The sequence below is a fragment of the Cryptomeria japonica genome, chromosome 11 (assembly GCF_030272615.1).
Source record: "Cryptomeria japonica chromosome 11, Sugi_1.0, whole genome shotgun sequence".
Taxonomy (NCBI): domain Eukaryota; kingdom Viridiplantae; phylum Streptophyta; class Pinopsida; order Cupressales; family Cupressaceae; genus Cryptomeria; species Cryptomeria japonica.
Window position 1 is genome coordinate 317423306 of NC_081415.1, and position 72089 is coordinate 317495394.

Below are 72089 nucleotides of genomic sequence, written 5' to 3' on the forward strand. Positions count from 1 at the left end.
TGATAGGGTGGCATCCCCAATAAAGTGTGATGCCCATTGTTATAGGAAAACTCCACTGAGGGAAGGTACTCTTCCCATTTGGTCTGATGATCCATGATGTACATGTGGAGCATATCCTCTAACACCTAGTTAACCCTCTTTGTTTGACCATCTATTTCTAGATGATAGGTTGTATTGAAGTTGAGCTTGGTGCCCATATCTACCTATAATGCCTTCCAAAAGGAAGAAGTGAAGAGGGAATCCCTGTCATAAATAATCTTGCGTGGAATGCGATGAAGTCTGGCAATTTCTCGTAAGAACACCTGTGCTACTGCTAGTGTTGTGAAGGTAGTCCAAACAGGTGAAAAGTGGGCCACTTTGGTCAACTTGTCAACTGTCACCAAGATGGCATCATGTCAATGAGATGACATAGGGAGACCAATGATAAAATCCATAGATATAGTATCCCACTTCCACTCTGGTATAGCATGACACTGGAGCAACCGACCTAAATGGCGGTGCTCCACCTTGACTCTCTGACACTCGAGGCATCAAGCTACTAACTCAGCAATGAGCTGTAGCATTCCTGGCCAATGATATAACTATCTCAAGTCAGCATGCATCTTCTTAACTCTAGGATGTGTTGCATAAGGAGCTCTATGAGCCTCCATGACAATGAACTCTTGCAATCCCGAGGAAGAAGGTACATAGATGTGCCCTCTATAGCATAATAGTCCATCGGACTCTAAGGAATAATCCACATATTTCCCTTCTAGAGTATCCTGAGATCGAACCATCTGACAAACTTCTAAGTACCATCCATCCTTTAGCAACTGTTGCAATATACGATCTCTCAAATCCGTGCCCATAGATATGGTGTATACCTCGTGACATCTCCTACTCAAAGCATCTGCAACTACGTTTTCGTTCCCTTTGATGTAGTGAACGTCAAAATCATACTCACACAAGAACTCCATCCATCTCCTCTGACGTGCATTAAGGTTTAGCTGAGTGAATATGTACGGAAGGCTCTGATGGTCTGAATGAAGCTCAAAATGATGACCCAAAAGGAAGTGTCTCCACCTCACAAGTGTGTGCACTACTGCTGCAAGCTCAAGGTCATGAGTAGGGTAGTTAAGCTCATGAGTCTTAAGTTTCCTAGATTCAAAAGCTATAGCCCTACCATCCTGCTTAAGGACTGCTCCTAAACCCTCTAGGGAAGCATCTGTACAAACCATGAAGTCAGCTGAGGGATCTGGTACTACAAGGATAGGTGCGCTAGTAAGCACCTTTTAGAGTTCCTGAAAGGCCCTCTTGCACTTCTTTGTCCATTAAAATTTCTTCCCTTTACACTGAAGAGAAGTAATAGGATGTGCGACTCTAGAGAATCCCTCGAAAAAGCATTGATAATAACCTGCTAAACCCATGAAGCTCCTGACCTCTGTCACACTGGTTGGCGCTGGCCAATCCATAATAGCTCTGATCTTTGATGGGTCTACTAAGATCCCATCACCGAAAATAATGTGCCCAAGGTACTTGACCTCAAAACAAAAGAAGGCACACTTCGACAAACTGCCAAACAACTGGTTGTCCCTCAAACACTGCAAAACCTGTCTCAAGTGCTCCTCATGCTCTTTCTCATTCTGAGAATATATCAATATGTCATCGAGGAACACAATCACAAAATGGTCAAAAAATGTGTGGAATACCCCATTCATGAGGCTCATGAAAACAACTGGAGCATTTGTAAGACCAAATGGAACCATGGTGAACTCATAGTGACCATATCTAGTGCGAAATGCGGTCTTGTGGATATCGCTTTCCACTATTCTCAACTAATGGTATCCTAACTTTAGATCAATTTTAGAAAATACTTTGGCACCCTGAAGTTGGTCGAATAAATCATCGATCTTGGGCAAGGGATATCGGTTCTTGATGGTTACTTTGTTCAACTGATGATAATCCATGCATAACCGAAGAGATCCATCCTTCTTCTTCATGAAGATGACTAGTGCACCCCAAGGGGATACGCTAGGACGAATGTGACCCTTCTCTAGGAGTTCCTCAAGCTACATCTTGAGCTCATTAAGCTCATTTGTGGTCATCCTATAAGGTGCTCTTGAAACTGGCTTAGCTCCTGGTATAAGGTCTATATGAAAGTCAATCTCTCTACGGGGTGGCATTCTAGGTAGCTCTAAAGGAAAAATGTTTGAATATCCCTTAAGGATAGGATGGTCATCAATTGATGTTTCCTTTTCATGCTCTTCCTCTCTATCAATGATGGTGATGGCAAATAACTGACATCCCTTTCTCAAGCTCTGCTTAAGCTGCATTACGGAAATCATATGAAGAGACACGGGTCTCTGAATCTCGATGATTACTATGGGCGAACCATGATCATCCTCACACTCGATCTCTTTCAGGTGGCAATCCATCTTGGATTTGTGGGCATAAAGCCAATCCATGCCAAGTACAATATCTGAAGCTGACATGCCCTAACCTCTGATTCCACTGACACTTTATCCCCTGAAGCTAACTCCACTTCCCAACTGACACCTTGTCTAATTGCCACTAGCCCGCAATGCTCCACAACCAATGGAGATATAAAGGAGTCCTTAGCTCCTGAATCAAATAATATAGATACACTGCTACCTCTGATCATACCTGTAGCCTCAATGACTATGGCCTAGTACTCTACCTGGTAGTTGTCAATCGCTATGAAGACTCTATGGGACTTGCCCATATCTCCAACTATAGGCTCTAATGATGCCATCCTCTGATTCCCTGCCATCTGACCCTGAGGACACTCTCTCACCATGTGCCCCATGGCTCCACGCGTGAAACAAGCACCGCGTGCCTGAAACTGGATGCCCTGAGGCCTAGAGAAAGGCTATCTCCCTGTCCTATTAGAACCATTGTACCCACCCCTGGAGGATTGCTGAGTCCTCGCCGAAGGTGTGTAAGGAACCTGGGATCACTGATTGTGCCTTTGACCCTGAGACTACCACTGCTTGAGCTTTGTGCCCTGTTGACTCTATGGAGGCCTCTGCCTTTGGTTCTGCTATGATTGTTGTGGAGGAGGGGGTTTGGAGAACCCCAATGTGTGTCTGTTATTACCCTTCCAATGGGGTTTCTGAAACCTGTATGTCTAGGGTATAGGGTTTTGGTTCTGGAACCAATCCCTTGTATCCTATGGCCTGACCTGAATCTCCTCTGCTATCAAGGCCTTCTCCACAGCAACCCGAAGGCTCCCTAGAGCAGACATCCTCACTGGTCCTGCTATGCTAGCATTCAACCCTCTGATAAAACGATTGATGAGAAGCTTCTCATCTTTCAGGTAGGCCACATATGTCAAGAGCTCGAAGAACTTGCTCTTGTACTGGGTCACTAAGAGACCCTTCTATTGGAGGTCATGGAACTCATCTATCCTACACTATCTGTAATGCTCTAACAAGTACCTCTCCCTGAACCTCTCTATAAAAATATCCCATGTGAGGGTATTTGCAACTAAACCACACTTGTTTTCCTCCTATCTCCACCATGTGGAGGTTGTTCCTCTCAATAGGTGGACTACTACATGTGCCTTTAAATTTTTCTTGTAGGAGCACAATGTAAAGCACCTATCTAGGCTCAACAGCCAAGCCTCAACTTCTACCCTGTCGGTAGATCCCCCAAAAGATGGTGGCTGGAGGCGCATAACCTCTCTGATTAGATCCCCTGGATCCTGATGTGATCTCTCATGATACACTGGCACTACTACTAGAGGTGGTCCTAGTAGGTGAACGGACTCAGGCTCATGCCCAGCTTGACTCTCTACGGAATTAGGAGGTGGACTCCTACTCCATTCCCTATCTGTCGATCTATGGCTCCCTCAGTTTTGGTTTTCAACATGATGATCTATTGTTGGAAGCCTATTCTGGACTATACAAATTAGGTTCTGAAATGCTAACACGATGTCTTGGTTCGGGTCAACCGATCGTTCGGGAGGAGCCTCTGGGTTCCTTTTCGGAACTGATTCCTCCCTATTGACCTCTTCGTGTGCCATGCATACACGCCTAGGACCTCTACCACGTTTGAGAGCTTGTCGTGTAATCGAAGGCATCCTTATGAGAAAATAAAATAAAATGAAATAAATAAATAATTTTTTTGGAGAAATATTTAATTAATTAATATCATAAAAATTAATATAATATAATTAATTAAATAATTAAAGCGAAACAAAAAGGAGAAAGGTTTCTAGTGTTGGAAACCTTGCTCTGATACCAAAATGTCATGCCCAAACTTTTGGGCACAAACGGAATAATTTTTTTTTTAAAACATGTCCTAATAAAACGCTAAGTTTGCTAAAAAAATGCAGTATCAAGTCTTGTCTTAACTACGTTTGAATTCTTCTTCAAGTAAATTTAATTTAAACAACTATATCAAGTAAGCAGGATAATCTAAATTGCATGCGGAAAATTAACTCTCCAAAGAATTTATTATTATCTCATCAATTAATAAATAATAAATTCATTTAAGAAAAAATCTCTAAATTAATTGACAAGAGATGTTATTAATCTCAATTAATCTTTTTAATCGTTGTAGGAATTAATTAAATTAACTCTAGCAATTGGATTTTTAAATCCCATGATTTATTCTAACAATAATTAGAATGATGCTAAAATTTGATTAAAGGGCTAAATAAATCCATAATAAAAATTTCCCTATAAAGTTTAATCTCGACAAGCCTAAAATTTAGGTGGACTACAATAATCCCCCTATAGCCAAATATCTTACAAGGCAAATCGTTAAAATTTCCTAAAATATAAAGCTTCCAAAATAATTAAAATTTAAACATCATATTCGAATATACCCATATGTTAATATAAAACATATATAAAATATAAATACATAATAAAATAATTAATCAAAAAATTAGACTTATACATTCATATATATAATCATATGTAAATGTAAAACTTCATATATAAGACATAATGAGTCACGACAAATAATATATATATTATTTGTCTAGCTTAAATATCTATTGAGATTCCCTATGCAAAATTCGAATAGGGTTTTCCCCCTTTTTTTTAATTTTCAAAACCAAAATAATTAAATAACAATGATAACCTAATTTTTTTATTATAAACTTAACCCCTTCTTTTTTTTTTATCTATCTTTTAAAATTCCAAAACTACCCTAACCCGAACAGGGTTAGGGTTTTATTATTTTGCGCAGGGAGGAGGCCGAATGCAAAGGCAGAGGAGGGCCATGGTAGAGGCGTCGCATAGGGGGCCGCGAGGAGGGTTTTGTGTAGGAGACAACCTTTATGGTAGGGTCGCGAGGAGGGTTTTGTGTAGTGACACTGAGGGGTGCCTGCGGGGCGCAGCTCGCAGTGGCGCCACGACATCCCTGTGGGGCACAGCTCGTAGTGGTGTCCAAGGCCGCCCCTATGGGTCGCGTCCTGTAGCGGCACTGCCAGCACCTCTATGGGGCTCGGTCCGCCGAGGGACTCCCACATGGAGCTCGGCTCCACGGGACCCTCGGTGGGGGGGGGTGGGGTTTGCTTAGTTCAAATTTAATTTATTATTGTTTTTTTTTTATATTTAACATACGAAATATATATATATATATATATATATATATATATATATATATATATATATATATATATATATAAGACTACATATTTTATTTGATAATATTTTATTTAAAATATGTAGTCTTATATATATATATATGTATGTATATGTGTATATATATACACATATATATACATATACATATATATATATATATATGCATATACACACTTAAGCATTCTGTTTTTTTTTTTTTTTTTAAATATATATATGCAGGGATTTTTAAAAACTAATATAAATGGAAAAATAAACCAGCAACTTAAATGGCTAGATATTCCCTTTTATTTTGTATAACTCTTTTTAATATGTATGCATACATATTTGAATTTTAAAGTACATGGCATTTAAACTTAGCCCTATTCTTTTTAAATCTGTTTGGATATCTGGATTTCCCTTTCATGGCTACAACCATATCTTTTTTTTTTAAAAACATTTAAGGTAGAATATTTAATCTAATAGATTTTAAATAGATGTATTTCTCTCTATTTTAAGAATCATATAGTTAACTCTAGAGCTAGTTTATTTTATCTAGGTTTGTTTTCTGCAATATTTGTAAGGAATAAAATGGCAGATTTAGATAATTTACAATAGCATTAATACATCTTAAAATTTCATGTAAAACTATTTTACTAAGATGAATACCACATTAATATCCATACTAAACTCTAGTTTACTATATTTGCACTTGAAATTAAATAAATAGGATTAAGAGATCATTTCTAGCTTAATAACTCACATGCTATTCTAGTTTATATATCTACACTATTTTCATTATGCAAAAGAGATGAAATGGACTTTTATTTTCAGAATAAACATAAATACAACAAATATTATTTCAATAGCTATAGGAACTTATTTCCAAATATAAACATTTCATTTTTGCAATAATAACTTAATAGAAGAATATCTTTTTTTTGATAAAACAAGAAATAGAAAATTGTTATCATTTCCAAAATAGTAACTTTTACAAAGGGGAAGAAAACCCCACTTAGCCTCTCTTTACTATCAAAGGAGGCTCAAACAAATAAATACATTTCTTTTCAAAATAAATACAACATGTAACTTTTTATATACATTGCTACAACTAAATATAGTATCCCATTCCCTAATCTTTTTATGCAAATCAAGTAAAAACCAACAACTCCTAGCTTGTCTCTTTCCTTTTCCTTACAAGAAACTTGCAAATAAATCACAAGGCTATGACCATGGAGAGCTCACCTCCTAGCCTAGGTTTTCTAGAAGCCACCCCCAAGCTTGGAGAACCAAATCCTAAACAGGTTACACACAAGCAAACACAACAAACAAGGGAAAAACACACAACAACACTTTCCCAACCAAGGCTACACTTCATCACAAAATGTGATGTTCTTACATGGGTGAAGTGGACCAAATACCCTGAGGAAACTACAAGAATGGTAGATCACAAAGCCATCTCATGGCAAACAAAGATATATCATAAGTCCATTAACCCCACATCCTTATGCTCCCCAAGGCATTCATGCCATACTTTCTCTCCTTATGATCCCAGATGCATAAACAACCCCATGCAACAAGGGTCACATATACAACCCTTGAGATCACTCTCATAATGAGAGCCTCTCACTCGAGGGTTGTCTAACTCCTTCCACCCACAAGACCATCCTACTGTCCCAAGAGTAGAAGGCCTTGGTTACTCCCAAATCACAAGAAAATGCATAAAAGAAATAACAGATAGGTCACATAATAATTTCACAAAGGAAAATACAAGAAAACAACTTTTACATACAAATAATCTTTCCAACATAAACATGCAACGTGAAAGGGAGAAGATGAAGCAACCTTCAATCTGCCCAAAGGTTTGCTAGAACTAGTTTGAGGATGAGCAGCCCAATTCCACAATCCTTTCTTCTAAACTTAGCCAAATTTCTATCCCAAAAACTATTCTTTTCAAAATTGCATCATCTCCTAAAATGGAGAGTGGGTGATTACCCACAAAATCTCAAATCCTTGCCTAAAAAGGCCTTAGTGAAAGTTCTAAGAGGTTAATAAAACTGAAAAAGGAAAAAGTAAGAGAAAGTGGGGAAAAAGATCTCACATAAAAATTGAAGGTTATCTAACCTAGATGGTGTTGTTCACCAAAAGTGATAACCCAAGTATACCTACAAATCTATCTATGAGATAGCCAATCTCAATCAATGAAACACCTCAGGGCTTGGACAACATGACAAGGATATGAATCCTTCTACTCTTCAGGCTCTGCAAAACCTAGGTAGGTATACCTTTGATGCATTTAATCAGACCTATTACACACAAGACTGCATCAATCAAAAGCAGATGGATCTCAAAAGGTTTAATAACTAAGAGATAATTGTAGATGGGCTAGATCCACACTTGCAACTCAACATTTTGAATCATGAGATGGAGGGACACTTCCACATAACATAAAATATAAAAAGATATTCTGATTTTTTATTTTTAAAAGGAGTTCTGACAACCTTTCAATATTACAAGAGAGCAGTGCCTTATCGAGGCCATAGAGTCATGCATAAAACTGGATGAGAAATCTCAGATGCAAGTTCTTTCAACATTAAATTTTCATGTATCAATGCCTTACATTAATACAATCCTCTGCTCTGTCACAAAACCATACTTATATGTAGATATCCAATATGCATTCAAAATCATTAATGTTGGGTTTTAGGATTTAAATCCTTCCTTGAAGAATACCCAAAAGACAACATTACACTCTTAGAGGAATCTAAAAGAGAAAACTCAAATTATCCTCGATAATATGAAATTATATGAATCTGAGTACATTTTGGAGACAATTTCATGAAAAATCACACATGCCTTGCATATATGCGAACCTACAAACTGAAACTAAACCTACAGTAAAGACAACACTAAAAGCATAGATGAACACACTGTCATTTGCATTGATAAAAGGATACCATCACTGGAACCTGCAATTTTGGATTTCTCCCTTGGAGAAAATCTCTCCAAAACTAGAACCCCTACAACTGAGAAGAATTCGGAATAAAAAGGGAGAGGGAACCAAATCAAATCTTCAACTGAATTGCCAAGTGTCTCCCCTCTAACTGAATTTTGTTCCCATGGAAACTACTTCCAAAATATCATACATTTGTCAAAATTAACCTCATAATCGGATTCCTCACTCTAAGAGCTTTCCGGTGATATATAATACTTTATATTTTGGCCAAAATTTAGGCCCTGGGCGAATTAATTCCCCATTGTGCACCATCATTTAAATTTTTCATTTATTAATATAGTTTAAACTATATAATAAACAATTTTAATTTTAATTTTTTGCCTCTGATGTGCTCTGATGCCTTGCCACGTGGTGGCCTCCGATTGGCTGATGGGGTCCACTGGGTGCCACCTGGGATGAAACCTCATCACCGCCACATGTTCGCTTTCTCATCCGTCACTTGGCCGCCACGTCATCGCCACTGGATTGCCACCTATACACCAACTGTGTGCCACGTCACTGCCACCTCATCGGGACCCACCTGCTAGACTGCTAACTATACCTGCCACCTGTCTTTCGCAACTTCGTTGGTTTTAAACTACGTGTATCTTCCTTTCGCAAAATAGCGCGAGTCGTTGATCTCTCTCGAACTTGCTCACTCGTTAACCCGACCTTCCTCTGCAAAATTTCATCTGTCTGCCTCGAGAAGCGTGCCTGCGTGGGGTCCACCTGGTCACCATCCAGTCAACTCCTCTATCACCTCGAGAAGTGTGCATGCGCATGGGCCCACCTTGGGCGCCCATCAAGCATCATCCGTCAAAAGCCTTTATGGCTTAGACATATTGGTATTGTGTGGATTAGCATATAAACATTAAAAAGAGCTACTTCCTAGTGCATGTGGGATAATGCATTATGCCTGGGTTTGCGATTTTGGAGCTTTTCTCTGAGTTTTCATGGAGGCTTTGGTCTGAAACCTTCTTAATGCTTAAACTCCATCTTCACGCCGTGTCCAACAGGTTTACCAATAAGATTAGTTATGAAAAACTTCATACTACTACCCTTCATTGATGCCACACAGAGGATGAAAGGATTTGCCCCCTTTTTTTAAAAAAACACTCTATAGTTTCTTCAACGCCCCTTTCCAAGCATCACACAAGAGGAATTGCATTTGGTTGAAAGTATCTTATAGTTTGCCTCTTTCCCATGCCACGTGAAGGATCTGGAGGAATCAATGGCGTTTGCATTTGTTGTAATAAACTTTGATGCTGCCATTTAAGTTCAGCTCCATTACCACGTAGGTTCTTCTAATTCCAAGCCACACAGAGGGGGGGCTGGCTGGTAACTCACTTTATAGAAATGCAATGATTCGAATCACCTGCTGGAGGCTTCATGTGGGAGGAAGAAGATGCTGCATTTCATTTTGCTTTGAACCATTTTCCATGGCCCCCGTTTATGCCACGCACAGCTTGGAAATCCGCTCCAGTAAACTCCTTCGAAGACGCTAGAGCTTGTGAAGTCCATTCCACTTGCCTCATGTTTAACAGGGGGGAGAATGGCACAAAAACTGTCAGCATTGAATTTGTTTAAAAGAAATGGCATCGCTACCCTCAAGACTCTATATTCTATTCCACGCAGGGAGGAGGCAGCTTGGTTGTGGAGTTCGGCTTTTACACCTACCAATGGCCTTTGTTTAAAACACATTTCATTGGCCCCTCCAGTTATCATGTTGGGAAGGGATGTTCTATGTTTTCTTTAGTAATTTTTTATTGCTGTTGGTGTCCCCATGTCACACTGTTCCTTTACCACGCAGAGGGAAAACTTTGGCAGAACATGGATTTGAATTACACCTGCCAATGTGCATTTGCCATTTGCTATTAACAAATCAGAACTTGCCTCCAAACAGCCACACAGAGGGAGAATTGCTAATAGTTTTAATTTGCTATTGGAGTTCTTTGCCTTCTCCATACTCCACCTTCTGTTCCACGCAGGGAGGAGGCAACAAGGTTTGCATTGGCTAAAGTTTATTTGCCCAATCTTTTCCATAGCCACCACGCCCTCTGCAAGGAAGATTGGCTTAATGCCAACTACTTTTTCTAAAGCTTGAAATGTTCTTCACCATACATAGGAGGAGGGAAAATAGTTGGCTGCTCATTGCATTTCACTCTGAAATCTTCACTTTTATTTTAAACCATTCAGTACCTAGAGAACCCAGTGGAGAATAGGCCAATACATGAATGCCCTTCGATTTGCAAAAAGATTGAAGATTTTGCTATTGCCAGACTGGATGGTGCCCAACCCGATTCACAGTTGGCACCACTTTTCTCTTGGCAAGCATATTCTGCGACCTCTTGGAAGGGAAAAAAAAAAAAATGCTTACACCAATAGCACAGAATTTTCCAGTATCCAGCAAGTTTCCCACTCCATTTTGACATATTGTAAGCTGGGTTTTGGCCAAATAATTTCTCTTTGAATTTGAACTCACGTGAGTCATTTCTTTCACAAACTATGTAGTCATGAAATTGATACTTAGGCCAAAGCTTTCCCCTGACACATTGCCAACAGTTTTAAGTTGTACTTCTATATCTGATAGAACCTATGAAGAGATGATGGAGATGAGACCATATCATTTGTTACTTTTCTTGGTTATCTCTAGAAGTCAAAATATCATGAAATTTAGAACATTCTGCCACATAAAATAGTGCGCGGGCATGAGCCAGGTCGGGCCCCAAAGTGGGCCCGACTAAAAATTTTTTCGTTTTCAAGCTACTGGCCTCTGGAATATCTTCACGGACCTCAAACATACCTCTGGGAATGATCGGCATCGTTTTTGGATCATCAGATTGAAATTTACAACTTTCAGGCAATTACGCCACAATTTTTGCATTTAATCGGGAAGACGTAATTTTCAATGTGGTCAAAGCACCTTTCTGGAGCTCGCCGTCTGACAGGCGTGTACTCTGATATACAAGGATGACTTCCACCAAACAGTTTCTCAAGATGAGTCCCGAGCGAAGAGATATTAATTTCTGAAAATGCCCAACTGGCTTTGTCGACACTGCAGACCTGATGAAGTCAATGTCCTGGCAACACATGATGCCTTTCTCAAAAATATCAAACGACCTTCGTAGGTCCTCAAATTTGGAACATAGGTACCTTAAAGTACATATTAAATCTTTGAATTCTCATTTCAATCACCATACTGACAGGATGCAAATGGCGTGCTCACCAAAACGGCTACATTAACTGATATAACACTGGAGTGCGGATAACTGAATTTGATGGTAAAATGAGCTCTTTTGAAAACCGATCAAATGGATTGGTAGAGCCTTGAAATTTGAAACGTAGCTCATCATTTATACCAAAATTAGCCCAGAACAAACATTATGGCATGACGCTTACTGAGGCAACTTTTACACTTGTGCAAAACAGGGCTCCGACTAGCTGTCGAAATAGGGACTTGCCAAAACATAGAAACTGCAAATGGATTTGGCTTCAAAAACTGAGAAAATGGATTCGTTAAGACTTGAAAATTTGCGAGCTCACTCAAATTTATGCATAGAATTGAATCCACTTTGAATTTATTCATGACAATCAATAGGGCAAAAGATGTAATCGCTCAAAGTGGGCTACTCAATAAAATCTGCATTTGATGCCTAGAATGCACTTTCAGCTTACCCATCAAATTGGGTACCTCATAAACTTTTCCAAATTGAATTTTCAAAGTTTCATATCACTGAATAGGCCAAATGAAAGGTGTGGGACATGAATCCCGAGCCTTACCCACTAAAAATCAACTGGCCCCATTTTACCCTCTCGCAAACTAGGCCCTTCAAACTGACTCATTTAGGTATGCAGAGAAAATTTTTGGATTGGGCCTCTAAACTTGACTCAATTTTAATCAGTCCCAATAGTGGCTCTGACTGGGGATGGTTGATTGCGAGATCAACACAAGAGTCCAGATATCTTTGGTTAAGCAGACCACCCAAAAACGGATCATTCTTCTCTTCTCATTTCAAAAACAGGGCTTCCTTATTCTACCCAAACAACAGGGTGCCTTATTGAAAACCACACAACTGAAGCAAAGCGACTGTACAAAATATACAAACATGATGACAACTGATTACAAACTACTCAAACAATCATCAACATTTACCTCTGTCAAAAATCTGATTTTCATCACTTGATACCATGATCCAAACAAAGGCACCTTTCATTAATAGGTGAGCATAACTTTTATAATCAACCTCTATTGTCTCATTACTGTAACAGCTAGTGTGCTTACCTCTTATCTGATTCTGAACTTTGTAGCCACACACTACTTCAACACAAGTAAAATTATGAGACAAATCACCATAGAGGCATTCCCACAAGCTGACATACCTTTCACTGTCCCACTCAACTCTATCATTTGCAAGGACATCATCATGCTGAACTTGAAAAATAAAACACTCTTTTTCAACATTGCAATTCCTATCAGCATTCACCTTGTTATCATTTAAATCAATAGAATGAGGGACACTACTATCTAAATGATGCAACCAAGGAACATGAACATTATCATCTGGATGTGATACTTCACTACGCTGATCACACCTCATACTATCCTTGCTTATCAAACTAAAAACCTTTGCATTCTCAACATCCCCTTCATGGAAAAGAATGCATACCTTTGGCTGAAGCAAATCCTCAGCTGAATCTTTTTCATCCAAACTTATATCCACCTGAAACACTTTCATTTGTGGTTTTAAGTGATCATCACATAATCCATGCCTCTTACTTTCATCATGAAATAAATTCTTACAACTCATGCTATTGTTGTTCAGAATTCCATCAATATTATGGACTGGTTTACCACTAACAACATCTGGCTGATCAATTATCTCTTCATACAAAGGGTTAGAAACAAAATGAAGAACCCCCTTATGAACATTATGACACTGAAGTGGCTAGTCTGTATCTATATCAACATTGAATAAAGCATTAGTGAAATTGCTAAAGACACCATCCATTCGATCATCATAATCATCTTCATCAAGCAAAGAAGAAATTGACACTTGGCTGGAACAATCCTCAATGTTCCATGTTTCACATTCATGAGATTTTACCCTATGACCATCATTTTGAAAATCAATATAATCATACTTATCTTGGCACAACTGATTTTCTTCACCAATAGAACACTCGTCATCAACCAAAGAATGAACCTGAACATCACTGCAATTTACTTCATCAGATGGGTTTTCAGCATGTTCACTAAGATTTTATGTCATAAAACCATCTGTTAGATCAACATGTTCATCAAGTATACAAGCATTCAATTCATAGTCCTTTTCTGAAGAATCTTCTTCACCATATTTCAGAAGGTCTTCATCAGCAGCTCGAAGGCTCTCCAACATTTGAACCTTCTTATCCACAACCTCAAGAGCTTTCTTAAGTTTTGCAATCTTCTGGACTTGCATTGCACTTTGCTGTTCCATTTGAGATTCCGTAAAATTTTCTCCATCCATGTGTGCTATATCTTCATTGCAATCACGCATACCATCACAATTTTCTGAATTTACTTTGTGCATAACTTTCAAAATAGAAAGATCATCATCATGATTACAAGAAGTGAAATCTGAAAATAGATTTACTTCATCCTCAACACAATTAAGATTATCAATCTCTAAGTGAGGATCAACTATTGTTTGCACTAAACAATTCTAATTTTCATCATATGGCACATTTTCGCTTGCACAAACAGCAACACTTAGTAATCCCTCTGTATTTGGTATTTCAACATCAAATACATCAGCAGCATGTAAGGATTGATGGTCATCACCATCATTATTTTCATTAATATTATCCTGGAGATATGCTTGATTCACTTGGTAATTGGCAGTCACATAATCAGCATAATCGACATACAAATCAAATGGTGCATATCCCTTGTATATATCAATCTCCATATCAGCATTATCACAACATTGCACACTAATCATTCTATCATTACTGTGAGAGGCAACCGGCATTAACAGCAAAGGCTCTTGACTCTCATTTAAATCTGATACACATGCATCACCCAAACCATTCAGAACTGCAGAGCTTGATGCACTTGGACACGGAATGAATTGCTGAGTCTCACATGGTATTTCACCATCAAAGGCATTTTGATAAGGAACAACAGCAAACACGAATTTCTTCGAGATTCCAAACTTCAAGTTATTTTCCATATCCCTAGTTGTGTTAAAGGCTTCATACAAGGTTTTGGGTTCTTTGTTTCTTAATAGGAAACCCATCTTCTCATCAAATGCACTCATATAAACATCCAAACATACTTTATCATCAAGTTTATACTTTCTAGAAATTTTGGACAAAGCTTGTGAAAATCTGATATTAAACGTTGGTACCAATTCATCTTCCCTGATTTGTATACAGGTGAATTATTTCAGCAAGTCAGAATCACTCACCTTCTCATCAAACTGATCCATGAAATCTGAAACCAATTCTCCCCATGAGGTAATAGAATTCACTAGCAAAAAAGAGAACCAATCTCTTGCATCTTCTTTTAATGACTGATTAAACAACTTCATGCATACATCTTCTTGGCAAATTTTGAATTCTCCTATCAAATCTGAAAATCTTTTAACATGTTGACATGCTGATTTTGATTTCTTCCCACTGAATATGGGCAAATACTTTCTAATTTCTGTGGGTATGGGATTTGGGTAACTCGGAATATCTCTGAAATTTAGAGCAGCATAATGGTTCATGATGAAACTTCTCCTATTATACGGTTGTGACACTTCACCAGGCATGGCTCTATGTGGAAATACACAAGACTGAAAATCTTTACTGCTCATTTTTCCTACTCCCACAAATGATTATACAATCTTGGATAGAAAACTTCAAGCACATATCCTCATACTGATCTATTCATTAACATTGCTTGACATAAAGTTCTTCCACATTTGCATACTACGGAGGATAACATACACTGAATATTTTAGCAGCATAGATATGCAAATGGACTTTGAAATTCTCTCTTTCCCTCTAGACTAGTGCTGTTCACTAAATGGGAAAATGACATTACACACTCAAACTTTTAGAAGAGATGTCTTGCATTTAAATCCTCTGAAAATACCTGGAGATTTGCAGCTGTAAGACTTGTAGATCTGGAGATTTACTTCACACTTTAGCACTGTCTTTTACATCAGAGTCGCCACCTCTTGCACATAGGATATTTTGAACAGCAGAATGCCACTCAACACTTATTAAATTCTTTGTTACTCCTTTGATCTCGCTGCAATCAACACTCTTCTAGGATGCTCAATACTAGTATGAACCACAGAGTTATGTGTGACTGAAATCTTTTACTGCATCTTCTTTATAACACTTTTATGATGAAAGCACCATGTCTGAGCATCTGCTACTTAGATCCATCTGCATCTTAATATGATTCATAAGATTATCAACCAATCTTGTAAAATTCTTGGAATACAAACTTCTTTCAAGCACTGATACAGAGACTAGAGTCGCCACCCAATTATGACATTGGGGAGAATTCATAAACAGCTATAAGAACCTCTTACAACTCTGAACAATGTATATTTTCTCTGATTCTTCACAAGAAACTTTCTCTGATAGCAGACAATAACATTACAACCCAGAACATAATACTAAATCCCTCAACCATAAAAAACATTTTCAACTCTGTGCATTCTCAATAGGTAGACTCAATTATATTTGAAACAAAATTTTCAACCAGAGACTCTTTAAATTTCATATTCCCCAGCAGAGTCGCCATTTTTGTTGTTCACCCAAAGTGATAACCCAAGTATACCTGCAAATCTATCTATGAGATAGCCAATCTCAATCAATGAAACACCTCAGGGCTTGGACAACATGACAAGGATATGAATCCTTCTACTCTTCAGGCTCTGCAAAACCTAGGCGGGTATACCTTTGATGCATTTAATCAGACCTATTACACACAAGACTGCATCAATCAAAAGCAGATGGATCTCAAACGGTTCAATAACTAAGAGATAACTGTAGATGGGCTAGATCCACACTTGCAACTCAACATTTTGAATCATGAGATGGAGGGACACTTCCACATAACATAAAATATAAAAAGATATTCTGATTTTTTATTTTTAAAAGGTGTTCTGACAACCTTTCAATATTACAAGAGACCAGTGCCTTATCCAAGCCATAGAGTCATGCATAAAACTGGATGAGAAATCTCAGATGCAAGTTATTTTAAACATTAAATTTTCATGTATCAATGCCTTACATTAATACAATCCTTTGCTCTGTCACAAAACTATACTTATATGTAGATATCCAATATGCATTCAAAATCATTAATGTTGGGTTTTAGGATTTAAATCCTTCCTTGAAGAATACCCAAAAGACAACATTACACTCTTAGATGAATCTAAAAGAGACAACTCAAATTATCCTTGACAATATGAAATTATATGAATCTGAGTACATTTTGGAGACAATTTCATGAAAAATCACACATGCCTTGCATATATGCGAACCTGCAAACTGAAACTAAACCTACAGTAAAGGCAACACTGAAAACATAGACGAACACATGTCATTTGCATTGATAAAAGGATGCCATCACTGGAACTTGCAATTTCGGATTTCTCCCTTGGATAAAATCTCTCCAAAACTGGAACCCCTACAACTGAGAAGCATTCGGAATAAAAAGGGAGAGGGAACCAAATCAAATCTTCAACTGAATTGCTAAGTGTCTCCCCTCTAACTGAATTTTGTTCCCATAGAAACTGCTTCCAAAATATCACACATTTGTCAAAATTAACCTCATAATCGGATTCCTCACTCTGAGAGCTTTTCGGTGATATATAATACTTTATATTTTGACCAAAATTTAGGCCCTGGGCGAATTAATTCCCCATTGTGCACCATCATTTAAATTTTTCATTTATTAATATAGTTTAAACTATATAATAAACAATTTTAATTTTAATTTTTTGCCTCTGATGTGCTCTGACGCCTTGCCATGTGGCGGCCTCTGATTGGCTGATGGGGTCCACTAGGTGCCACCTGGGACAACACCTCATCACCGCCACATGTTCGCTTGCTCATCCGTCACTTGGCTGCCACGTCATCGCCACTGGACTGCCACCTATGCACCAATTGTGTGCCACGTCACTGCCACCTCACCGGGACCCACCTGCTAGACTGCTGACTATACCCACCACCTGGCTTTCGCAACTTCGCTGGTTTTAAACTACGTACATCTTCCTTTCGCAAAATAGCGCGAGCCATTGATCTCTCTCAAACTTGCTCACTCGTTAACCCGACCTTCCTCTGTAAAATTTTGGTTGTCTGCCTCGGGAAGCATGCCTACGTGGGGTCCACCTGGTCACCATCCAGTCAACTCCTCTGTCACCTCGAGAAGCATGCTCGTGCATGGGCCCACCTAGGGCACCCATCAAGCATCATCTGTCAAAAGCCTTTATGGCTTAGACATATTGGTATTGTGTGGATTAGCATATAAACATTAAAAAGAACTACTTCCCAGTGCATGTGGGATAATGCATTATGCCTGGGACTGCGATTTTGGAGCTTTTCTCTGAGTTTTCATGGAGCCTTTGGTCTGAAACCTTCTTAATGCTTAAACTCCATCTTCACGCCATGTCCAATAGGTTTACCAATAAGATTTGTTATGAAAAACTTCATACTACTACCCTTCATTGATGCCACATAGAGGATGAAAGGATTTGCCCCCTTTTTAAAAAAAAAACACTCTATAGTTTCTTCAATGCCCCTTTCTAAGCATCACGCAGGAGGAATTGCATTTGGTTGAAAGTATCTTACAGTTTGCCTCTTTCCCATGCCACGTGAAGGATCTGGAGGAATCAATGGCGTTTGCATTTGTTGCAATAAACTTTGATGTTGCCATTTAAGTTCAGCTCCATTACCATGCAGGTTCTTCTAATTCCAAGCCACACAAAGGGGGGGCTGGCTGGTAACTCACTCTATAGAAATGCAATGATTCCAATCACCTGCTGGAGGCTTCATGTGGCAGGAAGAAGATGTTGTAGTTCATTTTTCTTTGAACCATTTTCCATGGCCCCCCTTTATGCCACGCACAACTTGGAAATCTGCTCTAGTACACTCCTTCGAAGACGCTGGAGCTTGCGAAGTCCATTCCACTTACCTCATGTTTAACGTGGGGGGAGAATGGCACAAAAACTGCCAGCATTGAATTTGTTTAAAAGAAATGGCATCGCTGCACTCAAGACTCTATATTCTATTCCACGCAGGAAGGAGGCAGCTTGGTTGTGGAGTTCAGCTTTTACACTTGCCAATGGCCTTTGTTTAAAACACATTTCAATGCCCCCTCCAGTTATCACGTGGGGAAGGGAGGTGCTATGTTTTCTTTAGTAATTTTTGATTGTTGTTGGTGTCCCCATGTCACACTGGTCCTTTACCACGCAGAGGGAAAACTTTGGCAGAACATGGATTTGAATTACACCTGCCAATGTGCATTTGCCATTTGTTGTTAACAAATCAGAACTTGCCTCCAAACAGCCACACAGAGGGAGAATCGCCAATAGTTTTAATTTGCTATTGGATTTCATTGCCTTCTCCATACTCCACCTTCTGTTCCACCCAGGGAGGAGGCAACAAGGTTTGCATTGGCTAAAGTTTATTTGCCCAATCTTTTCCACAGCCACCACGCCTTCTGCAAGGAAGATTGGCTTAATGCCAACTACTTTTTCTAAAGCTTGAAATGTTCTTCACCATACATAGGAGGAAGGAAAATAGTTGGCTGCTCATTGCATTTCGCTCTGAAATCTTCACTTTTATTTTAAACCATTCAGTACCTAGAGAACCCAGTGGAGAATAGGCCAATACATGAATGCCCTTCGATTTGCAAAAAGATTGAAGATTTTGCTGTTGCCACACTGGATGGTGCCCAACCTGATTCACAGTTGGCACCACTTTTCTCTTGGCAAGCATATTCTGTGACCTCTTGGAAGGAAAAAAAAAAAAAAATGCTTACACCAATAGCATAGAATTTTCTAGTATCCAGCAAGTTTCCCACTCCATTTTGGCATATTGTAAGCTGAGGTTTGGCCAAATAATTTCTCTTTGAATTTGAACTCACGTGAGTCATTTCTTTCACAAACTGTGTAGTCATGAAATTGATACTTAGGCCAAGGCTTTCCCCTGACACATTGCCAACAGTTTTAAGTTGTACTTCTATATCTGATAGAACCTATGAAGAAATGATGGAGATGAGACCATATCATCAGTTACTTTACTTGGTTATCTCTAGAAGTTAAAATATCATGAAATTTAGAACATTCCGCCACATAAAATAGTGCGCAGGCACAAGCCAGGTCGGGCCCCAAAGTGGGCCCGACTAAAAAAAATTTTGTTTTCAAGCTACTGGCCTCTGGAATATCTTCACGGATCTCAAACATACCTCTAGGAATGATCGGCATCATTTTTGGATCATCATATTGAAATTTACAACTTTCAGGCAATTACGCCACAATTTTCGCATTTAATCGCGAAGACGTAATTTTCAATGTGGTCAAAACACCTTTCTGGAGCTCGCCGTCTGACAGGCGTGTACTCTGATATACAAGGATGACTTCCACCAAACAGTTTCTCAAGATGAGTCCCGAGCAAAGAGATATTAATTTCCGAAAATGCCCAACTGGCTTTGTCGACACTACGGACCTGATGAAGTCAATGTCTTGGCAACACATGATGCCTTTGTCAAAAATATCAAACGACCTCCGTAGGTCCTAAAATTCAGAACATGGGTACCTTAAAGTACATATTAAATCTTTGAATTCTTAGTTCAATCACCATACTGACAAGATGAAAATGGCGCGCTCACCAAAACAGCTACATTAACTGATATAACACTGGAGTGCGGATAACTGAATTTGATGGTAAAATGAGCTCTTTTGAAAACCGGTCAAATGGATTGGTAGAGCCTTGAAATTTGAAACGTAGCTCATCATTTATACCAACATCATCCCGGAACAAACATTATGGCATGACGCTTACTGAGGCAAATTTTACACTTGTGCGAAACAGGGCTCCGACTAGCTGTCGAAATAGGGACTTGCCAAAACATAGAAACTGCAAATGGATTTGGCTTCAAAAGTTGAGAAAATGGATTCGTTAAGACTTGAAAATTTGTGAGCTCACTCACATTTATGTATAGAATTTAATCCAATTTGAATTTCTTCATGAAAATCAATAGGGCAAAAGATGTAATCGCTCAAAGTGGGCTACTCAATAAAATCTGCATTTGATGCCTAGAAGGCACTTTTAGCTTACCCCTGAAACTGGGTACCTCATAAACTTATCCAAATTGAATTCTAAAAGTTGCACATCACTGAATAGGCCAAATGAAAGGTGTGGGACATGAATCCCGAGCTTTACCCTCTGAAAATCAACTGGCCCCATTTTACCCTCTCGCAAACTAGGCCCTTCAAACTGACTCATTTAGGTATGCAGAGCAAATTTTTGGATTGGGCCTCTAAACTTGACTCAATTTTAATCAGTCCCAATAGATGGAACCTTCTAAATTGAATTTCGCTCACCTTAGGAAACCCACTTTTTGAGGTGACTAAATAGTCACATGGGAGTAGTCACATGCCTAAAAATACTCCGAACCCATAGGTATACCTTATGGACTTTAGGAAAAACCTTTAAACTACCCCTAGAGTCCATTTGACCCCTTAGAAACCCATTTGAAGTTAACTTTTGGGTCAAACCCGAGTTGACCACTCCAAAGACTCTCTACCCAAGGAAAATAAGAGACCACATTCAAATATTAGAAAGGGCTTTGGTTAAAACAACTCCCTACAAGAGATTTGTCAAAATCAGTGACACAATAAAATACATTACAAAATTACACATGGAATTGGTCTCTTGTTGGATTTAAATAAATCAATAAATATAATTTAACACACATGCATCATTTACTATTACAAATAAAATACAATACATACAGGGTGTTGTCTCTCCAAATAGACAACCCTAGGTTTTACGAATGTACATAGGTCTAGGTTTGGTTCTCCATAGTATTTCCATGGTCACATGGATAATTTTCCTGTGCAACTCAATTACACATTAGTACTTACAAATAACCTCATAAAATATTAAACACATGAATATGAATACACATCAAACACTCTGCATACAATTGACATTAAACAAATCAATATCTCATATATCCAAATAAATCCACATAAGTAATTATTATAATCCTCATAATTTTGATCCATACATAAGACATGCATCCTATTTCTATCATCATAGTAAAGTCTTGCAAATCCAATTATGACATACATCATCACAAAGCTATCCTATTCTAGAATCATATAGAGTTCTATATCTATAATGCATAGAAATGAAGCATCAATATACATCAATGTTATCCAAATCATGGAATCATATAAGTTCTAAATCCATAATGCATAAAAATAAAGCATCCATAATAGTCTCAACATAAAAATCACTGAAATGCTAGGATGACTCGAGGTAGGGCCTCACAAAAGAACCCTAGGAAGAAAACTTCTAGTCACAACTCATAAAATTAACCTATAGTATCTAACAGTTCATTTTATACACCCCACCTAAAACCACATACAAAATGTGGTCACAACACATATAATATCAGTTTTACATAGAGCCCATATGGCAATTTGCAAACAAAAAAAAAAAACCCCATTCCCTTATTTATAATATTTTGACATGCAAGTCTATATTATTATTAGTTTGGCTGGTATTTTAATCTGAATGTTGAAGCTAAGTTACTCAAAAGAGGCAAAAATGGATTAGAACTCTCTTCAAGTAACAAAGTTCTTTTTGTGGTATCATACAAAACACAACATATAATGTCATGCATTATTTCATTATGCTCGTTAATGTATATGCAGATTATAGTTTCAACTAGTAACACAATGATAATAATACATGGTCTATGAAATTATAATGGCCTCTTGAAAATTTGTTCATAGAACTATTAATACCAAGACCAATCATATCCATCAGAGAGGATGAGTAGTCTACATTCATTGCATTTCCCAAGTTGAATAGAAAAAATTGCATTAGAAAAAGCATTTCAAGAACATGATGTTACAAGTATGCATTCATGCATTGCTTCTTACTACATATACCTCCTATTTTCCCACAATTATCAAATCATATTAATGACAGAATACCACGTATTTATGTGTAAACAGTAGCGTTGCTTATCCTCATTACTGCTCAGAGGAAACAATAGCATTGCTTGCCCCCATTATTGCTCAAAGAAAACTAAGCACTCATTTGGATGAACAAATGCCAAAACCATGTATGTTTTAGTTCTATGAAATTCCAACAATCTATTTATTCATGTTTATGGCTCAGTAAGATCATATGTATTGATGTGGATTGGTTTATTTTCATTAGATCTTGTAAGAGCTTTAGCAACAATTGAACCTAAGCACATAAATGGATCTCTTGACCACCAAGACAATAACATGACTATCCTAGCCTTCAACAACATGTTTCTTTCTTTGATAAGAATATGAATGGGATTGTCTATCCTATTGATACTTACAAAGTTCCCATCTTTTCTTCCTTCATTTTTTATATACTAGAATCAATTTATGGATATTTAATTTGTATTTAACAAGCTTTTGCAAATAAATGTATGAGTTTCTTTTAATCAATGCTTTGAGTTATATTTTGTATGAGTTTTTTTTAATCAATGCAAATTTTAGTTATATTTATTGTTTATTATAAGAATAGAGTTTGATGTGAAAGGTTAGATATAAAATCTATTAAGTTGTTCTTACAACTTTGTGAGAAAAGTTATATATTGTAAAAAAATTATGTCTATTATTGAAGGGTTGTATTTTTATTGGTTATTTTTGTCTGGTAGGATCGTGATATGTTTTTTAATTATAGCATTTATTAAGGTTGAAATTGTCCAAATATATGATTGAGATTATCATAAAAATAATTCAACATCTAAGAAATAGATAACAATTTTACAAATTTTATGTGAACTTCCAAAACCTATGAATAACTGATGTTGTTCGAGCATGCAGTTCCAAGTTTAGCTTCTATTCTTAGTTCCATCATCATGCACCATAAAACACCCACCAACCACCGATTAGATTTAGTTGAACTCAACATACACTGGAATACCACATTCACTGCATGCTCCAATTTTTTATTACTATTTTTAGTGAGATTGTTTGTAGATTGCTTTAATTAGTTTTTTTTTAGTTGTGAAGATAAAACATATAGTTTTTACAAAGGATAATTGTGTTTACTTATCCACTCTAGCCCATCATTGTTCAATTTTATTTTAAGCAATAATATATGCCTAGCATGCTCTACTTTTAACACAGATTCTGATTTTGTCATGCTAAAAATTCTTTTTTTATAGAGGAGCAGAAAACTTTATATATAGAGACCTTTGTATTATTCATAAGAAGCAATAAAGATATGGAATGTGTGTAGTTTTGAAAGAGGGTGCTCTATTTTTAATTTGCTTGTGACTAATTTAGTTTATGCTTCATGGTATTTCTTGGAGCTATAAGTATCTGGTAATATTATTATTTCTTTATGATTATTTTCTTTATCAGATGGCTTAAAGGAGATAGGTCTATTTCAATATCTACAAAACCCGTGTAATGGAAAAATGCTATACAGTGCTTCATACAAAACTGTAATGAATGATAAATCAATTTTGAAATCCTAGAGAATTACCAAACCAAAATATGTATTGAAATGATTTAAGAATGAATATAAGTTAATAGAAGAGTGGAAATTCTTAAGTTCTATAGTTTAGAGAAATTAAAGAGCAGTTGAAAGATTTTTTTGCGTATTAATGTTGCACAGTCAATAAGGAGAGTAAAATAAACACACAAACCTTTGTTCCATGTGAGATTTGTATGGATCGGTCAACTTCAATTTATCTCATAAGGCCCTAGTGGCTAAAAGAGCATTATCTTTCTAACTATATAGTTTATAGCCTTGAGTTGTTCCAACATAGCAAACAAGGATTGAATGGAACTAGAAAATCTGTTATAATCATTTTGTGCAATTTCTATAAAGTTACATTTTTTAGTATGTCCAATTCTAAGTGTAGATTCCTCATCTGACAAAAAATTTCTAACAAGGAAAGGAATCTTCAAATGTTTTCTTTTCTATGTTAACTTGACTCTAGTTACTTCATTAGCATGAGAGATCACAATATTTAGCATCTTGTGATTGTGACATTATGTTTAAATCAACACTGACTTACTAAATACTTCTTCACCCTAATGTGGATACACATATCCACATATTTGATATTCAAGATGGATAAAATGCAACTATGCATCAACATTTACACATGATGTAATCTTCGTTGCCACTTCATTGATATGCAAAATAAGCCAATAGGGAAAAATTGAGTATTCAACCAGTACACTAACCTGAAAACTACAACCTACAACCTACAATGTTATGACAAAGCTTTCTATTTTTTTCCTTCAAAGTGTTCAAAACTTTTCTATTTATTTTGATTATCATTGCACACTGGATATTTTACTGGGCTTGATTTCTGGAAAATAATTTTATCGATCCTTATTGACCATGGCATCTGTGTAATTTCACTATAAAGCAGTTTTAAAATTTTTCCAATTAATACTCAAATGCATTTCAAATATTTTTCTTCCACTTGACAAAAATATATTGGTAAATACAATTGATTTGCAGTGTCTTTGTCTATCATTGCAAATATGTATTTAGTATTCATTTTGTCAAAAAAAATGCTATTGATTATTTTTGTCCTTCTGTAGACTAGTTAGAATATTACACACAAATGAATTGCAATTGGATAAAGAGCTGGCAATTTCCATTAGTCAAGGTAATAATCTATTACATTTCCATCCTTCAATAAGATTCTTTGTTTTAGAATTTCTATTTTTGTATCTGTGCGTCATAGATTTTAAATAGAAATTTAAGTTCATCCATTCAAAAACTATTTTGTAAGTGCAATTTTGCTAACAAGTATTTGTTTTATATGATATCTACACTACTACCTATCAATAACTACTTAGCTAAGTGCTACAGAAAATATATTTATTTTTGTTTCTATTACTGTTTTTTCTCTTCATACAAAGCTCTTACTACTAGCCTACAAATTTCAACACAATTTCTACAATATTGATTACTTGCAACTATTTGTTATGCATAATCTATACATCATTCATACAAAGCTCTTACTACCACTCTATTGTTGTCTGTATTTAATTTTTAACTTGAACAATTATAGCATAAAGTTATGTTGTTTAAAATGCTTAATTTTTTTTCCCTACAAACATATCCATGTTGTGCATAATTGTATTTAATAACTGATTAATTTCTAGAGAACTTTATTTTGTTCATATTCATTTCTTTTGTATCATAGTAGGCACATATGCTTATTTACTCAAGTTTCTCTTAAGCATATCTTAATTTTGTTGACTTTGCATTTTGCAGGGTTTCAAATGTAAATTCTGAAAATCAACTACACAAGAGCTTAAAAATGTCATCCACATACCTATAGCATTACAATAAACAACTACTATACATTGTTTTGTAGATAATTTATTAATTTCCTTTAACAAAAAAATATTTGATACCATGCTTAGTTTTTCTAAATGTAATTTTTTTTTAGTGCCCAATTGCATATAGAACAACCATAGTATGAGATACCATACTACTTAAACTTCCATTTTATACTAATCTTGAATACTGCTTCTTAGCACAATATAATTGCTTATCATTTATCTAGCAATTACCAGTTCTCAACTATTTCAGAACTTATATTATATGAATAAAAACAACTTTACTATGTCAAACTGACTTTTACAGTCATTGTTTTATATATATATTTCTTATACTTATTTTCAACTCTAATATAGCTTACATCATATTTTGTTCACAATATTCAAGACATTAACATATTATGAGACACCATGTTACTAATTTTTTCATTGTCACTGTATGTATGACCTTAACACAAATGTGGCCTAAATCCAATTCAAGATTTTTTTCAATAGTTGATAACACCGTAAATCACAATTTCTAGTTTCTTACTATTTTTGGTAATTGGAAAGGACTCTTGCTTTAACAGAGCTCTTGTTCCAAGAATATTTTTAGACATTTGGTGAAATCACATGTAGATTGTAGAGTATGGATTCAAACTACACAGCTACCCATTAGGGTTTTTGTTTGCAAATGACAGGTGTGGTATGATAGTTTCTACCATGGATTAGTATTAGCATTGCTCAAATTTTCTTCTTTGGTAGACTTTATTTCAACTTGCATATAAAATATGATGATATGATTGACCTTTGAATTTTTGCAGGCTGCTAGCAGAGCATGGACAGGTAGTGATTTATAGGGTTTCATTCTTGGCATTATTAAATACTAGAGGCTTCATTTTCTCATCCATTTCTTGCCGCATGAAAAGGTATATTTTTTCAGTCTCAATAGAATCCTCATTCACTAGGAAGTTAAGATCTCTACATGATTTAGTTTTTTTATTTTCCTTGCTATTTGATTTCGCATATATCATAAGAAAATAAACTTTAGTTTTTTGTATAGATGCAATAAGAGAAGGATAGGGTTTCCATTATCTCAATGTGTTCTTTCATTTTGTGGAAGATACATTATCTTGCATCCCTATCCTAAGAGATCCTTAGCTTCCTTAGAAGTTATTCCTCGATTTTCCAAGTATTATCATGAGATGGGTTATCTTTACAAGCATAGGGACTATCATGAGTTGGTTTATTTTTATGTTTCTTCAAATTTATATTGTTATCTCCATAGATCAAGGAAAATATGTCTAAAGCTTGAGAATTCACAGTGAGAATTGAGACACAAAAGATACACCAAGAATATAGACTATTACAATACCACCAATCTATCAATACAATGAGTATGCCATTCAAAATAGAGAAAGGGTCATTAATATTTCATCATTAAATCTTAAAGCAACTGATTCCTAAAACACATTCCTCATGACATAAATTTTCATCCTCCAAGAGTCCGTCAAATTCATGCTTCCAAACATCTTTCAAATCTATCCTAGTTGTGACAATTTTGATAGACCTAAACTCTGTTACTCGTAACTTGAAAACTAGACAACATTAGGAAAATATCTCCAGTGAAAATGTAGAAAACTAGGTTTACCAAAACATATACAAAAACTATAAATATCCAATGGTTCAATAACAAGTTATGTCCTCTATACATAGACCAATTTTGACTATCACAAAGGAACAAGTAAAATGTAAGTTCAGTCTACCTAGGGCATCATCTTTCTCCCAGAATATAAAACCATTCAATCTAAACTTGGATTATTTAGGAATAGCATTACAAATACAACTGTATTCCAAATTTATAATAATTTTGGATAGTTAAAAACAAAGTTATGATTAAACCTTTCTTACTAACCCTATCATGAAGGGTTTCAAGATAGTTTTAGAAAAACATGTTCAAACTTCCTTCATTCTTCATGGCCAAAGTTTTGATCACATCCAAAAAAAATTTAATTCAATTGGAAAAAACTCCAAATATGTTTCAAGCCCTGGTCAATCCATTCATCCATCCAAAAATCCTAAAGAACAACAATACCACGTGACTATTGTAGAAGATAGTTAAGAGTTCTTACACAAAAATTTGATTTCATTCATTAAAAATTTAATCAAATACATAAAAAATGATCTATTACTAGTTTAACATCTTCCTTACTTCCTTTTCAATCATCAAATGATAAATTACATTCATATTTGAGTTAAAAGGCAGCCCACTCGAATCCTCTGAAAAAATAGTGGAATGACAGAGGTATTCACTAACAAGTAACAATATTGTGTTGTCAAGAAATGCTAGAGAAGGTAAAGACTGTGATATGGTCAATGCTCAAGTTTTAAACCATAAGAATTGTTGTCATAGCTAGCAATGCATATCAATTAGAACCAAAGGGCATTATTATTGTCACTAGCTTAGGTCTTTGTGTTTTAACTATTAAAGTCTTCTTTTGTTGTTCAATGTTATTTTATCATGGTATTGGTGTCTTTCATTTGATATTCTTATGCATATAGGCTATGTATTCCAATGAATTTGAGTGTGACAACACTATTATCCTCATTTCTCTAGCACCATTTTTTCCAAATCTCTTGCAGGTATTGATGAACAAGGAGCAGAAAGAGCTAAAGATCAACCACTCCTTCAAGCTTGAGTTCATCATTCCAAGCAATGACAGGTCACTCTGTTGCCATTCTAATTCCTTCCATTTGTTTATATAGCTTAGCTTTATAAGTGTATGAGAATGTATGTCTATAGCTTAGTTGGCTTTTCCCAAAGCTTGTGTGGGACACTTTGCACATTCTTGTAAATAAAAGAGCCATCTCTATGTAGTCTTTTTTTGGTGTTTCTTGATAGTATTTGCATGATGAAATATACTTCAATTCTGAAATCATAATGTGCATAAATAAATAACTTGTAAAAAAAATTGTGTGTACCATTCAACATTTGCAATGTATAAGGCCTAATTAGGCCACCAAAATTTGACTATAGTAAAATCTACATAACAGTAATTTTTTATTTGCTTTTATGTTTTAGTTCAAGTTTAATATTATGTAATTTTTGTATTATATAATTTATGGTAATTAATAAATTATTCATGTCATGACTATACTACCAATCAAAGAAAACCAGTAAATAAAAATTACAATGTACTACCAATGGATGGAAATGGGTGAATAAAAATGACTAAATATACTACCAATTGAGGACCATTAATTATTAGAATGACTAAATAAATGGCCAGATAATAACAATAAATGACTAAATTAATGATTAAATATATGACTAAATTAATGACTAAATTAGTGTCTATCATGACTAAATAAATGACCAGATAACAACAATCAATGACTAAATTGGTGATTAAATAAATGACTAAATTAGTGACTATCATGACTAAATAAATGACCAGATAACAACAATTAATGACTAAATGAATGATTAAATTAATGATTAAATTAATGACTAAATTAATGGCTAAATTAATGACTAAATTAGTGACTAAATCAATGACCAAAATTGATGACCAAATCAATCAATCAAAACAAGCAATGGTCACATGACCAAAATGATTTATGACTGGCAATAAACTACCAATGGTAACGTGATCAAATTTAATTTATCTATAATTTTTGGTAGTTCTTTTAGTCATCTATTGTTGTTTTTGTACTAGTGAAGGGATTGATTATGAGGAGACTTTTTCTCTGGTAGCCAGACTTGAAGTTGTTAGAGTGTTGCTTGCATATGTTGCCTATAAATATTTTAAGGTATATTAGATGGATGTCAAGTCATCTTTTCTGAATGGTGATCTTGAGGAAGAATTCTACATTGAAAAACCTGATGGATTTTCATTATCGGATGATAGAGACATGGTATGTAAACTGAAGAAATCTCTTTATGGATTGAAATAAGCCCCTAGAGCCCAGTATGTGTTAGGAATCCCATAGATACTGAGAGGGGGGGGTGAATCAGTATCCAACCGGTGAGTAGAATTTCTTGAATTAAAACATGCAGAACATATTATAACAATGTACCGATATACAAGAAATAATGCAATAAACAAAATCAAGAACATCCACATGAAAAGCACACCATAACACAAGGTTTTAACAAGGAAACCCAATGTAGGAAAAACCTCGGTGGGATTTGTGACCCACAATATTCACTCACTGGCCAATAAGAGAATATTACTTACAATAGGGGCCTGCACATGCAGGAAGGCCAACTGCCTAGAGCTCACTGCTCAATGGGAAGTCTCACTGACTTACAATGAGGATTATACAAATCCAATATCTTGTATTGCTTTACAATAGCATCTATAATGCCTGATCCAGTACCGGTTGCTGCTCTACTTCTTACATAAACCCTTAGCCTATATTTCGCATAATAGGTCTGCCTAATATTTTTCCTTAATGCTTCCTCACTCATACCAAATGTCTACAATGATCTCTTTTATATATAAGAGTCATTTTACAATTTGCCAAGTTGGCTTACAAAGTTCTTACAATAATAAACAAAATATAATATAACAAAATCCTGTCGTCCTCTGCGCCGATATACTTCTTTTCTTTGTGCCGATGTCGGTGTCCTGAGTGTCGATGTAGAGTGTGATCTGCTAATGCTAGTATAATGCTTATGCTAGTGCCATAGGATTGCAAGGTTGCCATCAATGACAAAACCTTCAATTACATACAATATCTCATTGGAGTGAGCATATGCCAACAATCTCCCCCTTTGGCATTGATGGCAACACTCATGAGAAATTTGAAAAATGTATCCAAAAATGTGAAGTCCAAAAATGTTACCAAAAATGTGTGTGCTCCCCCTGTGCATATGATTCCTATGATATTGAATTTTCTCATCCCACTACTCCCCCTTTGGCATCAATGGCAAAGGTTGTCAAGATGTCAGTAGAGTTTGTAGTTTCAACCTTGTAACTGGGTGGTTACAATTTGAAAAAGATCTCCCAAAATCAAGTTTATACTATCCATAAACTTCTTGCTATCCTTTATTGTTGTCTCTTCTCTTCACTGTACTGGTGAGATGCTACAAATGCTCTGTCGGTGTTTTTTGTCCCTGTATTAGTGCCTCAGATACTTCCTTTCGTAGTGATGCTAGATAGTCCAATCTTGGACTTATTTTTACTCTCAAGTGTTTTGCTTTATTCACTATTCTTTCTCTCTCTCTTTCTAATTTAAGTAAATCTTCTTCAAAATTTGTTATCTTCTCCTCAAAAACTGATAGTGTATTAGGTGAGTTAACAAAATTATCTACAAGTTTATTGATCTCATCCTATACCTTGCTCATCTTTTTGTCTATATCTATAGTTAAAAAGTTTGTCTTACAAGTGTCTTTGTACAAAATTTTGTACTCTTTCAATAAATTACACAATTCTGGTAGAAGTGTGTCAAAATTTTTGTTACACTTCTTTATTTGCTCATCAAAGAATTTCTACTTTATCCTTCAATGACTCTTCCTTTATTTTCTCAATGTTTTCTGTGATATATTTACATAGTATATCAAGTTGTCCTAAATAATCTTTATTGTCTATATTACAGTTAGGAGCAATTACCTTCAAAATTGGTATGGTATCATCAATTGCCTTATAAGCTTGTGAGCTGCAGTTTGTTATCTTTTTGATTGAATCTAATAGTACCTCAGTCACATTAGTTGATTTGTAGCCTGATGATGAACCAACATTCTGAGTATTGCCAGTGGAAGTAACCAAGCTTGTATTGACCTCTGGTAGGTCTGTTTGTGTCTGCATTTCTTTAAGCAATGGTTTTTCTATTTCTCCAGTTGCCGATGGCACTGTTTCCTTATGTTCCTGTTCTTGTTGTTGTTGTTCCTATTCCGAAGCCTTTTGCTCTTTGTCTTCTGCTGGCTTCTCCTGTGTGTTTTCAGTTTTCTCAGCTATCGGAGGCTCACTAGCCATGTCAGTCTTATCAGTTGTATCTTTGTCTACAACTATGTTGATCTTTTGAGTATCAACATCCACAGTATATAAGAGTTCAGGATTAGGATTACCATCCTCTACATCCATACTCTCAACTGCTGGTTGATCTTCTGTAGCTGTTGTTTTTACTGATGGAGTAATTAAAGGAGGTGGGGGTAAGTTGTCTCTAACCTTGATACTAGGTGGTCCACCAACTTTACCTTTACCCTTGTCTCTATCTTTCTGATAAACTTTTATGGGTTTGGGGTTCCTGTATTCTTCTTGTTTTTCTTTTTCAACTAGGAATATATCCCATCCATTTTCTGTTTCCTCAGTCACCTCATTAACTCTTCCAACCATTAAAGCAATGTGCTAGTGTGCAGTAGAAAATACTGACCGGTTGGCTTGAGCAATTAGGTCATCAATTTCTTTGGGTGAGTTTACTGGATATACATCAAGTAGCTTTCTAATTTTTATTTTCTTGTCCAGTTCTATTACTGCTTGTCTTCTTGCTTCCAGTCTCTTAAATAGTTCATTTGGAATTTCATTGACTACTTCCATCAAAAACTTCTTTGCAATGCCCCTACCCTAGTCGGCCTTGTAAAAACTATTTGACCTTGGTTGACTTCCTATGTGGCATTCTTGAATGATTGATTAACCATGATGCAATGTTGTAGATTAGATAATATAAATAATTGTGCATACCTATTATTGTGCTTTTGCATCGATTCTTGTGTAAATGTAATTGTTTCCTAATTCTTGTTATAAATCTCGAGCTAACGCCTTCATTGAATATGTATGTATATGTATGCTTGCGTGACTCATGGTTGCAAGAGATTGTAGGTACTATACCACCTAGGTGTGAGGTTCATCTCCTTTAGGATTCACAGGGTTGAGTATACCTCCTTCATCCTTAGAATTTAGATTAGGGGGTCATAAAACTCTCATCTTGCCTTAGCCATGACTAGGTGAGCTTCATGAGTGGTCTGTAGGGTTCTTTTGTCATTTGGGTTGCATGTCTTGTGATTGGTGGACTTTCTTGGTTTATGTGCCTTGCATGTGGAAAATGGAGTATTTTATTCTAAGTATTTAATTCAATTTAATGTGTGGATGTATGCATTAGTAATTGAGAAATTTAAAATAGATAGTTTTCTTTTATATGATTAATCGTTAATTTAAGAGATCACTTTATTTATAATTGTAGCAAGCTTAAGTATGCAATTTGAATTAATGTGTTCATTTATGCATTAGTAGTTGAGAAATCAAAATAAATAGGTTTCTTTTAGGTGATTAATCATTAATTAAAAGGATCGCTTTATTTATGTTGTAGCGGATTTAATTTAATGGTTAGTTTTAAATAATGAATTTAATTAGTCAATGTGTTTTAAAAAAAAAGGGAAATATTTAAAGTTATTTGAAATATAATTAATTTAACCACTTTTGCATTTTGGAAAAGAAAGGGTGAATTTTATTATTTAAAGAAAATCATTTTTAATTTGTAAAGTTTGATATAGTGTAAAAGATTGATTTTGAAAATTAATTTAATTTAAATACTTTACCCTTGTCAATAGTTCGAAATATAAATGTTGGCTTAATTAATATTTAGAAATTAAAATTAAGATTAAATAAGAGATAAGTATATTAATTAGAAAATCAAGTTAAAATAATTTAATAGTTGAAAAGAATTATTATTTCTTTTTATTTTAAAAGGGCTTAAATTTTGAAATTAGAAATTAGGTCAAGATGGGTTCCCATTTAACCTAGGTTGAAAAATATTTTTGGGGTTGTTGAATTTTTGGGAAAAGAAAAATATGGGGATGGAGATTTGGGGATTTTTGCAAGGATGGATTTCCACAGCTGCAGGATTGGGGGCTCTTCTTCAAATCTTACCAAGAATGCTAAAGAGGTAGGATTCTGGTTTTCCTTTTTGTTCTTTGACTAAATAAAAAAAAAATGGTATTTGGTTGTTCTTCATGAAATGCTGGTTTTAAAATGTCCATGAATACTCTTAGATTCAAGTTCAGTTTTGAGAATATTGTTGTTTTGGGGCAAGATTGTTAAAAAGAGTAGATAAATGAGATTAAATCTATTTGGGTATTTGAGATTTATGAGCTAGTTGAGAATATTTTCCATTATATTGTTTTGAACATTCTGGAAAAATATGTCTGTGACTGTGATAAATGGAAAATGGGGGTTTTTCATTTATTTCAAATTATCGTTTTATTTCTATTAAAAAAAAAAGGAATTAATTAAAATCAAAATTTTGAAACAAAAAAAAATAAGAAATAAAATTTATTTTGGGGTTTTGGGGGGGGGGAGCCAAAGCTCTACCCACACCCCTCCCCGTTCCGCCTCCCGCAAAAGCCCTGCGTCCACCCTGTGGAGATGGAGGGATTGCGTCCACGTGAGTGGCTGCAACTTCCCCGCTCCACAGTGTGGAGGCCGAAGGGGATGTGACCACCATGGTGGCCGGAGAGGCCCCGACTCCACTTTGTGTGGAGGCCGAGGGTCTATGTCCACTGTGGTGGCCGCAAGCCCGATGGCTAGGGCACCGCCGGTGGCTAGGGTTTGCTGCCCTCCACCTCTCCTTGTTTAAAAAAAAAAAAAAAAAATTGTAATATTTTTTGTTTTAAGAAAAAAATAAATATTGATAGAATCCGATTTAAATTAATATCATTTATTTTCAATATATTTTTATATATGTTATTTTTTTTATTTATGGATTAATGTGAACTTTAAATAAACACTTATTTACATAATCCACATTTTAATACATGTTATTAAATAGATTTTGGATTGTTGCTAAACCCTGGTTAATATATATTATTAACGTATATTAATTATTAATTGCGGATTAATGTGGGGTATGAATAAATGTTTATTTAGATAATTCATATTCTAATACATGTTATTAAATAGATATTGACAGTGGGTCCCCTTGTAGCAAATATTGTCATGAATTAACCATTAGTGCTCAGACATTAATTTTATTTAGTAGATATAAATTGAGATACATGTTTACTTGGTTTAAATATGCACAAGAGAATTATAATTCATAGGGGAGTGTTTTCTTTACATTTCAAAGGTTCCTTTTAAAGTTTATTTTCTTTTGTAAAGGGTAAATTTTGTGTTGCTAGAAAAGGGGACTAGAGTATGGTAACTAAACCAACATGTCAATGATGTTTATCTAAGGTTAAATAACCTATTTAGATGCTTAAATCAACATGAGAAATGATTGTATTTTTTAGTTAAAGCTTGTGCATGGTTTCATTGTTTTTTTTAGAATTTGATATGTCTAAAGTAATGGCACGACCTTGATAGGAGTGTTAGGACCCCATCATTTGGTTGCTTGTAATTGGTCATAGTCGGTCCAGTCCCTAGTAGGGAACCGTCAGTTAAGAAACCCTTATATTTCCTTTTGATGTGTTCAGTTGTATCCACTTCAAAAGGGATCATTATGTAATTATCGATCGAGGTGGTTGTTGTATAGTGATTTGTGTTCGCCTAAATGATATAGATGTAATAGACTTGAAACTTATGTAATCCTAACTATATTAAATGCTAGAGGGGTCTTGTAGTCGAGCATGTATGTAGGTCACGGGGACAACTGAGAGGGGGGGGGGGGGTGAATCAGTTGTCTAATAAATTCAAACCAAAATCTTATTAACCAAGTTAATGCTTAATATCAGTAAGACATTTAAGTGTGCCGGTAAAAGGTGTTAATAGGAAATGTTGTACCGGTAAGAATTAATGCATGAAACATAAGCACAAAGTCAACCATAACACATGACACAAATATTTGTACATGGAAACCCTGTAAGGGGAAAAACCACGGTGGGAAACCTTACCCACAATCAGATGATACTACTGCAGATAGTAAGTGTACAAGAGGGGTCTGCACATGCAGAAAGGCAAATAGCCTAGAGCTCACTGCTCAAACACAAATGGGAGTCACACAGACTACAGTTGGATGGTTAAATCCAATGAGAATGTACTGCACAAAATAGCATCTTCATATGTTGGATTCAGTACCGGTGTAATGCTTATATGCTTCTACAAAAACCTAGCTTCACCTTCAAATGATGTCTTCGTGTATACCTCTGCTTAATCTCACATATACCTTCTTACAATTTTTCGCATTCCACACTTGATCTTACAAATAAGATCTTACATTTATACCATACCCTAAGACCAATTTTAGTAGGTCGGCTCTACAAGATATTACAATAAAACATTTTACAAATAATACAATATCTGATGCAATAATCGATTGAACATGTCGGCTTAATGCTTTTATAACAATAATAAATCATCTCCATAGCGTGCCATGCTGATCTGGAAAAGATAAACTTGCCGGTGTAACCCTAGATAACCTGGACCTATTTATTGGTAAAAGCAAATATGCAAATAAGAATATACCAATGATATTACTTCAAGGAAAAGTGTCCACATGATGTCTTTGACATTACCAAGTGTCTTCCATGTCATTGCAGGTACCGGTGAACATTATATCCTGTCGGTTAACCATATACCGGTGATTGTTGAACAGTTTACTGATTGCCGGTGAATGTTGTTGGTTCTCCAAAGTAGGCGTATTTAGCAGGTGTTGACATCAATGACAAAACCATACCAAAATACCAACAATCTCCCTCTTTGGCATTGATGGCAACACAAGATGGAAAAACCATCAAAGTGCCAAAATAGACATGCCAAGTACAAAAAACAATTCTCCCCCTGGGAGTAATATGTGTTTATACAAAGATTTATTTACAATACCAATCTCTGCTAAAAAAGATAACGCATTTTTCATATATATTTTCTTAATGTTTTTCCATATATCTCTCCCCCTTTGACATCAAATGCCAAAGTCACAAAAGGTTCGAGTTCATACAAAATACCAACCAATTCAATATACCAACTTCTCCCCCTGAGAAGTAGTTTCCTCATCAAATACCGGAATAAAAGATTTGTCCATTTAATTCTGTCGGTTGATGACAATCATCAACTGTCTAAGTCTCTACCGGTGGAGGTAAGACTCCGAGCTGATCTCTAAGATACTCAAAAGTTTCCTTAGGCAAAGGTTTTGTAAAAATTTCTGCAAGCTGTTCTTTAGTATTCACATAAACCAGTTTTATTTCCTTTTCTTCAACTTTTTCCCTTAGAAAATTCAGTTTGATAGAAACATGTTTTGTTTTAGAATGTAATACTAGATTCTTAGATATATCAATTGTTGCAGTGTTATCACAATATATAGTAATAGGTTCCTTGCATTTTACCTTTATGTCTTTCAACATTTGCTTAAGCCAAAGTACCTGTGTACAGTTTGTTGCTGCTGCAACATATTCTGATTCTGCTATTGATAAAGATGTACAACTCTATTTCTTACTTAACCAAGAAACTAATCTCTTTCCAAGAAAGAATGCTCCTCTAGTGGTTCTCTTTCTATCATCCACATCTCCTGCCCAATTTGCATCTGTGTATGCATATAGATCAAAATTTTCATCTTTAGGATACCATAATCCAAGATTTGTTGTGCCTTGTAAGTACCGGAAAATCCTTTTTACTGTTGATTCATGATTTTCCTTAAGGATTACTATGAAATCTAGAAACTATACATACTGCATTCATAATATCAGGTCTGGTTTGTGTCAAATACAGTAAACGTCCTATCATAGATTTGTATCTAGTTGGATTGACAGGTGTAGATTCATCCCTTTGAGATAATTTGTCATTTGTAGTCATAGGTGTGCTTACCGGTTTAGAGTTCTCCATCCCAAATTTCTTGAGTAGTTCTTTCAAGTACTTAGATTGACTCAAAAATATGCCTTTATCAGTCTGTAAAATCTACAATCCTAAAATGAATTTTATTTCTCCAATCATAGACATTTCAAATTCATACTGCATTTTAAGAGAAAATTCTTTGCATAATCCATCTTCTCCTCCAAAGATTATATCATCAACAAATACTTCCATAATCAAAATGTCATCATTAGTTACTTTGCAATATAAATTGCTATCTGCATTTCCTTTAGTAAAACCAATTTTTAAAAGATACTTATCCAATCTTGCATACTAGGCTCTTGGAGCTTGTTTTAGTCCATACAGAGCCTTTCTTAATCTGCAAACCATATCATTGTTATCTATCAATGAAAATCCATCAGGTTGTTCAATATAGACTTCCTCTTCAAGATCTCCATTCCAAAAATTCACATTTAATATCCACTTGATAAACTTTGTAATCCTTGTGAGCTGCAAAGGCCAAGAATAATCTAACTGCCTCAATTCTAGCTACCAGTGCAAAGGTTTCATTGTAATCAACTCCTTCTTTCTGAGAATATCCCTTACACACTAGTCTTGCTTTATTCCTGACAACCTTACCATCTTCATTGAGTTTGTTTCTAAATACCCATTTGGTTCCAGTTACATTTTTATTTTCAAGCTGGGGAACTAATGTCCAAGTATTATTTTTCTCAATTTGTCCTAATTCTTCTTCCATAGCTTTAATCCATAATTTATCTTCACATGCCTCATTGATAGATAATGGTTCAATTTGAGAAATAAGACATACTTCTTCATTTGCCAATCTTCCTCTTGTCATGACTCCTTTAAATTTGCTTCCAAATATCTGATCTTCAGAATGATTCAGTCTTACATACTGGGGTGTCTTGGTCTGTTGTTGTTCTTCAATTACTATGGTATCCTCTGATTATACCAGAGTAACTGGATCATCATTCTGTACTAGTGGATTTACTGTTGGTTCATTTGTCATAATTTCTATTAGCGGTTCAGAGTCTATATACCTTGAAGTTCCTTTGAATTATTCATCAATCTTTACTTTTGTACTCTCAACAATTTTCTGTAATCTTTTATTAAAGCATCTATAATCTTTACTCTTAGATGAATAACCAAGAAATATTCCTTCATCACTTCTAGGATCAAACTTGCCAATATACTCATCTCTTCTAATATAACATTTACTTCCAAAAATTCTGAAATACTTAAGAGTAGGAGTATTACCAAACCATAGTTCATGAGGGGTCTTATAGGTTTCACCTTTGATGTGAACTTTGTTGAATGTATAGACAGTAGTGCTTACTGCCTCTCTCTAGTACACATGTGGTAGCTTTGCTTCTGATAACATACTTCTTGCTGCATCCAAGATCTATTTTTCCTTTCAACAACTCCATTCCGTTGTGGTGTCCGAGGTGCTAATAACTGTCTTTTGATTCCATTTACTTCACAGAATGTATTAAAATCTCTAGATGTGAATTCTCCTCCTTGATCTAATCTTAAACATTTAATTTTCTTATCAGTTTCATTTTCAACCATTTCTTTGAATAGTTTGAACTTCCCAAGTGCTTCTGATTTTTCCCTAAGAAAAGTAATCCAACACATTCTAGAATAATCATCAATAATTAGCATGAAATATCTATCACCTTGTAAGCTTTTAGTTCTAGCCGGACCACATAAATCAGTGTGAATTAAATCAAGAGCATTATTGGATTTTTCTGGAATACTTTTGAAACTAGTTCTAACTTGTTTTCCAAATTGACATTCCTTGTAAATTGTATTATGAGGTTTCATAATTTTAGGTAGATCTCTAACTACCTTAGAAGTACTAATTTTTACCATGCAATCAAAATTTACATGACATAGTCTTTTATGCCATAGCCAACTTTCATCTGTATGTGCAATTAAGCATGCCTTTTCACTATTATTCAAATGAAAGATATTACCTCTAGTCTGATTACCGGTTGTAATTTCCAAACCAGTTCTATTCATGATTTTGCATTTTCCATTTTTAAATTGTAACTAAAAACCTTTCTCAACTAATTGACCAACACTTAAAAGATTATGTTTTAATCCTTCAACTTAGTAAACATTGTCAGTGTTATGTTTACCATCAAGAGATATTGAACCCTTACCTTTAATTGAACAGGCTTTGTCATCTCCGAATCTTACTAAACCTCCATTGTATTCTTGAAAGTTCAAGAATTTGCCTTTGTCTCCAGTCATGTGATGTGAGCATCCTGAGTCAATAATCCATTCATCCTTTTATTCAACTTTAGCTGCTAGGGCTTGTTCTACCGGTTGAGCAATAGGTACCGGTTGATAGCAACAAAGACCCATCCGTTGTCTGCTGGATCCTCATCAGAGTCATCAGTCACACCTTCATCAGCAATGTAACAAGATTTATCTTTTTTTTTCTTAAATCTGTATCTCTAATATTCAGGATTAGGTTTGTATGTCCTTCTAGCTTCTTCTCTTAGTCTACCATGTCTATTAGGGCATCTTGAAGCCATATGACCAATCTTATTGCAGCTGAAACATTTAAAGGGTGCTTTACCTTCATACTTACTTCCAATTGGACCTTTTGGCATTTTTCTTGCAAATAGTGCTTCAAGTTATTCAAGTTCTTCATTCTCTTTCCTAGTTTCTTCAAGTTCTCTTGAATAAAAGACTCTCCAGTCTGATTTGTCAAAAGATGGAGTAGATGATGTTGATGTTTTGAAGGCCAAATCAGTTTTTATAGTAGCAACAGGACCAAATTCCTCAATTTCAAAAGCTGAAAGTTTTCCAATCAATGTATCCCTAGTTACTGATGTATTAGGCATTGTTCTCAACTCATTAATAGCAATAACCTTCATTTTATATGCTGGTGGCAAACCTCTTAAGATTTTTGAAACAATCTCATCTTCACTCAAGGTTCCTCTACAACATTTGATACCTAAAACAATTTCATTTACTCTTTCCATAAAAGCAGAAATTCTTTCATCTTCTTCCATTTTCAGATGTTCATACCTGACTCGAAAGCTTTCAAGTTTTGCAATTTTGACAGTGGAATCCCCTTCATTCAGTGTTTCCAAATGATCCCAAATAGCTTTTGCAGTAGATCTATCTAATAATCCCATGATTTGTTGATCTGATAATGTGCTCAAAAGTGCTTCTCTTGCTTTGCAATCATTTTCTTCATCTTTACCTAAAGTAATAGGAGCAGGCTGACCAGCTACAGCAGTAGTATAACCACTCTTAGTAACTTCCCAGATGTCTTTACCAATGTAATTCAGATGTGTCTCCATTCTGATTTTCCATATTCCATAGTTGGTTCCATCAAGTTTAGGACTATCCTTTCTGAAATAATTAGTAGACATTGGATCTCCTCAAGTTGTTAAACTTCTGAAAAAAGAGGACTAGGCTCTGATACCAATTGTAGGTCCTGGGGACAACTGAGAGGGGGGGGCGGGTGAATCAGTTGTCTAATAAATTCAAACCAAAATCTTATTAACCAACTTAATGCTTAATACCAGTAAGACAGTTAAGTCTATCGGTAAATAGTGCTAACAGGAAATGCTATATCGGTAAGAATTAATGCATGAAACATAAGCACAAAGTCAACCATAACACATGACACAAATATTTGTACATGGAAACCCTGTAAGAGGAAAAACCACAGTGGGAAACCTTACCCACAATCAGATGATACTATGACAAATAGTAAGTGTACAAGAGGGGTCTGCACATGCAGAAAGGCCAACAGCCTAGAGCTCACTGCTCAAACACAAATGGGAGTCACACTGACTACAATTGGATGGTTAAGTCCAATGAGAATGTACTACACAAAATAGCATCTTCATATGCTAGATTCAGTACCGGTGTAATGCTTATATGCTTCTACAAAAACCTAGCTTCACCTTCAAATGATGTCTTCGTGTATACCTCTGCTTAATCTCGCATATACCTTCTTACAATTTTTCGCATTCCACACTTGATCTTACAAATAAGATCTTACATTTATACCATACCCTAAGACCAATTTTAGTAGGTCAGCTCTACAAGATATTACAATAAAACATTTTACAAATAATACAATATCCGATGCAATAACCGATTGAACATGTCGGCTTAATGCTTTTATAACAATAATAAATCATCTCCATAGTGTGCCATGCTGATCTGGAAAAGATAAACCTGCCGGTGTAACCCTAGATAACCTAGACCTATTTGCCGGTAAAAGAAAATATGCAAATAAGAATATACCAATGATATTACTTCAAGGAAAAGTGTCCACATGATGTCTTCAACATTACCAAGTGTCTTCCATGTCATTGCAAGTACCAGTGAACATTATATCCTGCCAGTTAACCATATATTGGTGATTGTTGAACAGTTTACTGATTGCCGATGAATGTTGCTGGTTCTCCAAAGTAGGCATATTTAGCAGGTGTTGACATCAATGACAAAACCATACCAAAATACCAACAATGTAGCCCTCTAGGGGTGAACTCCGAGATCATATCTATGTTATGTGATGCTTTTGTTTTCTCCTGTGTCATACTTAGAGCTCGCATGTATGGTTGCATTTTGTATGTGAATAATGGGAATTTAATGAAGTTATTTCTTGAATGCATGTATATAGTCATCTTGCTAAAATTAGTAATTAGGATCATAAAAGTTTGTAGGTATGATTATGGAAAGTATTTTGTTAATGTTAATGAAAAGAAGTATGGAAGGAAACTCGCTAGGTTACAAATATTGGATTAACTTGTTATAAAGCTTGAATTTGAATGTATTGAATGGGTAACAAATATTGGATTAATGTCATAATATCTAAATTTAAAACTAATGGGTGAACCTCATTCAACTACTTACCGTATTATCTTAATAAATGAACATCGTCATGATAGCTATATTTCCCTAAATTCCATGAATTTATTTAATTGTTTACGTTTTATTCTAAAGCAAATAATCCTCACCAGATTAGTTTTATAATTGTATGAACTCAAATTGGTTATCCTCATTATAACCTTAATAAATGAACTTCTTCATAATAGCTATAATCGAACTAACATGGGAGAACTCATTTAGTTGTTTATATCTTAATCATAGCAAAAGTATTACTTCATATTAACTTTATTTTAACTAAAATGAGTGAACTCATTAAGTTACCTATATCTTAACCCCTATGGATGATCTTCATAGACTATTTACATTTTATCCTCTATAAATGAACTACGACTTATTAGTTGGTTATGTTTAAACCCAAATGAAGGAACCTTACTATATTGTTACATCTTAATTCTTAATGAATGAATTTCATCTTATTAGCCATACTTTTAACTATAAAGGATGATCTCATTTGTGGTTGGTTACTTTTAAACCTAAATGAATGAACTCATTATATTAGTTACATTGTATCTAAATTGGATGGCTCGCCAAGTTAACCATACTTAAACCTTAATGGGTGAATTCTTAAGTTAACTACGTTTTAGCTTCATTGAGTAAATATCCTCTTGTTAGCCTCATCTCCAATCATAATTGATGAAACACTTCCTAAATTCTAAAATGTCAATTCATCGAACATAACTTATCCATGTCTTAGCATTAACTTGTAATTAAGATATCCAACTTAATTGGATCAAATGTCGCGAGTTGAGTTAGGTGTAAGGTTGCGTAATCATGTTGGGAAACTCCTTAGGTTAGTTTAGTCTTCCGTTGTGTTATCTAAGCTTTAGATAACTCCAAATGATCTTAATGTTGTGACTTATTATTAACACTCTTAATTATTATTATAAAAAAAAAATATTTACACTTAGTTTGAGTGTTCTAGCTTAATCCCTTTAGGGTTTCCTGGCGGGGCATTACACTTGGTATCAGAGCCCATGTTGCAACACTGGGATCTCTGGTTTCGCTTGTGTCCTGAGTTGGTGTGTGTGTGTCTACCTTATGTTGTAGGTCTGTCCTCCTTGGTGTGTGTGTGTGAATGAGCAGACCTTAACTTGGGTGTAACATGTGTGTTCACACTTTGTTCTCACCTTCTTGATGTGGGTGCTTTGGAGTGATTGTAAGTGTTTTGTTACTTATTAATGTCTTGGTCTATGAATTCTCTTATTCTGAAAGAGAATCATATGTACTTTTGTTCTTGATTTGTTTTACTCTTTTGACTAATCCATCTGGGTTGGTTGGTACTGCCTTGAATCTAAAAGTATGAAATGTGCCTGTTATGGTTATGATCTATCTTAGTGAAGACCACTAGAAGAACTAGTATGGAAAAAAAATAATAATAATTAAATGCTTATTTTGTGGTAAATTAAATGACTATCACCCTTCCTCCTCTCTCTCACTAGAGATTAAAATGTTTCTGATATTGGTAATTATCTCTTATTTAAGTATTCTTATTGCAAGAGAAAGGATGGTATTTCTTGAGCCCTTGTGTGAGCCTTATAACACTTATGTGTTTTTTTTAGATTGTGAAAGGGATTTGGTTTGGAAGTTAATCTTGGTTAATAAGAGAAAATTGTATGTTTACATTAAGGATTCTCCATGTGCTTTGTAGGAGTAATATAATAAAGTCCATCTTAGGTAAGGTGCATTAATATGTGCATAGTTGATCTTGTGAAAATTGCTTTGTTGTGAAAGAAGTACCAAAAGAGAACATGTTACAGTAGCTTCGAGAGTGTGTTAGTGTGTTCCACGAAAAAAAAAATTTATGTGCGTCTTCAAACCAGTTGATTTAGGACCTATTTTAGTAGCACACCATTTAACTTGCTTTGGATATAGATAATTGTCTTATTGTGTTTAGAAAGAGAAAATGAAAGACTTGTTATTTGTATGCATTAATGTGTCATATTTAGTAGGTAGCTCCTCATTTTCCCTCTTGTCGTATTTTAATTTTCAATGATAGATTTTGAAGTATTATTGTATTGAAGTAAGAATAGTGAGTGTTCTCAAGAGATCTTGTATTACCGAAAGATTGTTTGTCTTGAATTCTTGTTCGGAAAACTAAAACATTATATTGCAACAATAATAATTAGAAATGTCATGTTAGGTTGCTTTGGCACCCTCCTAAAAGATAGTGAAATGAAAACTGTGCAACTAAAATGATAGACTTATATCTGAGCCTATAGTGTGCTCTTGTTGATCTTGTGTATTCGTAGGAAATAGTTGATTTTCCAACTATCTTCCTCCTCTTGCCTAAATTATAGGGTTTGTTGTTTTTTGAAATACTATTAAGAATGCAGTGATTAAGAAGAATATTTATAACGCATATGAAATTGAATGTTTGCTTTTGGCTTCTAATTGAAAAAAAAAGGAAAGTTTCTCGCCTTGGAGAAGAAAATTGCATAGTTAGTAATGTGAATGAAAATGCTTAGTGGAATTTTAGAAAGATATCAGAATGATGTTACTTCCTTGTGAAAATTTGAATTGTTAAGAATTTCAGTACGTGTATCTAGAGTAAATTTTATATAGTGATTCAGGTGAAAAGCATAATTAAAACTTCCCTTAAGTAGATGATAGTGTATTGAAAAGTACTCCCCGTAAATGTGATTGAACCAGTAATGGTGCTATTCTTTGTGTGTTGTAAGAAACTTGTACTTTCTATGTGTGCCATGGGATGGTGAAGTAATCAACCATGGGGGATATGTTTGCTTATGAGTATGGGAAACCATACCTATTTATGTGATGTTGCATATTTGTTCCCTTACTGAGTGCCAACCCACGGGTTGTTGATAAGTCAGTAGGTGAAGGGGTAGTATTAGAAGTCACCATTCCTTGAATAGTATGAACAACGTACGAGTAATGTCGATGCGAAGCAACTTTAGCTTCCCTATCTCGAGGAAAAATATAGTTATATAATGAAACTATATTATAGGTGTACTCAATACTTTCCCTTGTGATAAACCAATTTATGAGGTTCATGTGTGCCAACCTATTCCTATCCTTTATTTTGAGCATATAGATGATAGTTCTTGAGCATAATGATGGATTTTATTGGAGCATCTTTTGCCTTGTCTTCATGAGAGGCGTGTTATTTTTCTTACATGAGTTGCCAATTGACTAGTGTTGGTAGACTTGTGGGTAGACCTTAGCCATGTATACCTCTAGCTTACGATGGGTATCCTAAAAGGAACATCACTATGCAGGGTGTGACCTATACGTGCCTTATCCACGAGGTACACTACCATGTGGGATATGTCCATTGCATACCCTGTCTGCTTGGAGTATTGCCATGCTGTGCTGAGACATGATGCAAGATGTAATAGACATTGCCATGTGGCCTACTGATAGGTATAGGGTAGACCCATGCACCGTGACGATGTGATGCGAGGTGATGTCAAGGTGCACATTGCCATGCCATGCAGATGTGTGACTAGGCCACACCACATGATGAGCTACTGCGATAGCTCGACAATTGTTCCTTCCTTCCTCGTTGGTGGCTAGCTGCTAGTCACGTAGTGATGTAATGTGCACTTATGATCTTCTTTTATTATTTATTTATTTATTTATTTCCTTGTGGGCCAACAATTTATTTTATTTTTACCTTGAAGGTTTAGCCACGATCTTGCAATCTTGTTCTTACTTGATTTGATGTTGCAATTCCAGAATTATTTTCTTGCCTTACTGTTGGAATTGACAATTATTATCTTTATACTTCTATACTTTGGTGGCTAAAATAGTTTATCCTTGTTGTTTTCGTATGCTGGTCTTGTGTTGCAATGTGAATTCCTCTCCAAGAATGTAGGAGATGGTCTTGGATGAGTGTATACGAGGAAGTAGATGTAGGGAACCTTGAGGATGGAGGTATGTGAGGCTGTGAAACAGCTAGGATCCACTACCTACCTATGAGTCATGACTATCTCTTGGAGGCTAAACACCTTATGCAACAAGGGATATTCATGAGGGTCTTGTATGGAAGGTAGCACCGCTATGGTGTACCCTAGCACCATCAAGCGCTTGAGTGAGATGTTGGATATTGATGATCATGTTATTTGTTCTGAGATCGGGCATAGAGATGCTGATCATGCATGTTACCTTGACCGAGCATTAGACATGCTCACATGTGGCCTTTTGTGTTGTGCAAATTCCAGTTATGTGGATGATTGTTATGGGACATAGTCATTGGAAAAGTTCTTATATACCTAGAAAGTGTAAACAATTGAGTTATATATGTTGCTCTTATTTATTGAAAATTAACTTGGTCGTGGAAATTTATATTTAAAGCTAGTTCTATGTGATAAAGTTTTGCTGAAAGAGGTATGGGTGAAAGAATCTGATCTTGATGGCATGTTTACTTGTCATGTTTGATAGATGAGCATGGTAACTGTTGTCTATATCTTTTAATTGCTTTAGTTGGTGTAATGAAAGGAAGGAAAATTTATTGTTTCTCTACTATGATTGTGTGTAAATTCTAGAATATTTTAAGAAGTGTATGATTTTAGATGTATTCTGCTAATGGATAATGACATTCTTAGAGGATTTATAAATAATGTTTTAAATTGTTGACAAAATAGTTATTTGTGCAAATTGATAATTGTTAATTGAGTTTAAGGGCTAATACGTGTTGTATGACTTCCGCTTAGCCTTGCGACTTCCAGGAGTAAGTCGGAGCCTGGGGGGGAGAATGTAATGCCCCTACCCTAGTAGGCCTTGTAAAACCCATTTGACCTTGGTTGACTTCCTATGTGGCATTCTTGAATGGTTGATTAATCATGATGCAATGTTGTAGATTAGATAATATAAATAATTGTGCATACCTATTATTGTGCTTTTGCATCGATTCTTGTGTAAATGTAATTGTTTCCTAATTCTTGTTATAAATCTCGAGCTAATGCCTTCATTGAATATGTATGTAAATGTATGCTTGCATGACTCATGGTTGCAGGAGATTGCAGGTACTATACTGCTTAGGTGCGAGGTTCATCTCCTTCAGGATTTGTAGGGTTGAGTATACCTCCTTCATCCTTAGAATTTAGATTAGGTGGTCACAAAACTCTCATCTTGCCTTAGCCATGATCAGGTGAGCATCGTGAGTGGTCCGTAGGGTTCTTTTGTCATTTGGGTTGTGTGTCTTGTGATTGGTGGACTTTCTTGGTTTGTGTGCCTTGCGTGTGGAAAATGGATTATTTTATTCTAAGTATTTAATTCAATTTAATGTGTGGATGTATGCATTAGTAATTGAGAAATTTAAAATAGATAGTTTTCTTTTATATGATTAATCGTTAATTTAAGAGATCACTTTATTTATAATTGTAGCAAGCTTAAGTATGCAATTTGAATTAATGTGTTCATTTACGCATTAGTAGTTGAGAAATCAAAATAAATAGGTTTCTTTTAGGTGATTAATCATAATTAAAAGGATTGCTTTATTTATGTTATAACGGATTTAATTTAATGGTTAGTTTTAAATAATGAATTTAATTAGTCTATGCATTTTTTTAAAAAAGGGAAATATTTAAAGCTATTTGAAATATAATTAATTTAACCACTTTTGCATTTTGGAAAAGAAAGGGTGAATTTTATTATTTAAAGAAAATCATTTTTAATTTGTAAAGTTTGATATAGTGTAAAAGATTGATTTTGGAAATTAATTTAATTTAAATACTTTACCCTTGTCAATAGTTCGAAATATAAATGTTGGCTTAATTACTATTGAGAAATTAAAATTAAGATTAAATAAGAGATAAGTATATTAATTAGAAAATCAAGTTAAAATAATTTAATAGTTGAAAAGAATTATTATTTCTTTTTATTTTAAAAGGGCTTAAATTTTGAAATTAGAAATTAGGTCAAGATGGGTTCCCATTTAACCTAGGTTGAAAAATATTTTTGGGGTTGTTGAATTTTTGGGAAAAGAAAAATATGGGGATGGAGATTTGGGGATTTTTGCAAGGATGGATTTCCACAGCTGCAGGATTGGGGGCTCTTCTTCGAATCTTACTAGGAATGCTAAAGAGGTAGGATTTCGGTTTTCCTTTTTGTTCTTTGACTAAATAAAAAATAAATGGTATTTGGTTGTTCTTCATGAAATGCTGGTTTTAAAATGTCCATGAATACTCTTAGATTCAAGTTCAGTTTTGAGAATAATGTTGTTTTGGGGCAAGATTGTTAAAAAGAGTAGATAAATGAGATTAAATCTATTTGGGTATTTGAGGTTTATGAGCTAGTTGAGAATATTTTCCATTATATTGTTTTGAACATTCTAGAAAAATATGTCTGTGACTATGATAAATGGAAAATGAGGGTTTTTCATTTATTTCGAATTATCATTACATTTCTATTAAAAAAAAAAAGGAATTAATTAAAATCAAAATTTTAAAACACACAAAAAAAAAGAAGAAATAAAATTTATTTTGGGGTTTTGGGGGGGGGAGCCGAAGCTCTACCCACGCCCCTCCCCATTCCGCCTCTCGCAGAAGCCCTGCGTCCACCCTGTGGAGATGGAGGGACTGCATCCACATGAGTGGTCCTAGCTTCCCTGCTCGACAATGTGGAGGCCGAAGGGGCTGCGATGCCCACGACAGCCGTATAGGCCCCGACTCCACTATGTGTGGAGGCCGAGGGTCCGCGTCCATCGTGGTGGCCGTAGGCCCGTCGACTAGGGCACCGCCACCAGCTAGGATTTGCCATCCTCTGCCTCTCCTTGTTTTTATTAAAAAAAAAAAAAATTTGTAATTTTTTTTGTTTTAAGAAAAAAATAAATATTGATAGAATCCGATTTAAATTAATATCATTTATTTTCAATATATTTTATATATGTTATTTTTATTTATTTATGGATTAATGTGAACTTTAAATAAATGTTTATTTACATAATCCACATTTTAATACATGTTATTAAATAGATTTTGGATTGTTGCTAAACCCTGGTTAATATATATTATTAACGTATATTAATTATTAATTGCATATTAATGTGGTCTATGAATAAATGTTTATTTAGATAATTCATATTCTAATACATGTTATTAAATAGATATTGACAGTGGGTCCCCTTGTAGCAAATATTGTCATGAATTAACCATTAGTGCTCAGATGTTAATTTAATTTAGTAGATATAAATTGAGATACATGTATACTTGCTTTAAATATGCACAAGAGAATTATAATTCATAGGGGAGTGTTTTCTTTACATTTCAAAGGTTCCTTTTAAAGTTTATTTACTTTTGTAATGGGTAAATTTTGTGCTGCTAGAAAAGGGGATTAGTGTATGGTAACTAAACCAACATGTCAATGATGTTTATCTAAGGTTAAATAACCTATTTAGATGCTTAAATCAACATGAGAAATGATTGTATTTTCCGGTTAAAGCTTGTGCATGGTTTCATTATTTTTTTTAGAATTCGATATGTCTAAAGTAATGGCACGACCTTGATAGGAGTGTTAGGACCCCATCATCTGGTTGCTTGTAATTGGTCATAGTCAGTCCAGTCCCTAGTAGGGAATCGTCAGTTAAGAAACCCTTGTATTTTCTTTTGATGTGTTCAGTTGTATCTGCTTCAAAAGGGATCATTATGTAATTATCGACCGAGGTGGTTGTTGTATAGTGATTTGTGTTCGCCTAAACGATAGAGATGTAATAGACTTGAAACTTATGTAATCCTAACTATATTAAATGCCAAAGGGGTCTTGCAGTTGAGCAGACCCGGAGATGTAGCCCTCTAGGGGTGAACTCCGAGATCATATCTGTGTAATGTGATGCTTTTGTTTTCTCCTGTTTCATACTTAGAGCTAGCATGTATGGTTGCATTTTGTATGTGAATAATGGGAATTTAATGAAGTTATTTCTTGAATGCATGTATATAGTCATCTTGTTAAAAGTAGCAATTAGGATCATAAAATTTTGTAGGTATGATTATGGAAAGTATTTTGTTAATGTTAATGAAAAGAAGTAAGTATGGAAGGAAACTCGCTAGGTTACAAATATTGGATTAACTTTTTATAAAGCTTGAAATTTGAACCTATTGAATGGGTAACAAATATTGGATTAATGTCATAATATCTAAATTTAAAACTAATGGGTGAACCTCATTCAACTACTTACTGTATTATCTTAATAAATGAACATCGTCATGATAGCTATATTTCCCTAAATTGCATGAATTTATTTAATTGTTTACATTTTATTCTAAAGCAAATAATCCTCACCAGATTAGTTTTATAATTGTATGAACTCAAATTGGTTATCCTCATTATAACCTTAATAAATGAACTTCTTCATAATAGCTATAATCTAACTAACATGGGAGAGCTCATTTAGGTGTTTATATCTTAATCATATCAAAAGTATTACTTCATATTAACTTTATTTTAACTAAAATGAGTGAACTCATTAAGTTACCTATATCTTAACCCCTATGGATGATCTTCATAGACTATTTACATTTTATCCTCTATAAATGAACTACGACTTATTAGTTGGCTATGTTTAAACCCAAATGAAGGAACCTCGCTATATTGTTACATCTTAATTCTTAATGAATGAATTTCATCTTACTAGCCATACTTTTAACTATAAAGGATGATCTCATTTGTGGTTGGTTTCTTTTAAACCTAAATGAATGAACTCGTTATATTAGTTACATTGTATCTAAATTGGATGGCTCGCCAAGTTAACCATACTTAAACCTTAATGGGTGAATTATTACGTTAACTATGTTTTAGCTTCATTGAGTAAATATCCTCTTGTTAGCCTCATCTCCAATCATAATTGATGAAATGCTTCCTAAATTCGAAAATGTCAATTCATTGAACATAACTTATCCATGTCTTAGCATTAACTTGTAATTAAGATATCCAGCTTAATTGGACCAAATGTCACGAGTTGAGTTAGGTGTAAGGTTATGTAATCATGTTGGGAAAATCCTTAGGTTCATTTAGTCTTCTGTTGTGTTATCTAAGCTTTAGATAACTCCAAATGATCTTAATGTTGTGACTTATTATTAACACTCTTAATTATTATTATAAAAAATATATATTTACACTCCGTTTGAGTGTTTTAGCTTAATCCCTTCAGGGTTTCCTGGTGGGGCATTACATTCTTATACATGTCCATATGCAATATAACACTATTTTCAACTTATTATTTTTCATCAACTGTTAAAGTGTCATATATTTTCTCTATATTTTTCAATTTACCTTCCTCTGTAATTTCATTCAGCAGTATATCAAGAGGCGCCAAGTCTTTGTTTGTCCTCTTCTTCTTTTTGGCTATCAGTTTCTTCTTCATTGGTGTAACCTTTCTTACCGAAGATCTCACTGCTTTTTGTTTTTGTCTTGTCCTCCTGGGTGAGGGTGTAGTTTCTAGTGAGGGATCTCTTTTCCTTACAACTCTTTTGAAAGTTGTAGGCATGTCACTCCCCAAAGAAGTACCTACCGGTGATAGGTGAGTTTGAGGTTGTGGAGCTGCTAACTCATCCTTTGTTATACCTGTTGTCTTCAACAAATCTTCTTTGATGGCCTTTTCTTATCTGGAACCTTTCCTGACAACTGCCTCAACCTTTTTCACTCTTTTCTTTGATTGTATTTGACTTTCAATAGTTTCTGCACTACCAAATATTTCTTCCTTAGGTTCTCTAGGGCTTCTAGAAGTGCTTTAGCATATGTTTCAATTATATGATCATCTGTTTCATAGCCCATCTCAGTTACCCAAACTATCCTAGGGATGACTGCTTCCATCCAGATTTCATCCTTCTTGATTACAAAGCATATTTCATCTTTGTATTTGTCAACAATCTTTTGTGATAACCTGATTCTTTTCTTCATTTTGGCCTTTAATGCTTGAAAGAAGTCATGAATATATATTGTTTTCCTTGTCTTCTCCCATGTTATTGAATAGTTCTGTTAACTATTTACCTACCAGTATATCATATCCAAGTTCTTTGTAGCCTATACTGGGAACCTATTTGGTTATATCTAGCATCAGACATACTAACAGATTTCCAAACCTGAAAGTTCCTTTCTTGTCCTTCTTAATCTTTCCAAGGTTGTTAATTAATTCATCCTTTAACCACTCACATATATCAATCTTTGCATTATCTGTGACCATATCATAAGCACTCTTAATGCATAAACTTGAAACTGAATTGAGTATATTTGCATGAGTAGCTTTATACCCTAATATCATGCTGTTAAATCTCACATTAATGTCTGTTACATCATTAACTCTTAGGGACCTTTTGTCGAATGTTGCACTAGTTAGGTTTGTAACTAGGTCATTGGATACCATTTTGGTTTTATCTAGCCTTTTATCAGTGGTTGGTAACCCTGTGACAACTTTCACAGCTTCTTTAGTGATTTTGTGGATTGCATTTAACCAGAAAAATTCACCATGTACCCTGCTTAAGACTATCCTAATCACATCCTTGGGGAATTCAGGAATGCTAAGGATCTCTATAAATCCTAGGGTTTCAATGATCTTGTGTTCATCTTTTACATTTCCAATTTTATCACATATCATAGTTTTAAACATGGTTTTAATCTCTTCATCTCCTTGTTCCTCAAAGTTGCAGTGGATGTACATTCTGGGGTCTTCAGCATAGACAACTCCCTTGGGAATTTGAGAAAAAGCACCTAAGGTATCATCTTTCTTTGCTACCTCGGGAACTAACTGAAATACGGGCCTAGGTCTTTTTATCACTTCGACAATAGTAGGGTTTGCTATATATTCAATTGCAGAGGTGGATGCCATGATAAAATACCTTTTGCTGCCTTTAGGATGGATGAATGCTTGGAGTGTTCTTGCCTCTTGCTCGAAATGCCTTAGCTCAGAATCTTTGCGCTCTTCATAGGTTTGAAATCTCAGTGAAATGGAATGGAGCCAAAACCTCAATTTTATAGTGTCTTTTTGCCATCTACCACATTAAATGCATGCCGGTTAAGTATTCACTTAACATTGTTTGTCGGTAAAAAGTAATTTCCAACTTCTTATCTCTAACCGAGGGAATAATAGCACATGTGTCATTAGATTGCCAAACCCTCAAGGAAACTTTCTTCAATTAGATGAAGAACTTCCTACTAGTGGAGCATTGCTCTGTCCTACCAATGAAGCATCACTCTGTCCTATCGGTGAAGCATTGATTTGTTCTACCGGTGGAGGAGTATTCCCAATATTTAGATTAGCTTTTCTAATCCATTGTTTTGAGAATTCTTGCTTAACCTCTTCAACTTTTTCTTTACCTTTCAAGCTAGAACTTTTGTTGTCTACTAGTGATCCTTCACTTCTAAAGAATTTTACAATATGCCCAATCTTGTTACATGCATAACAAGTTACATTATTCTTCTGAATATCTTTCCCATAACCTATGCCGGTTTGTGTTCTGGATTGATTAGATAAATGTCCAAATCTTCCACAAACATAACATCTCACATTCATTCTGCAATTTTCAGAGTTGTGACCAACTTTGTTGCATTTAGAACATTGACCGGTGGGTGTGTTGATATTCTGATAATTTATAGATCTACATTCATTTGCTCTATGACCATACTTATTATAGTTAAAGCATTTTCCATTGAATTTATAAGCATTAGGTTGTCTTACCAGTTTGCTGTGATCCTGAGTATTTGCAGTACCGGAGCTTTCACCAACTTCAAAGTCAATTCCAAAAGTGTCACCTTTAGGTTTTTGATTCTTCAGCAAGGTGCCAAGTTCCTCTGAGCTTTTCTTGAATTTTTCTTTATGTTGATTTGCAGTTTCTAGTTCTCTTTCTAAGACTTATTTTTGTCTCATCAGTTCATTTGAGTCATTCTGAGTATGCATCAGATCTATCTTCAATATGTCACTTTCATAGCTAAGTCTTGTGTTCTCATTTGCTACATCACTTAGTCTTCTAGTCAATTCTTATTCATTCTTCTTCCTATCCTCAATCTCTTTGCAAAATCTCATAGTCATATCATGCATCTCAATCTTTGTTGTCATGTTCTCTTGTTTCAACTTGCTTATCATATCATTAAGTGATTCCTTTTCATCATTCTCATTTTACAATTTTTCACAAAGTTCTCTTCTCTTATTTCTTGCAACAGTAAAATTTTCTTGAAGTGCCTGAATGATATCCTGAGCTGCCCTTAAATCATCTTCTAGTTTGATATTTTTCAATTTCTCTGCATCATAGTCTGAAAGAGCTCCTTCAAGTTGCTTCATCAGATTTTCCATCTTTACCGGTGTCAGGATCTTCCTAAAGCTATTAGGCTTCTGAAAATAGAGGACCAAGCTCTGATACCAATTGTTAGGAATCCCATAGATACTGAGAGGAGGGGGTGAATCAGTATCTAACCGGTGAGTAGAATTTCTTGAATTAAAACATGCAAAACATATTTATAACAGTGTACCAGTATACAAGAAATAATGCAATAAACAGAATCAAGAACATCCACATGAAAAGCACACCATAACACAAGGTTTTAACGAGGAAACCCGGTGTGGGAAAAACCTTGATGGGATTTGTGACCCACAATATTCACTCACTGGCCAATAAGAGAATATTACTTACAATAGGGGCCTACACATGTAGGAAGGCCAACTACCTAGAGCTCACTGCTCAATGGGAAGTCTCACTGACTTACAATGAGGATTATACAAATCCAATATCTTGTACTACTGTACAATAGCATCTATAATGCCTGATCCAGTACCAATTGCTGCTCTGCTTCTTACATAAACCCTTAGCCTATATTTCGCATAATAGGTCTACCTAATATTTTTCCTTAACACTTCTTCACTCATACCAAATGTCTACAATGATCTCTTTTATATATAAGAGTCATTTTACAATTTGCCAAGTTGGCTTACAAAGTTTTTATAATAATAAACAAAATATAATATAACAAAATCCTGTCAGCCTCTGTGCCGATATACTTCTTTTCTTTGTGCCGATGCCAGTGTCCTGAGTATCGGTGTAGAGTGTGATCTGCTGATGCTGGTATAATGCTTTTGCCAGTGTCATAGGATTGCAAGGTTGCCATCAATAGCAAAACCTTCAATCACATACAATGTGTCATTGGAGTGTGCATATGCCAATAGTATGCTAGATTGGATAAGTATTATCTAAATGAGGATTTAATAAAGGAACTATTGATAGTAATCTATATTTTAAGATTGAGAATGATAACATCTTGATTGTTGAAGTCTTTGTTGATGATATTATATTTGGAGGAGATGATGACTTGAGCATGAAGTTTGTCAATGATATGTAGAAAGAATTTGAGATGTCTATGATAGGAAAGATGAAATTTTTCTTAGGTTTGTATATTTCATAGAATAGAAAAGGTATTTTGATATCTCATACTAAATATATGAAGGAATTTCTAAACAAGTTTAGGTTGGATGACTCCAAAGAAGTTTGAACTCCTATGGTAACTGGCTGCAAATTGTCTAAGAATTATGAATCTCCGAAAGCTAATAAGAGTTTGTAGAGATCTATGGTTGGTGGAATCCTATATCTTACTCAGACTAGATCATATATTATGCATGTTGTGTGCATGACTGCTAGATATCAAACTGATCTGAAAGAGAGTCATGCCACTGTTGTAAAGAGGATATTCAGATATTTGAAGGGAACTATGGATTATGGTTTGTGGTATTTGAGGAATGATGATTTCATGTTATGTGCTTACACTAATGCTGATTGGGTTGGTGATGTTGACGACTAGAAGAGTACCTCTGATGGTGCTTTCTTTTTAGGTAAGAAATTATTTTCATGGGCTAGTAAGAAACAAGATTCAATATCCTTATCTACTATTGAAGCTGAGTACATTATTGCTGCTCGTAGTTGCACTCAGATGGTTTGGATGAAGAAAATGTTGAAGGATGTTAGAGTTATCTATAATGAGCCTACTGTCATATATTGTGATAATTCTAGTGCTATTAACATGTCAAAGAATCTGGTGCAACATTCAAAAACTAAACATGTGTCAATCAAATATCATTACTCGAGAGAAAAATTTAGTGAAGAGGAAGTGAAGTTGGAATATGTATCTACAAAGGAAAATATTGCTAATAATTTCACTAAGCCTTTGCGTACAGATACATTTATCTATTTGAGAGACAAGACAGGGGTATCTACCCCTCCTAATGAGAACTAGATGCATTGAGTGCATCAATCTGGTGCATCTCAGAGCCTTATATTTATATTTGGACTGATGAGCTGATGTTCCTACTCAGCCGAAGTAGTTAGTGTGTTTTTCAGGTGATAGGTTGTGAGTTTATCCTAAGGGGGAGATTGTCCTTCTTAGAGGATGTGTTTTGGGAGAGAAGCATAATATGTATTATGTCTTTAGCATTGCTATCAAAGGGGGAGAGAAGCATGTGAAAAATTGTTTTATTTGCTTGATCTTAGGGGTAGTGTGTTGGAGATTTTTTCTTTCTTTTCCTTGATTGTTTTTCACATTCATATGTTGCCATCAATACCAAAGGGGGAGATTGTCGAACATTGTTGCTGCTAGGATATGTTGTTGTCATTGATATCAATATAATCTTGCTCTGGTGATTGCTAATTGGTTTATTGTGATCATAGTTTGGTATATGGAGTATTTATAGTATTATTATATTCTTCTATATTGGTTTTGGTGATTTGAAAATCTTAATTGATCATATTAGATGATCCTATTTTGTAGTTTGTTTATCCGATCATTGCTTTGTAGAGTTCAGTATTTGCTTCGGTATATTATGGTGTGACTAGAACTTGAGCTAATATTTTGAGATATTGTTTGGGATGGTCTTTTGTATCTTCATTTTAGATGGTTTGTGATTTGGTGCTCTATAAGTTATCTTTTCTTCATAACAATTGTTGTTTTTAGTGTATTATTGAGGTACAGATGTTGATTGATGAAGATTTGATAAGTGGTGTTGGTGAAATTGTTGCTAATGATTATAACATTCTTGTTGGTATTTCCTAAGTATCCCCTATTTGTTTTGATAATCCACATTGATCATTGTATGAGCTCTTGATGATTTTGCTGAACTAGTGATATTCTTCATGTTATATGGTTTTTTTGTGGTGAAGCATGTTGTGGTTGATCTTGGCATGATTACTAGTGGTGATGAGCATTTGAGAATTTGGTTTGGGACCATGCTATATCATGTATATCATTATATTGGTATGGTGATCGATCTTTGTATCATGTGATGTAATTTTGTAATTGTGAGTTGAGGGTTTAACCGACCTTGTTGTCAAGGTTGATGAATTGTATAAATAGGTGATATTGTCATGTAGTTTAGGTATTGAGGTTGTGTCTGCATTATCATAGAGTAGTGTACATGCAAATAAGTGATTAATCCTTTGACATTGTGATTGAGCAAAGATTGGTGTTGCAGAGTAGACAATTGTGCTTAACTGGAATCGTCATCAAGCATTTGGAGATGCTATTATTGTAGTTCATTTCTTTCGTATTGTCGTCTGAATCTTATTGTAAGTCAGTGAGACTTCCCTGAGGGTTGTAGCCTTCTAGGTCATTATCTTTTGAGCAGTAAGCTCTAGATAGTGTGCCTGAATGCATGTGCATTCACCATTATAATATTTACACATACTAGTACAAAGTATCATCTTATTGTGGGTAGGTTTCCACCATGGTTTTTCTCTTAACCGGGTTTTCCACGTCAAAATATGGGTGTTGTGTGTTGTGCTATCAATTTTCTTATCTTTGTTATTGTTGTAGTTTATCAAATATGTATGTGTGATTAAGTTTTTTGATCTGGTGAAAAGTGATTCACTTCCCCCCGCCCCTCTCAGTTTTCCTTCATTGTTGTTGCCAACAAACTTTACACCCATTTGATAAACTTTATGACCTTTGTATGCTAAAAATGCTAGAAATAATCTTATGGCCTCAAGTCTTTCAACAGGGGAAAATGTCTCCTCAAAGGCTATGCCCTCTACATGTGAGTATCCTTTAAAAACTAGCCCAAGCTTGTTTCTTATCACTTTTCCATCTTCATTCAGTTTATTTTTGTAGATCCACTTTATACCAATGACATTCTTATCAACTGGCCATGGTACTAAATCTAAACTTTTATTCTTCTCTATCTGCGACAATTCATCTTCCATTGCCTTTACCCATTTATAACTCTTGTTGGCTTCATTATAGTTATTTGGTTCCATTTCAACCATTAGACAAAAATTGACTTGTTCATTGTTTGTAGCATGCTTCCTACTTGTTTTTACACCTCCATCTTTGCTACCTATCATCTAATTTTTCAAGATGATACTTCTGCACATACTTGTTGGGTAGTTTATTTGTAGTTTCCTCTTCTCTTTCAAATTCTTCTTCTTCATCTTCATAACATGGTTCCTCAATCTGATTCACAACATCTTGCTTTCCTTTTTGCAAGTCTTATCATTTTTTACATTCACACTTTCAACAACCTTCTTGAGATGTTTGTTGAAGTATTTGTATGCCTTGTTGTGTGTTGAGTAGTGATGAATACTAAGAGGGGGGGTGAATTAGTATACCAAAAATTACTATAAACAAACTCTTAAACAATTTAGCAGATAACTGGTGCAATAGATTCACTAATAAACTGTTTAAGATAAATGCAAACCAAATAGAAAACAACGCATTCACCCACAAGAGAAAAATCACCATAATACAAGATATTTGATGTGGAAACCCAAATGGGAAAAACCATGGTGAGAAAAAACTCACAACTAACTATCTATAGAATAGAAACCAGACCGATTAAGGTTAGACCAGTTAAGGTCATACAATGTTCTTCACCAGAACAAATCCTATTAGGAATCTAGATCTCTGTTAGGAGATAAGTCCTGTTAAAGACTACCTTGTTAAAGGATTTCAGATCCACGGTTGTGAACCACCTTGTTAGAGGATTTACAAAGGCTTTGTTGGGCCTACCTAGTTAAGGGTTTTAGACTTGTCAAAGATATTAGTAATCAACAAGTGAATGATCTAGATAATAGCATAGTATGCTTAGTTAGATCCTTGATAGCTCATTGTTAGTACTTTTCAGCATTGCTTCAGTCTCTAATATCTCCACACTCTGTCTCTTCACAAAGACCTAATATTCTCGACTATGATCGCACATAACCTTTACTATTCTATCTTTCATGCTCTCTCTCATACATGCAAACCCTATACATGATGTCCTTATAAAGGAAACTGATTTCATGTCCCTCTAATAGGATTAGACTACAAGTTCCTAGGTTCAGTGCATCTAGACACATTTGGTAACACGTCACAAAATCACCACCAAAGTGTCGGTGGATGATAACTCACCACACATTACAAAAATACCGGTTGGTAACTCATCACAGAGTAATACTGGTTAATATAATATACCAATTACCGGTTGTCAAAAATGAAGACTGGTAGATCTTAGTGTTCCGATCAAAAGTTAACTACTGCTTGGGTCCTTCGTACTACTTGTGATCCTCGAACCACTTGAGGTCTCCATACCGCTTGAACTCTTCAGTCAATCCATGACCGGTAAAACATCTTCTGCAAAATACCAATAGTCTAAAGACTATACATTCAATAATACACAATACCGGTTGGAATAATTACCCGTTGAGCATAACTCATACATAAAGAAAGTGCGTGTCCATCATCAAGAAAGTGTGTGACCATCAATGACAATCAAAACATCATCAAAAATCCAACAATCTCCCTCTTTGGCATTGATGGCAACACTTAGGAAAATTTTGACATCTAAGTGTTGTTACAACAAAAATTTCCATAATCAAAATTACTCCCCCTAAGCATATACACTACTCCCCAAAATGGTAAGATGAAAGTACATGAAATGGTAACATTCACCAAAAATTTAATGTACAATACTCCCCCTTTGCCAATAATGACAAAGTAATGCAAAGTGACCCCTTTTTGCATATATAATAAAAATAGAGTAAATGTTCATTACAATAAGGAATGAAATTTCTCAAAAATAGATTTAAAGTCTTGCATAAAATTTTTCATGACCAATGTCCATGACTCAAGTAATGAGGTAGCAACCTCACTTTTAGTCTTTATCTGGAATGTCAATTCTTCCATTGCATCAATGGTACTCATCTCTTGAGTTGTCATGATAGCTTCCAGGTTGAGAAAACATTTCAGAAGAATCTGCAGTCTTGGCAATAAGAATATTTGTAGCTCCTGCAAATCTTGAGACCAATTGCTGATCTCTAAGTCCATCTTGGCAGTCTGATGTTGATAATGATGAATGGTTTTCCCATATGTAGTGAAGAGATCATAGGGAATCTTGAAGGTGCTGATATATACCTATAACTCCGATTGGAGTTTAGCTTTCTATTTAAGCACATCTTCACAAAACAAATAGGGTTGGCAGATTTTACTCAAAAGTAATTTTCCCTCATCCATAGCAACACTGATATCCTTCTACTGTTTCAATAGTTGAGTTTGAAGCTCATTCATTTTCTTGACTAAGGCAGCATTGAGTTCCTTTTCATGGTTCTTTGTAGTGGCTTCAACAATATCTTCTGAGCATTGTACCTGGTCCTCCACTATGGTACAAAGGAGTTTAAGCTTGGATAAAGAGGAATCGGTACTGGGGAGGTTGGTACCAGGAATCAGACTGGTAAGGGTGTCAACCACAGTTTGTATGACATCCTATTCTTTCTTCCTCCACAATGCTTCCAGTCTCTCCTATGCAAGTTTCATACTTCGAAGCAGCTCAGACTCATCTACTAATTGAAAATCAATAGGACTGGTGGTATCAATTTGTTTGGTTTGATCACCAGTTGCCTTAGGAGTTTGCCCTCCTTCTTTTGTCTTGATATCCACCTGTTTGTTCTTTTATGCTTCCTTCTCCTCTTCTGCTCTTTTCTTTTCCTCTTCTTTCTTCTTTTTCTCCTCTTCTTGTTTTTTCTTCTCCATTTCTTCCTTCTTCTTGACCTCTTCCTTCTTTTTCTTCTCTTCTTCCTTCTTCCTTCCTCTTCTCCTCTTCTTTCCTCTTCTCCTCTTCTTCCCTCTTCTCTTCTTCTTTCCTCTTTTCCTCTTCTTTCCTCTTCTCCTCTTCTTTCCTCTTCTCTCCCTCTTTCTTATTCTCTTCCTCTTTCTTCTTCTCTTCCTCTTTCTTCTTCTCTACCTATTTTCTCTTGTTTTCTACCTACCTTGCTTTTTCCTCTTGCTCTTTCTCCACTTTCTCTTTGTCCTATTTCTCTTTTTCAGATTTTTCCTTGTCCTGTTTCTCTTTCTCTTCTTTGTCCTATTTCTCTTTCTCTTCTTTTTCTTTATCCTATTTCTCTTTCTCTTTGTCAGGAGTGACATCCTCATTATCTAATGCATCAACATCAATAGGATCAATTTGTTCTATCACTCTTTCACCTTCACTGTCAAATGCCTCATCCGATTTGCCTGAGGATAGGTCAGGTTCTTGTTCAGCCTTCTTATTGGCTTAAGATACTTGGTGTATTCTGATAGCAACTTTCACATGTATGTGAGTACCCTTTTCCACTTTAGAATCTTTTCCTTCTAGTAGCCTGAGTCTTCTCCTTCTCATGAAGAAGATGCCTTTGTTCTTATCCATTATCTCAAATAATTCTGAATTTGAAGCGTCTGGAAAGTATTGTGCAAAAATTTTCTCCCTGATCTCCTATTCTTTCTCCATGGCAATGCACCATTTATTATCTAAATAATTATACAAAGAATCTATTGTAGCCAATCTAATCTCAGAGGGCGATCGATCATTAACACATAAATATTTGATGACTTCCTATTCTACTTCTTCTTTCTCACTATCAGTAAAATAATCAAAGTATTCCTTTAAATCATCAATAACTTTCCTCCTAATGTTCTTAATTATCTCCTGACAATGTTTCATTGTCTTATAACAGGAAATATCTATATTTATTGGTGCTAAAGTTGCAGGTACATTACCACTAGACTTCACCTTCTTGCTTGATTGCCTTGTCTTCTTTGTTTGAATTTCCGGTTCAGTGTCCTCTGACTCCGGTGAGTTGGTTTTGGTTTTCTGCTTCCTCTCAAATACCTTTGCTAGAATAGTCTCAATTTTCTTCTTAGCTGGTGACTGCTTGGTCACTTTCAGACTGGCAGAGGTAACCGGTGCAGATACCGATGGCACTGCTTTTCCTTTTTCTATTTTGGTTCTTCAACCGGTGTTACCCTTTCTAAGTAGGTACTGATTCTCTTTTTCTTAGCATCCAGTGGAGAGGCAAGTAAGGTAGAGGCATACCCAATAAACATGTCATACATCATCTCATACCCCATAGGGCCAACTACTTCCTTTCTCGATTCTACTACTTCCATTATGTAGTCATCTATCCTTATTGTGAAGTAGATGTCATCTTCATTCTTCTTCACAATATAATCGGATATCCTTATTCTCTGGCTCATCTTCCACTTGAATTCATCAAAATATTTGTTCAGAACCTCAGGATATGTAGTTGCCACTACTTGTAGACTTTCCTTAATTTTCTTGGAAACTGATAGGTTAGCAAACCATTGAACATCACCTACTCCAAGGAAATAACCTTGAAAGTAAAAGAATAAACCGACCAAAAGTTGTCCAAACTTGAATCTCAGAGAATTGTCATGTTTGATGGACCTCAGATTCAACATCAATTGCTTCTGTAGACAGGTACATACATCAAATGTAGTGTCTTCCTTGGTCATTCTGTAAGCAGCATTCACTACAGCAGCAGGGATAGAATTAATTCTGTTGGCATAAAATATCCGGTAACCAATCACCATGCAAGCGTATTTCACCAGATCATCTTTAAGTGTGTTGATGGTCATCGCCTATTGGTCACTCACAAAAGCGGTGAGCTTTGTCATTTCAGTTTTGATTACCTTTCATAGAGCTGGTACCTCTCCAATATTGTAGAAACCGGTGACGATATAAATTGCTTCTGGTGTGATGTCATGTGTCCACTTGAGATACATGTTATCACCATGTACTCTACTAAGGATGATGCGAATATGATCTTCTATGAACTCTTGCAGAAAATATACCGTATTGTGCAGTTTCATCTTCTCAAGGATACTATACTCACGTTTGATCTTCTTGTCATCCCCACAGAATAGAATTAGCTGGGAATGGATCACTAGGGATCCTAGGTCTTCCAATTTACAGTCTATATACCTTGAAATGTCTTCCTCGACAATAACTAAGCAGGAATTTTTGATAGTGCATTGTATTTCATTTTCTTTTGAAGAAAATCAGCTGAATCTATAGGAGCACTAGAACTAGATTGCAATGCAGAAGCCATGATAAGAAAGAAATTCGAGAAGTACCTTTACAATCCAAAATTAGGTTTTCCAATGTCACCCACAATACATCACTTCGGTTGCTAGATCACCTCTTAGTGTTCTTCAATAATAGATTGAAAAAGATCACTGGATTCCTCTGCAATATTTTTGAATTCACTTTGAATCGCTATATGAATCTCTCTTTGTCGCTCTACTCTTGAAAATTATTCTCTCAAAAACTAATAAGTGATAATTACGATGAAAATCCCTTTTAAACAACTTCTTACCTACCATAATGAATGCATCACCGCTAGGGCACAAACCCTAATTTTGCCTTTTACTGCTTCAAATCTTCTACCGATTGACAGGTAACATATACCAGTTAAGGTCTTTACTGATATAAACTGGGGGTTCAAAATATTTCACTAATATGTCCCCCCTAAGCTTTTCTAAATCTCAATTTGCTGGTTCAGAGACTTTCACACTAGGTGCAAAAATTGGTTCATTTTATGACTCTTCTTCAGATTTCTTTTTTGAAGTTTTATTCATTTCCACCTGAATGGTTTCAGCTTTAATCTTCCATTCCGGAGTGATCGGTATATCATCTGATAGGTTCTTTCTCAATCTGCAAGTTCTGGTAGTGTGTCCCGATTTGTTGCAATGATAGCATACCTTTCCAAGTGTTCTCCATGGTCCATTATTCATACTTCCATTCTTCCTTCTGCATGTTGCAGCAGTGTGACCGCTACCATGACAAATCAAATAGGTTGCTCTCCAACTAGTTGCCTCTTGATAACCACCTGACCAATGGTCATAGGTATTGTACCAGTTGGGATTTCGGTTCACAGAAGGATCCAAGATAACTCCTTGGAGGATGTCACCCAGTGTTGTGCAAAACCGACCTGCATTCAAATGCTCTATGCCCAAACTTGTTGCATGCATAATAGTTTCCATTGAATCTATTGGATCTAGGATTATTGTTTAGAAAATAAGGAAATTTTTTGTAGGCCTTGCTTCTACATACATTGGCAGTATGTCCTTCTTTGAGACAATTAAAGAAAATAGGTTTAAATTTTTGCTTACCTTTATCCTTGGATGTTGGTTGCTTCTTTAATGCTTCAACTTTTGTTCCAGAGGTCTCACCTTCCTCATACCCAGAGAAACCAAGTCCAGTGGTATTCTTTACTGGCTTTGCCAATTCCAGCTTTAACAGTACTCTTATTGAATTTGGCAAGTATCTCCTTTGACTCAGTAAGTTCCTTGGAAATAACAGCATTGGATTCCATCAAAGTTGCATTCTCAGAAATAGCCATGTTTAGTTCACCTTGCATTTCTTCTTTTTCCACTTTACTCTCTTGGAGATGAGCGGTAAGGGTACTGATTTCTTGCTTTAGCTTGGAGATTTCATGATCTTTGGCTTTTACTAGATCTTAAGCTTTCCTTCTATTCTCAAGCTCTTGACACATTCTAATAGTCATTCCTTCCAATTCTTTTCTCAGATTGGCTCTAGATTCATTCAATTTTTCAACTTCTTCAACTAGGGTATCCATGTCTGCTTCATCAGAAGAGCTATTTTCAGTGAGTTCCATCATTTTCTCAGCATTCTCTCTTCTCTTGGCCAAAGAGGCTTTATACTTGACTTTGAGTTCATCATAGGCTCTCTCAGTCTGAGTGAGATGATGAGAAAGTTCCCTCACACTGTATTCCCCCATATCTCCTTCCAAGTGGTTAGACTTATAGAAAGGTTGGCTCTGATACCAATTGATGAATACTAAGAGGGGGGGTGAATTAGTATACCAAAAATTACTATAAAAAAACTCTTAAATAGTTTAGCAGATAGTCGGTGCAACAGATTCACTAATAAACTGGTTAAGATAAATGCAAACCAAATAGAAAACAAAGCATTCACCCACAAGAGCAAAATCACCATAACACAAGATATTTGATGTGGAAATCCAAATGGGAAAAACCATGGTGAGCAAAAACTCACAAGTAACTATCTGTAGAATAGAAACCAGACCGGTTAAGGTCATACAATGTTCTTCACCAGAACAAATCCTATTAGGAATCTAGATCTCTGTTAGGAGATAAGTCTTGTTAAAGACTACCTCGTTAAAGGATTTTAGATCCATGGTTGTGAACCACCTTATTAGAGGATTTACAAAGGCTTTGCTGGGCCTACCTGGTTAAGGGTTTCAGACTTGTCAAAGATATTAGTAATCAACAAGTGAATGATCTAGATAATAGCATAGTATGCTTAGTTAGATACTTGACAACTCATTGTTAATGCTTTTCAGCATTACTCTAGTCTTCAATATCTCCACACTTTGTCTCTTCACATAGACCTAATCTTCTCAACTATGATCGCACATAAACTTTACTATTCTATCTTTCATGCTCTCTCTCATACATGCAAACCCTAGACATGATGTCCTTATAAAGGAAACTGATTTCAGGTCGGTCCAATAGGATTAGACTACAAGTTCCTAGGTTCAATGCACCTAGACACATTTGGTAACATGACACAAAATCACCGCGAAAGTGTCGGTGGACGATAACTCATCACACATTATAGAAATACTGGTTGGTAACTCATCATAGAGTAACACCGGTTAATACAATATACTGATTACCAGGTGTCAAAAATGAAGATTGGTAGATCGTAGTGTTCTGATCAAAAGTTAACTACTGCTTGGGTCCTTTGTACCGCTTGTGATCCTCTAACCGCTTGATGTCTCCATACCGCTTGAGCTCTTTAGTCAATTTGTGACCGATAAAACATCTTCTGCAAAATACTGATAGTCTAAAGACTATACACTCAATAATACATAATACCGGTTGGAACAATTACCGGTTAAGCATAACTCATACATCAAGAAAATGTGTGTCCATCATCAATAAAGTGTGTGACCACCAATGGAAATCAAAACATCATCAAACTACCAATAAGTAGCCTATGAATATTCCTTCATCATACCATGCATAAAAAATTCCTAATCCATCCTCCTCTTTTGATAAAACATTTACTTCCAAAAACATTGAAGTTCTTAACAGTAGGCTTCTTGCCATACCATAATTCATATGGTATCTTTTTGTTGTTCACTCTCAACTATGCCCTGTTTAGGGTGTATACTGCTGAGTGGACAACCTCTTTATAGTAGACATTAGACAAATTTGACTCATTTAGCATTGTCCTTGCCATTTCCTTGATTGTCCTATTCTTTCTTTCTACAACACCAGTTTGTTGTGGTGTTCTAGTAGCTGAATATTGTCTTTTAATCCCATGCATCTCATAGTAGTCTTCAAACTTATTTTATGTAACTCACCACCTTGGTCTGGTCTCAAACATTTCATCTTGTATCCACTTTTTCTTTCAACCATTTTCCTAAAAATCTTGAACCTGTTAAATGCTTGTGACTTATCCTGCAAAAAGGTAACCCATGTCATCCTTGAATAGTCATCTATGAACAACATGAAGTACTTTTCACCATTTAGAGCTCTTGTTCTTGAATCTCACCTTGGTTTTCTTTCCTTTTTAACACTCATCACATATAGTGCTTTCTGGTTTTGTAATCTTACATGTATGTCTCACATATCCCTTTGAGCTTATTTTGACAAGATTGTCAATATTGATATGGCCTAAGTGCCATAACCAATTTTTATCTACTTGTCCCATCATGTATTGTGACTCATATCATTCCTTCAAGTTGTATACATTACCATCAATCCTCTTACCTTCTGCAATTAATTTCCCATTGCTTTCTTTTCTAATTTACATCAATGTGAATCAAAAGTAAACTTGTAGCCTTCATCACACATCTGACTTACACTTAGTAAGTTGTGTTTTAATCCCTCAACATAGTATATATTGTGTTTTTTCAACTTACCATCAATTTTCTGTTGGCCATTTGGAGGAATTGATTATGTGTTGCATTGATGTTTTGTCATTGATGTCAACACTAGCTATTTTGGATGCTTTACTGACACTCTTCTAGTCCCGATAGGTTGAGTGGTTTCTAGTTAGATTGGATTTAACATGATCCGGTATGATTTTTTATGATTTGGCTATGGAATTGGCTTACTCATGTTCATTATTCAGTCAGTTGGTTTTGTTCTAGTGATCAAATGATATCACGTTTGCCTGGAAGTGTGGTTTGTGGTTCCGGTGAGGGTTTTACCGATAAAGCTTTGATGAAGATATTTGATGATATGTATAAGTGGTGTTAGTGCATCTTCTGGTATGGATTCAGGATGTTGATCATGATCATGTTCGAGACTTGGCTGATTGGGATCATTGCTTTAGCGTGTGGACCTATATTGGGTCTTGGTCAATTTAGGTTATGGACCAACTTAATGTAACGTGTGGATTGGACCTCTCGATGTGTTTTTGAGATGTCTTATGAGTTGGATATTATTTATTTAGTCTAATGCCAACATGTTTTATAATTATGTAATTGGTTTATTGTTTGGTGGTCGACCTGATTATTTATGGTCAATGGTTTGTATATATATGATGTAAGATCTTATTGTAGATCATCATGGTATGGGATATGGATATATAATGTGCGAATAATGTAATATAATTTAGGAAGAGGATTTGGTCGATCATTGGAGATTGAATTGGGTTTATGTAAGAGGATTTAGTCCTCTAGTATTGAGCCTAACCAAAATTGTACTCAGGCAAAGGAGATGTTATCTTTCCAATTCATTCATTTTTTCAGATTGTAGTTTGGATTTCTATGTATTCAATGAGATTCCTTTTGTGATGAGTAGTGCGCTATAAGCTGTTGGCCTTCTTGCAAGTGCAGGCCCCTTAATTGTAATTCACATACTTACTGCAGAAGTATTAATTGAATGTGGGTAGGCTTCCCACCATGGTTTTTCCCTTTACCAGTTTTTCCACATATAAATCTTGGTATCATGTGGATGGTATTTATTCTCTTATTATTGTTTATGCTTAATTGGTTTAACTTCTATTCTGGTATTTAGTTTAAGCAATCCGGTATTAATGTTTTGGGTTCTGGTATAAAGTTTTAAATGATAAATGTCCTGGTAATCTTTGACAACTGATTCACCCCCCACTCTCATTTGTCTTCTGGTTATTTAAATTGTCTAACAATTGGTATCAGAGTTCTGGTCCTCTCTACAGAAATCTTAATCGCTTGAGGAAGATCCTATTGGCATTATGGATGAATTGATTATGTGTTGCATTGATGTTTTGTCATTGATGTCAACACTAGTTATTATGGTTGGTTACCAATAGATAGGTTATTGGTTACCGGTAGACAGGTTTTGGTTACCGGTAGAAGATCTAGTGTTACCGACCAAAAAGTCTATCTATTGGACACTTCCAACATGTTTGGATCAATGGAGTATGTTTGATTTTATGTGTTACATGCTTTTGGAGAATGTTTTGGTCAATTGGTATTTACTTGGTGTAGACGTATAAAAATGACCATATTTCTAAATGAATATTTTATGTTCATTTCTCTATTTTGATTAAATCCAGTTTAATTAAATTAGCCACATTCTTCTATTTTATTAAGTAAATTACTCAATTTATTTAAATAAAATTCACTATATCCATTTAATGAATAAATCATTTTATTCAATTAAATCCCCCCTATCCACTTTTAATTAAATTCAAATTTAATTAAATAGTTATCCTAAATTGAATAAATCTAATTTATTTAATTTCTCCAAATTGAAACCAAATTGAATTAAATCATTTAATTCAATTAAATCCTATTATCCCTCCATCCACTTGCAAAATCCTACATCTCCCACTTGCCTTTCTAAACCCCTTTCTAATCCCTTCTAGAATCTTCTAAATGCTTCTAATTAACCTAACCCCTCCTCTAAACTTTGTCACATCCCTAAGAAAAGGGAAGTCACTTCTCAAAACCTCAAAGTCTTTGATAACCATTAAAGGCTTCAAGTCTTCAACCACTAAAATCCTCAAAGTCTTTGATAACCATTGAAGTCTTCTAACTTTCAACCACTTAATCCCCAAAGTCTCCAATAACCATTAATGGTTAACTCAAACCCTCCTACATGGTTAAAACATTTGTTTTGACTCAACCTTCATCCAACACAAGGGTCTCATCAGGCCATTAATGCTTTGACCATGATTATCTCTGAATCATTTGCACAAAGGTTTATCCTTGGGTTAACTCTTAATCCAGTGGGTAATCTTAATTTAGACTTGACCCTTAGCCTCTAGATAACCATGAGGTCTTCTCAAGCATTCAATGTCTCCAACCCCTTCTCTCAATCCAACCCTATGTTGACACTTGTCACCATTTCATTGGTGCAAATTGTGCTCATGGATCCCCAACTTTCAAATTCAACCCTTGATTGAATCTTTCAATCCTGACCATCCATTGCCCTATTCTTGCTATAAATAGAGCTCTCATTCCTCCATTTTCAACAATCATCATCCAAATTTGTAGCATCACACTTATGCTCAAATATATTCAAGCTTTCATATCTCATTTTATGCTCATCATTTAGCCTATCTTTAGAATAGGAATTAGTCTAAATATGCATGCTTAGAATAATTTCTTTATCATTTAGCTCAATCATAGACTAATATATCATGTTAGGATAGTACTCATACTAACCTTGTCATCTTATCATCTAGTTTAGTGCATTTATAGAATCATACATAGTTTAGCATATCTTTCATACTAAAATCCATCAAAGCATCCCTCGTTCTTGCATTTGCCATCCCTGAACTATTTTGCTCAGTGATCTGAGAGAAAAACATTGGTTTGAGGGACATTGTGAGATAGAGAACCATGGGACCCACCTTGGGAAGCTGAGTAATACGTTATTACTCCATAGCTTGCACCAAGAAGTCCTATGTGTGTGTGTGGACTAGTATTTAGAAATATTTTCACATATTTAATTCTATCAGCCCACTTTTCCCGCATACACTTGGTAATCGGATGCTATCATAAACTTGTAAACCCTTACCAACATTAGTTTAAGGTTTAACCAATAGAGCTTTCACTGAGGAATCTTGACAAGATGCATAAGTGGTGTTGGTGCAGCTTCTAGATGGGTTTCAGGATGTTGAAGATGTTCTTTGATCATGCCTCAACTAAGTGAAGACGTTTCTTTGGCGTGGTGGACCCAGATTAGGTCTAGTGCCTATCTAGGTTATGGACCGATATCATGTTAACGCGTTCTCTACACATTATCAGGATGATTTATGGATTGGTTATTATTGTTTTAGTCTTAAGCCGACATGGCATATCATTGGAAAAGGGATTTATGTAATGATCTTATTGTAATATCTTTTAGGTGGCCGACCTAATTGGTTTAGGCCTTAGGGTTAGTATAAAATGATGTAAGATCTCATTGTAGATCATGGGGAATATGTGTCATGGTCTTGGAATGTAATATAATATGCAAAGGATATTTGGTGGATCATAGGTGATCAAATTGCGATTAAGGAAGAGGTCAAAGGCCTTCGGTATTGAGCTTAACTAGGACTATAATTAGAGATGGTAGATGTTATCTCTAGCAGTTCATTATTCTATATTGTTGTCCATTTATCTTGAGGTGGTTATAACCTCTCTGTAGTCAGTGAGACTCTTTTGTAATGAGCAATATGCTCTAGCTAGTGTGCCTTCCTGCATGTGCAGGCCCCTCATTGCATCACATACTTTCTATAGAAGTATCATCTGATTGTGGGTAGACTTCCCACCATGGTTTTTCCCTTTCCGGGTTTTCCACATACAAATCATGGTGTTATGTGGTATGGTTGCATTGTGTTGATTATCTGTTTCATTGTTAAGTTTTATTGCTTACCGGTATTTGTTTCTTCTATTCTGATACATAATGTTTATGTGATTCAGTTAAAGGTTATTAAGAGAATAATTAATATAATCTATCAACAACTAATTCACCCCCCTCTCAATTGTTCACCAATTATCCTAACAATTGGTATCAAATCTTTGGTCCTCTTTTGTAGAAGCTTAACCACTTGAGGTAGATCCTATGGCAGCTAAGA